Here is a 53135-nt window from a genome sequence, read left to right on the forward strand (position 1 = left end):
CCTATATATCAGTGGCAGTGGATAATATTTTGGATGACATTTTGGCAACGTTTTGGATAGGTGGAGGAAAGCAAACTACCAATTATCTCTGAGCCTCCATTACTGCATTTGGTCAAATTGGGCTGATACCCACTCTAATGGCCTTAAGGAAGTGAGATAATTTAGGGGAAGGAGATTTGTAAGTAATAGTAGCTAACATTCATGGGGTACTTGCTGTTCTAAGTGCTTCATATGTGTTACCTCGTTTAATCTTCACAACAATCCTGTAAATACTACTGTTATCATTCTCATTTTACCTCTAAGAAAAGTGAGGCATAGAGAATAAATTATTGCCCAAAGAGTGGAGCTGGGATTACTGGTATTAAATCTACATAGGAAGGTCTAGCTTTTTGCAGCAACCTACACCGCCGTTATTTTATGTGAGAGCCTACAGCATCCACAGTAGAAACTTGTTTATACAGAATTTGCTCCTTCGTTAGTTACCATCAACTGGCCGCCTCTAATTGCTTTGTGTATCTCATCACGGTCCTGTCTGACTGAGCTCCAGAGAACTCGGCCCACCTCTCACTCCAACTCATTTTCAGTGTCCTGGCCACCACTGGGTACACAGTGAAACCTTAAGCAGTGGCCTAACAAATGCTATCGTGCATTTCTGTGGGATCAAAGGCACATCTTTATAAATGTGAATTTCCATGAGGCTGAGACAGGTACACAATAACTACCTACATACAGGAGAGTACGCGCCTTGACAACCATAGCTCCGCTCCGCATCTGGGCCCTGGGCTGACCTTTCCAGCTTTCTGGTGTCATTCGCATTTGCCCGGAACCTTTCCAGCCGATTCTGGTGCAGCCGGCCGGTACAACGCCACTGAACACACAATAGACAACTGCTAGTAGTCTAACTATATGCCTGACATTTCTAGTTCACTTACACAACCCGGGAGAAAACATTCTCAAGTTCATGCACTTCTTAGAGTACTAAGCGCCGAAAAAAAATTTATCCCTTAATTAATGTTATAATCAAATGACTTCAAGAGAGTTTGTTGTTCTTTTTGGTTAGGCATATATATGGACAGCTCACTTGGACCGAACAGGGTAGGCGGGGGAAGAAAGCGGAAGGCGCAGGGTCTTCTAAACCAGAAAGTCTGCGGAGCTAGTGCCGGGCAATTTGCGGTGCTCCCGACTTGGACGTAGTGTTAGAAACAGGCAGGGGGGAAGGCGCTGTCGCTGGAGCTGAAACCAGGCGGCCGGAGTTCTCAGGGATGAACCTCGAGTTGCTGGGTAAGGAAGGCTATGGCTACGTCTTAGAGAACGTTTTGGTCTTGAAAAAGAGGGAAGCCGGGCGGGGGAGGATTCAGGCTGCAGCTCAAGATACCTAGTTCTGCTGTGGGTCACTGGACGCTCCTGAAATACAGCAGCAGCAGCAGGAGAAGGCAGCCCTAGCTTCTGCCCGAGCAAAATGCATTGCCCTCCCGGAACCTATTTTCTGATCAGTTTTGGAGTGGTAAGGACAGTTTGTGACTTAGTTTTGATGACAAGCATCACAGGTGCTGAAGTAGCCTAGAACAGGCAGGACCACAGTTACTGGAGAAGGAATCTGAGGGAGTGGGGCTTGAAGTGAAGCTCCTAAGACTTGTCGGGGATTTGGGTGTCTGGACAGGTAAATCTTTTTGTAGAAATTCGAGATGCCTAAGGAGGGGAACTTCTAGTTGAAGTCCCTCATGGGACAGATGAAAAAAGCCTCAGAGGGTAGTGACTTGAAGGTAGTGACTGAACGAGCACGTGGCATAGTTGGCACTGGAATCGTTATCTTGACTTACCATTTAAGCTCTGTAGCTACCAGGTATGGTGTGTAAAACACTGAGGTGTGAACGACAGAGACATTTGCCACCCTCTCTTTGAGTCATTTCCTCCCTATACCTTACTTAACTCAGGTTGTTTAAAAACTGTAGTCCTTCTAGGCTTTCATTAGGTGTTTAGTATGGTAGCCTAGGGATGTCTGTTGTTTTCCAGAGCTCCTAAACGATTTGCTGTCTTTAATGGCCATGTTTCTCTTGGAATAAAAGATCAGCAGGTGTTTTTGGCTTTGCAAAGGACCTCAACGATATTTAGGAAATGGTTTTTACCTTTAAGGAGCTTTTTCTTATGCAGAAAAATTAGGATGATTAAGTAAATAGTCATAATGTATTGCAGAACCTAGGAAGGCCTTTAAGAGTTATTACAAAGAGCTAAGAACGTGTAGAAGAGGGATTTAATATCTTTGGGGCAGGGAAAGAAAGGCGATCAGCAACAAAAAGCCTGTGGAGGAGACAGTTTTGAGTGGACGTTTAAGACTGGTAAAATATTAACAGACTGTAGTATTTCAATTTGGGGAGGGGGTGCTTACTAGGAAGATGCTTGATTTAAGATATCAGCGAGAGAATACCTAAAGAATTTACCTGCATGGTTGTGGGTACTGGGACTAAAGAGAAAGTCAAGAGAAGGGGTTGGTGCCATCAACTTTGTGGAGGCTCTTAGATGCCCAGCTGGAAAGTTTGTGCTTTTAAAGAAAGGTACAGAAGATCCACTGAAGGGTTTTGACTTATTTAGGGAATAAGAAGATAAATGATATAATGATAATAGTCAGTTAACTAACAGTTACATAATACTTACTATGAGCTAGGTATGTTTTAGGTGCTTTCCATATATTTATCCAGTAGGAGAAGAGATTGTACAGGTTCGTGTGGTGTGGTGTCTTCCATAGAAGCCAATTGTAGAGCATTTGAGGCTGAGAGCTGGGAAAGGGCTGCTCTATTTAGTCCTTAGGCAACTTGGGGCTCCCTCAGCAACTTGAGCAGAAGCCAAATTACAGTGGTTTTAGGAAGGTGTGGGAGACAGAAGGGAGGGAAAGAGTTGACCCTTATTTTTAAAGACTAGAGTATGGAGGAAAGATGATAGGCTAGTATATTCAAAGAGATAGCAGTCATGGGAAAGGTTTTATTTATATTTTTATTTATACAGAAAATTCACGAGTGTGACACTTAGCAAGGGATATTTAGCATTGGAAGGCTAGACAATTTAAAAGAAGGCTGGGTCCAAAAGATGTAAATCTCTATGGAAGTGACTCTGAGTTTTAAAGTGGAAAGTTAGTGATTACAGAGGAAAAGGAGAAAGGAGCAGAAGTGATGTGATGGTGGGAGCATACTCAGGGGTTTCTGGCCAGATAAAGGAAGTGAATGATGATGTGTTCTTAATGTGGGCACTCAGGGTACTACATCTGCAACCACTTTTTGAGCCCGTGCTGTGCATCAAGCAGTATGCACCAGAGATAAAAGTTACATAAGAGTTTTTCCAACTTTTCTTACAGCTCATAATACAAATATATTTTCTATCAAAATCCATTATATATACTTACATTTATAACTGAGTTTCTCAAAATTACACTTAATTCTTGTTATGCTAAATACCCTCTGGTATCTTCTAATCTATTTTTAAAAACTTGTGGCTCACTAAATTGATTTATCCATTCGTGGTGGATTGGGTCCCACTGTTTGAAAAACATTGAAATAATATACAGCCATTGCCCTGGAAAGATACATAGAACTAGAAGAGAAACATAAACAAATGATAAGCCAGTGGGCGTTTAGATCTAGAAAGCTCATGGAGGCCCTGGCTGGTATGGCTCAGTGGATTGAGCAAAACAAAGGGTTGCCTGTTCGATTCCCAGTCAGTGCACATGCCTGGGTTTTGGGCCAGATTCCCAGTAGGGGGCATGTGAGAGGCAGCCACACATTGGTGTTTCTTTTTCTCCCTCCCTTCCCCTCTGCCTAAAAGTAAATAAGTAAGTAAATAAATAAATAAATAAATAAATAAATAAAATCTTTAAAAGAAAAAAGAGAGCTCATTGAGGTTCTTTAATGTCATGCTTTTCAAGTGAATAAATAAAGTACATGTATTTATCACAACAGTGGAAACGATATAAATATGTGTGCAGAAAAAAATTATCTTTTTCCCCTTTTCCACATGGTAACTGTAGTTTATCCTTTTATACCCTTTGGCTTACTCAGACAAACACATTTAAACAAATGTCTAAGGGCTTTGTTTTTGCTTTTTCCAGATATAGAACCTTTGTAGATACATTATTTGCAACTTTCTTTCTATACTCAACACTGTAAAGATACTATTTCTACACATTAGAAGATAATAGATCTAACAATTTTTAATGTATTCATGTAGATACAGTCATGATATATAATTTTAACTATGGATGCTTTTCCTTGTAAGATTTTTATATATTTCTTTTTAGAGAGAGGGTAAGGCAGGGAGAGAGGGAGAGAAACATCAATTGGTTGCCTCTCACATGCCTCCAACTGGGGACCTGGCCCACAACCCAGGCATGTGCCCTGACCCAGTGACCTTTCAGTTTTCAATCCACTGAGCCACACCAGCCAGAGCGGATTCTTTTTTTAAGTATATTTTATTGATTATGCTATTGGAGTCATCCCTCCCCCCCTTACCCCCTCCGCCCTGCAACCCCCTCCCTCCCGCATTCTCCCCTTTAGTTCCTTCCTGTCCATGGATTATACATGTAAGTTCTTTGGCTTCTCCATTTCCTGTACTATTCTTTTTTTTTAAATATTTTATTTATTTATCTTTAGAAGGAGAGAGGGAGAGAAACATCAATGTATGGTTGCCTTTTGTTCGTCCCCTGCTGGGAACTGGCCTGCAGGGAACTGGTCTGCAACCCAGGCATGTGCCCTGACTGGGAATCAAACCGCGATTGTCTGGTTCGCAGGCCCGTGCTCAGTCCACTGAGCTACACCAGCCAGGGCTCCTGTACTATTCTTAACCTCTCCCTGTCTATTTTGTACCTACCATTTATGCTTATTTATTCCCTGTACCTTTTCTCTACTTCTCCCCCCTTCCCCTTCCTGTTGATAACCCTCCATGTGATCTCCATTTCTCTGATTCTGTTCCTATTCTAGTTTGCTTTTTATTTTTGATTTTAGGTTTAGTTGTTGATAGTTGTGAGTTTGTTGTCATTTTTACTATTCATGGTTTTGATCATCTTTTTCTTAGATAAGTCCCTGTAACATTTCATATAAGGGCTTGATGATGATGAGCTCCTTTAACTTGACCTTATCTGGGAAGCACTTTATCTGCCCTTCCATTCTAAATGAAAGTTTTGCTGGATGGAGCAATCTTGGATGTAGGTCCTTGCCTTTCATGACTTGGAACACTTCTTTCCAGCCCCTTCTTGCCTGTACGGTCTCTTTTGAGAAATCAGCTGACAGTCTCATGGGAACTCCTTTGTAGGTGACTGTCCCCCTATCTCTTGCTGCTTCTAGGATTCTCTCCTTCATTTTAATCTTGACTAATGTAATTATGATGTGCCTTGGTGTGTTCCTCCTTGGGTCCAACTTCTGTGGGACTCTCTGAGCTTCCTGGACTTCCAGGAAGTCTATTTCCTTTGCCAGATTGGGAAAGTTATCCTTTATTACTTGTCTAAATAACTTTTCCACTTGTTCTTCCTCTTCTCCTTCTGGTACTCCAATGATTCGGATGTTGAAATGTTTAAAATTGTCCTGGAGTTTCCTAAGCCTCACCTCTCCTTATTTTTTTTTTTAATTCTTGTTTTTTCATTTCGTTTCTTCTCCAAATCATTGAATTGAGTCTCAGTTTCCTTCCCATCACTGTTGATTCCGTGTACATTTTCCTTTATTTCACTTTGCATAGCCTTCACTTTTTCTTCTATTTTGCGATCATACTCAGCCATTTCTGTGAGTATCCTGATTACCTGCAGAGTTCAAAACACTCTGCATCTGATAGGTTGGCTTATCTCTTCATCACTTAGTTCTATTTTTGAAGTCTTAATGTGTTTTTTCATTTGGGCCATATTTCTTTGTCTTGGTGTACCTGTTACATTGTGAGGAGTGGAGCCTTAGGTATTTGCCAGGGTAGGGCAACTCACAAGGCTGTGTTGTGATGCTGTATGTGGGGGAGGGGTCAGAGAGGAAACAGTGGCACTCGCTTGGCTCTTGGCAGGCTTTGGGTCTCTTCCCCCACTACCCACAAGCAAATTGGGCCCTTCTGGTGCTGATTCCCAGTGGGTAGGTTTGTGTACATTCTAGGACCCTGTGGGTCTCTCCCGCGAACTCTCCTGTGAGGCTGGGAGTTTTTCCCACTGCCGCCTCAATACCCACAGATTTTTACAGTCAGGTTTTGAGGCTTTATCCTCCCCCCGCCGCCACATGCTGGGGCCCTGGGTTGCCCAGTCTTTGTCACTCCCCAGTTATTCTTCCTGGTTTATTCGCACACAAATATGGGACCACCCGCTGCACCAGCTGCCGCCTTGCCAGGAGTTCTCTCTACCCAGCTGCCAGTCTCTGCCCCTCCTACAGGTCTGGATGAATGTTTCTTCTTTAACTTCCTGGTTGTCAGACTTCCATACAGTTTGATTTTCTACCAGTTCTAGGGGTGGGGGCTTGGTTTTTAATTTTGTTGTCCTTATTTTCTTTGTGTGAGGCAGCAAAGTGTACCTACCTATGCCTCCATCTTGGCTGGAAGTCCTGGATGGTTTTTTTTAGTGTGTTTTTTACTTGCTTCCTCCATTTCGTTGGTGATCCCATGTGTTTCCTTTCACATTTTTCTTCGTGCCTATTCTTGTGTGCGTGTTTATACACATTAACCAAAAAACGAGATATTATATACATTTTGGTTTGCTTTTTTATTCACTTAGTAACACCAATGAGAACATTTCTCTAAGAATTAGTATAATTATCCATATTTGAATATTTTTTCCACTGTGAAATAGCTTGAATAACAGTAATTATCTACTGCTTGAGGTTTAAGAGGCATTGCTCACAAAATTCTATTTGCTTGCTGACTTTTTCCTTTTTTTAAATAGTAGGTCTTTAACAGCCTTTCATTGTGTCGTTTATATGTTGATTCAGTCGAGGATTTTTATTCTGTAATCAGTTTTGGAAGTGTGAATATTGCTATAAAACTTATTCATGTTTTTGAAATTGTCACGCATACTATGAAGTTAAACCTCTTTGACCAGGGTTTATTTCTCTTTGTCATTCGCATCTTTGTGCACCTTTTTTCTCTTAGTGGTCTTTCAAACCAAGCCCAAGCGATCCAGTTGGAAAACATAAAAGTGGTCCTGAGCATCCTGAGGAGCGGCCTTCGTGCTTCCTCAACCCCGCTCGACTGCATTCGTGGCTCAAGCCATTCAACCAAAGTGTCCCAACCTGGCTCAGTCTTTTTATACATCACTTTCTCTTTGTGTTCCTCCACACTCCTCACTGTAACCTTAATTAGGATGACCCTCAAAACAAACAAAAAAACCAAAACCCCAACCCAAAACATAAAGTGAAAATACAAAATCGGGGTGATATGTGTTGGGATAATCATGCATTAAAATGGTTCCTGGATTCTGCATTCTCTCGGAATCTTTCTTTTTTAAAGATTTTATTTTTTAAATATATTTTATTGATTATGCCATTACAGTTGTTCTATTTCCCCCTTTCATTCCCCTCCACCCTGCACACCTCCCCCACCGTTCCCCCCCTTTAGTTTATGACCACGTCTCAAGTTCTTTAGATTCTATATTTCTCATACTATTCTTGCCCTCTCCCCTATCTATTTTCTACCTACCATCTATGATACTTATTTTCTGTACCTTCTCCCCCCTTCTCCTCCCACTCCCCTGATGCTAACACTCCATGTGATCTTCATTTCTATGGTTCCGCTCCTAATCTAGCTGTCCTCTTAGTTTGCTTTTGTTTTAGGTGTGGTTGTTAATAACTGTGAGTTTGCTGTCCTTTCACTGTTCATCTTTTTTATCTTTTTTTTTAAAATTTATTTATTTATTTTTATTGATTATGCCATTACATTTGCTCTATTCCCCCCTCCCTTCCCCTCCACCCTGCATACCCCTCCCCCACCATTTCCCCCTTTAGTTCATGAACATGTGTCTCAAATTCTTTAGATTCTGTATTTCCCCTACTATTCTTACCCTCCCCCCTATCTATTTTCTATCTACTGTCTATGCTACTTATTTTCTGTACCTTCTCCCCCCCTTCCCCTCCTCCCACTCCCCTGTTGCTAACCCTCCATGAGATCTTCATTTCTATGGTTCTGCTCCTGATCTAGCTGTCCTCTTAGTTTGCTTTTGTTTTAGGTGTGGTTCTTAATAACTGTGAGTTTGCTGTCCTTTCACTGTTCATCTTTTTTATCTTCTTTTTCTTAGGTAAGTCCCTTTAACATTTCATATAATAAGGGCTTGGTGATGATGAACTCCTTGAATTTGGTCTTATCTGAGAAGCACTTTATCTGTCCTTCCATTCTAAATGAAAGTTTTGCTGGGTAGAGCAATCTTGGTTGTAGATCTTTGGTTTTCATGACTTGGAATACCTCTTTCCAGCCCCTTCTTGCCTGTAAGGTCTCTTTTGAGAAATCAGCTGACAGTCTGATGGGCACTCCTTTGTAGGTGACTGTCCCCTTAGCTCTTGCTGCTTCTAGGATTCTCTCCTTCATTTTAATCTTGGCTAATGTAATTATGATGTGCCTTGGTGTGTTCCTTCTTGAGTCCAACTTCTTTGGGACTCTCTGAGCTTCCTGGATTTCTCGGAAGTCTATTTCCTTTGCCAGCTTGGGGAAATTCTCCTTTATTATTTGTTCAAATAATTTTTCAACTGGTGGTTGTGCCTTTCCCCCTTCTGGTACCCCTATAATTCGGATGTTGGAACGTTTAAAGATGTCCTGGAGGTTCCTAAGCTTCTCCTCATTTTTCTGAATTCTTATTTCTTCATTCCTTTCTGTTTGATCATTTTTTTCTTCCTTCTGGTCCTCTCCCTTGATTTGAGTCCCAATTTTCTTTCCATTACTATTGGTATCTTTTGTATCCCCATTCATTTCAATTAATTTAGCTTCCATATGTTTCTCTAATTTGTGACTAAAGTCAACCAGTTCTGTAAGGATCCTTATAACCAGTGTTTTGAACTGTGCATCTGAAAGACTGGCTATTTCTTCATCACTTAGGTCTATCGGTTCTGGGGCTCTGAGTTGTCCTAGAGCCATTTTTGGTCTATTAGTGCTGTTAAGTGAGTGGAGCGAAGCCTTAGTTGTTTACCAGGACGGGGCGACCCAGGTCGCTGGTTTGTGACGCTGTGTGTGGGGGCGGGGTCAGAGAGGGAGCAATGGCGTTCCTCTCTGCTAGCCCAGCCCATCCAGTCACTCACACGCCTCGGGCTTGCTTATCCAATCCTAATTGTGCGAGCCTGCTGCACCGCGTGGGTTTCCCTTCTCACTGGTTTCTCCGCACGTAAATGCGCGCGACCGACAGACCCACCACGCCTCTTCCCTGTGCGCTCCGGCAGCCAGCTCACTGGCGATCAGCGCCCTGGGTTGCCTGCGCGCACCGCGCACCGCCCCGGGAATTTTTTCTTGCTAACCTGCTCCGCTGCTGGTCTCGCTCCTCGTACCGGTCCAGCCGAGTATCTAGTTGTCCTTTGGACTCCGTATTGTCGATTTTCCGTGTGGCTTGGTTGTGACTGCTGTTAAAAATAGTTGTTCTTAGATTTGGTTGTGCACAGAGGCGAGGTGGATCCTCCATCTACGTCTCCATCTTGGCGGAAGTCTCTCTTTTTTTTCTTAGATAAGTCCCTTTAACATTTCATATAATAAGGGCTTGGTGATGTTGAACTTCTTGAATTTGATCTTATCTGAGAAGCACTTTATCTGCTCTTCCATTCTGAATGAAAGCTTTGCTGGATAGATCAATCTTGGATATAGGTCTTTGGATTTCATGACTTGGAATACTTCTTTCCAGCCCCTTCTTGCCTGGAAGGTCTCTTTTGAGAAATCAGCTGACAGTCTGATGGGCACTCCTTTGTAGGTGACTGTCCCCTTAGCTCTTGCTGCTTCTAGGATTCTCTCCTTCATTGTAATCTTGGCTAATGTAATGATGATGTGCCTTGGTGTGTTCCGTCTTGGGTCCAACTTCTTTGGGACTCTCTAAGCTTCCTGGATTTCCTGGAAGTCTATTTCCTTTGCCAGATTGGGGAAATTCTCCTTTATTATTTGTTCAAATAAGTTTTCCACTGGTGGCTGTTCCTCTTCCCCTTCTGGTACCCCTATAATTTGGATGTTGGAACGTTTAAAGATGTCCTGGAAGTTCCTAAGCCTCTCCTCATTTTTTTTGAATTCTTGTTTCTTCATTCTTTTCTGTTTGGTCATTTTTCCCCTCCTTCTGGTACACTTCCTTGATTTGAGTCCCAGTTTTCATTCCATCACTATTGGTTTCCTGTGCATTTCCCTTCATTTCAATTAGTTTAACCTTCATATGTTCCTCTACTTCGTGACTAAAATCAACCAGTTCTTTGAGCATCCTGATCACCAGTGTTTTGAACTGTGCATCTGAAAGTTTGGCTATTTCTTCATCGCTTAGATTTATCAGCTCAGGGGCTCTGAGTTGTTCTTGAGCTATGTTTTGATCTGTTCGTGCCTGTTACGTATGAGGAGCCTTAAGTGTTCACCAGGGCGGAGCCACCCAGGTTGCTGGTTTGTGATTCTGTATGTGGGGGCGTGGTCAGAGAGGGGCCACTCAGGTCGCTGGTTTGTGACACCGTATGTGGGGGCGGGGTCAGAGAGGGACAATGGCGGTCCCTTCTGACGCTTCCTGCCGCTGGGGCCTGAGCAGTTCATCTTACTGCTCGATCCTTCACCGGTTTATCTGCACACGAATGTGTGACTGCAGTCAGCCCTCAGTGGGTCCAACACCTTATGCCCTCAGTGGGTCCGCCCGCTACTCCACACCTGGGATCCGCCCACGGCTGCTGGCGCACCTGGGTCACGCGCATGGGTCGGTCCCGTGGATCTTTCCTGCCCGACCCTGCTCTGCTGCTGGCTCTGCCCCTCTTACCGGTTTGGCTGAAGGGTTCGTTGTTGTCAGACTTCCATATAGTTCAATTTTCTGTGGTTTGGCTGCATTTAAGTGTTTTTAACTATAGGGCATCAGGGGGTGATGTTTTAATGTTTCCATTCTTCAGTTTTCTATTAATTTTTTTTTAAGATTTTATTTTTGGAGGGCTAGAGAAAGAGGAGAGAAACATCAGTGTGTGGTTGCCTCTTGAGCACCCCCTACTGGGGACCTGGACTGCAACCCAGGCATATGTCCTGACTGGGAATCAAACTGGCGGCCCTTTGGTTTGCATGCTGTCACTCAATCCACTGAGCCACACCAGCCATGGCGTCTATTAGTTGTTTTAAAGGGACAAAATATAATGAAAGCAGTTTTCAGACTCTTTTTATTTTTTAAGAATATGACTTTTTTAAAATAAAATCTTATTTGGATGCCCTATATGTAATACAGCTTTTGTGGTTCAGTAGTTCTCAGAGTATAGTTTAAAAACCATTGGAATAAGCCCTGGCTGGTGTGGGTCAATGGATTGAGTGTGGGCCTGCAAACCAAAAGGTCACAGGTTTGATTCCCAGTCAGGGCACGTGCCTGGGTTGTGGGCCAGGTCCCCTTTTAGGGATGTGAGAGAGGATGGATGTATCTCTCACACATCAATATTTCTCTCTTTCCCTCCCTTTCCTTCTCTCTAAAAATAAATAAATGAAATATTTAAAAACCATTGTAATAAAATCTTTATGTAGTTACATAAGTAAATACTGACAAAGATGCTGCTGCTCCTGAAATTAAATTTCTGATAAGCAAGTGGTATCATATCATTTATATCTTGAAATGTTTATTACTACTAATGTGTAAATAACAAATTTAATATAGGAAACACATTTAGGGATTTTTGTACCAAAATATTTTTTGCTTGAGAAATGGAGACACGTGTGTTTAACCAACTGCTAGCCTGTGTCACAACCAAGATGCTGTTATTAATCAGGGGAGTGATTGCTGTTGGTTGGCTACTGTTAATAAAAATTCTAGGAATATTTGGAACTTAAGATAATTTGACTTGATTTTTAAGAGTTTGTTATTTAAAAATAACCATAATGACATAATTACCTGTTTATGTAAGTAACGTTTTTATGAAAAATAACTATTTTCTTTAAAAAAATAGAGGAGTAACATTGTTTTGCACTTTTACAAATCTCTGTAATGTTTGCCTAAATGGAAGTTGGCAGAATTCTTCCTTCTCCTTCTGCATCCATTCTGTTGCAGTGTCCTAAGTCATAGAGCCTTAGGAGAACTCATCCATAAACTCAGGAGATAATGAGGATAGAAAGGCGAGTACCTCGTTGGTATAATAATGAAAACAAGAAAGGGCTTCAGTTCCCCATCCACACTTTGCAGATTGTTGCTACATGCCACTCATGAACCGTAGGCCCCTGGTACATTGCATGTGTCCCACAAACTCTCTTTCTCTGTTTTGTTGCAGAGTCCTTTGGGCAGAATTATCCAGAGGTAAGAGTGTGATTTTATGAACATGGTAACTCACTAGCTTTGTGTTTGAGTGGAAAATGCACTTTGATCCCTTTTTTTTTTTGACAACAGAAACGTTAACTGTGATGATATGTGTTTTTCATTATGGCAGAAGAAATACAGAAAACGAAATGGTCTGTTTTGGGGGGTGGAGGCAGATAGGCAATGTAGCCTGAAAAATCTCACCATAATGTAAATAATGTAAATCTTACAGTTCATTTGCTTTTAAATTAAAAAAAAAAAAGTTGATTAAAGGGTCACAAACAGTCCCATTGCCTGTATATTTTTTCTAGTTTTGATTGATGCTCTTACGTAGTAATAAATTAATATATGCTATAAGTGTGCTTTACCTTTTAAAATATAAAAATGTTTTGGAATATGAGATCTGTCCAGAAGGTATCCAGCCATGTAATATGAAAAATAAAGATATTTATTAAGGAAGATACAAACTACAAGAAACATTGTACATAGGATATTGTATAGTCCCCTTCCAAGTAGGCACCTTGGGACCTTACACAGTTCTCCCAGTTGCCATCAGCTACCCTGTTGTATTGTCCTGACTGTCATTACCAGTCTGAAATCTTTTCCTTTTCAAAGGTGATTTTGGTTTTGGGAAAAGCCAGAAGTCACAGGATGCCAAATATAGGCTGTAGGGGGAGCTGAGTCACCTGGGTGATTTGATGTTTCACAAAAAAACTCTGCACGAAACATGATGCCTGAGTGGGCATGCTGTTGTGAATAAGCTGCCACTCACCAGTTGCCCATCGCTCTGGCCTTCTGAATCACCCTTTCCATGAAGGAATGTTCAAACTCAACACAAATTTGATGCAAATTTGTTGCTGTACTTGCTCAGTCATTTTGAACTCAACAGCCACACAGTACATGTGCCCACTCACTCACTTCACGCTGCCCCCACTGACTAGGGCCGTGAAGTCGTTCCTGTTCACACATGCACATTCCAGTCCACTCTCCTTTGCTGGAGAGTTGTCATGCAAACTGTTCTTATGTTAACAGTGGCTGGACTTTTTCCGGACAGATTTTGTATGTTTCAGTTAAGTTATGATTATTTTAAATGGATTGATCACTTCTTGGCCTTTTGGCTAAGATCAAGTATATTTTAAATGGATTGATATTAATATAATTTTTTTTTGCTTTTCTAATATTATATAGGCTGTTCTAGGGTGTTTGTTTTAAATTATTTGGGGGGGGGATAAATTCCCAAAAATATGATAACTGGGTTAGCAGGATGATTCTTTTAATGAATCTTGTTATATTTGACCTAATTGCCCTCCAGAGTGTGTATACAAAGTTATAATGGGATTGATCGTACCTGTTTCCAAAAATTTTGTTAGCATTTATAAATATTTCTTCATTTTGACTAGTTTAATAGGTATAAGCACATACATAGAGATTATTTTGGTGTACGTCATGATTTAAATTCGAGAGAAGTGTCATAGATGGTAGACACTCTTTAAAAAATAATTTGGAACCCTGACCAGTGTGGCTCAGGTGGTTGGAGAATTGTCCTATAAACTGAAAGTTTCTGGGTTCAGTTCCCAGTCAGGGCACATATCTGGGTCACAGGTTTGGTTCCTGGTTGGGACACATACAAGAGGCAACAGAGTAATGTTTTTCTCCCTTTCTCTTCTTCCTTTCCCCTTTCTCCAAAATCAACAAGCATGTCCTTGGGCAAGGATAGAAATAAGTAAAAGGTTATTTTTATTAAAAAATCAATAATCATTTGGATATCTGGGTATTATTGTATATAGTTTTGTGTTCACTTTAATTTTTAGGAAGCTGATGGAACTTTGGATTGTATCAGCATGGCCCTGACCTGCACCTTTAACAGGTGGGGCACACTGCTCGCAGTTGGCTGTAACGATGGCCGAATTGTCATCTGGGATTTTTTGACAAGAGGCATTGCTAAAATAATCAGTGCGCACATCCATCCAGTCTGTTCTTTATGGTAAGAAATTTTGATATGAATATGTTTAATGTAGGTTAAAGTGGGGGGGTGAATGGTGACTTTGTAATTGGCAATCTCATTGCGGGTATTTTAATATTTAGAGTGTAAAATATCCATACTTTAGTAATAAAATTGCTCATAGCTTATGTAGACCCTGAACCCATGTTGTCCTGGAAGCTCCTCTGTGATGAGAAATTTAGTGTAATATATGGATCTAGATCAGGCTCCGTCTGATAATATTTCAGTGCTGAACAAATACCTACTGACTGTAGGTATAGCAATGTTTGTGATATGACGTTTTATTTAAAATAAAAAACCTTGTTTAGGAGAGAAGCTTGGAAGTCACCTAGTCCAGCCTTGTCCAGGTTCTTGAAATCCAGCAATTGTAGTGACCACAAGCATGTCCCTTTCTTCATTAAACTATGTAGTTACTAAGGTTTTCTATCAAATAGTCAAGTTGAACTTTGGTTTAATATAAATTTCCATTGATTTCTTTCTTACTCTCTTAGATGACTATTCAGAAAATTTTATTTGGGGGCAGCACTTATTTTAAATGAACTTGAGGCCAAAAAAGCATGTAATCAAATACAGATTTACTGAACTGTAACATATTTCCTTTTGTCTAAAGAGAAACAGCAGAGGTATTGTAAAGTACTGGTTTGGAAGGGGGCCTGACTTAGGTTTAGCCACTCGTGAACTGGTGGTTTTGACAAAAACTTTTCTTTGATATACAAAGTATAACACCAGCTCTGGTTGGTGTAGCTCAGTGGATTGAGTGCTGGGCTGTGAAACAAAAGGTTCGGTTCCCAGTCAGACCACGTGCTGGGTTGCAGGCCAGGTCCCCCAGTAGAGGGCGTGTGAGGCAACCGCCTATTGATGTGGATCTTTCTCTCTCTCTCTCTTCCCCTCTCTCTAAAAATAAGTAAGTGAAATCTTCAAAATATAATACCAGCCAGCATGATCTCTTGGGTCCCTTCCAGCTCCTTTGCATTTCATTTGTTTTTATTGTTGCGTTTTTACAATAAAGATTTAGATACGTATATTTTTAACAGTTTCATTAAGATATTATAATTCACAAACTAATTTTATAACTTCTACTTATTAAAATATATTTTATAAACTAGTGTATAATCATTTAGAAAATTATGGAAAATATAAGAAAGTAGAAAGTAGAATGTCTCCCATAGTTCCATTCCCCAGATGTTACCGCTGTAAAATTTTTGATAAGTTTCTACATACAGTTTTTAAAAAGCAGAGTTTGTACCCTGGCTGGTGTAGCTCAGTGGATTGAGCGCAGGCCTGCGAACCACATGGTCGCGGTTCGATTCCCAGTCAGGGCACATGCCTGGGTTGCAGGCCAGTTTCCAGCAGGGGACTCAGGAGAGGCAACCATACATTGATATTTCTCTCCTTCTCTTCCCCTCTAAAGATAAATAAATAAAATCTTTTATTTAAAAAAAAGCAGAGTTTGTAACTGTGCTGTGTTCTTTTGTCTTTATGGAAAAGCTTAAAATGTGGTTTACTGAAAGACAGGTATCTTTGCAAAGAGAAATAGCACTAACAGTCCAATCTAGAAGTTTAGATAAAAGTAGATGATTTAAAACTAACAATATATATAAAGCCGAAGTCACTGCCTTGGATAATTTATATACCACATCCAGTATTGTATGTGGACTTGCATTCCTCTGGCAGAAAAGATGCATTTGGCATGTAATGACTTGGCTCTCACCTCCAGGTGTCAAACTGGGGGTAAACCTGAGCAGACAGATTCTTTGCTAATGAGGACTTACCTGTGGTGACAATTCCATCTGTAGAGTCGTGTAACAGACACACATCTGAGACAACAGAAGATGAATTCTAAGACATACAAATGTGATTTTTAAACAAGGGGTCAGTGAGACTAGCCTTTCTATTACGAGGTGGAACTACTCCCATAACAGACCAACAAACTCAACATACTTTTTCTGATATGGTATGTAAAGTGTTTGAAATATCAAAGAATTACCTTTTTGGGGTGTGTTGATGTAGGGGGCTCTGCCCGCAGGGCACCCCCCCACAGATAAGAATTAGTCTACTGGGACGTGATCTGCTTGGGGAGGAAAGGTCTCTCCAAGGAGAAGGGCCAAGAGCCTTTTCCTCAGTGGGCTTTTATTGGGTTCATTTTGCAAAAGAATACAGGTAAAGCTCATTAATCATTGTCAGGCAGTAAGGATCAAATAATAGATAACATACAGAGAGCTACAAGGGCATATTCTGAGTCTGTTAGCTAAAGGGCTACAAAACTTTGGGAAACAAACTCATTTCCTGCTCAGACCCTTATCATTTAATTGAGAGCATTCTTGGCAAAGCAGGTTTCACAGGAGTTTATGTATTCTTTCTTAGGCCTGATCACCCCAGGGAACCTGACCTTTCCAGCACAGGGCTGCACCGCCCTCTGTCAGTGTTTCAGGCTTAAGTCAGGCAGGGGAAGTAAGGCAGCCAAGAGATTAGGAGACTTCTCGCAGACAGCATGAGGACTCGGGCTTGTCAAAGTCGAGGGGTGAGGGTCCATCACTCCCTTTGGCTATGGCTCCCCAAGTCCTTCCCTGGGGGTGCCTGTGATCATGCCTGTTTTAGGTCATCCCTCCCTTGAGGAATCTTACCTGTCATTGGCTAACCGATCATGCAAGGGGGGCCAGGCAGGGTGAAGTAAAAGGGGCAGAGGCGGCACCCCTGCCAGGGAAATAAGCTTTGTCTCCTTAGTGGCTTATGGTCCAAAGGTTGCTCACTCAGCCTTAGCCATGGGGTGATTACAGCTTCTGAAACCAGGCAGGGCAGTTCCCAATCTCCCCCTTTTTTGTTTATGAATGTAATTGTAGTTGTTAAGCCTGTGAAACCTACTATTTTCTGTTTTTGAATGTGATCTTGAGAAAACAACTTCCATATACATTGTAAAGCACACAAATAAGGATTAAGACAAGGAGGCACCCAAGGGCTGCCATGACCCAAACTTGTAAATTCAGTCCATTGAACCAGTTTTCAGGGTTCAGCCATTGTAGATTATAGTGGAGGGTCTGGAACACCTTTTGTGCAGTTAGGCGTTTGATGTCACTGAGCTGCTAGTGGAGCTCAAGCTGGAGCCGATCAACCTGTACTCTGAGATTGGTATAGAATGCGCCCTGCAGGCGATGACGAGTATCTGTCCAGGAATGCTGACTGGAATTCCACTTTAAAGGAGTAACCCACGCTTAGAGAAGTCTGGATGGGGGGAGTCCAGTGGAGCAAAGGTGGGTCCAGGCCAGGGAAGCCTTTTCTGTGACTTGGCTTCACTCTCTTCGCTGGCAGCTCCAAAGGTCATTTTGGAGAGTGAACACAACATACCCTCTTCCCCCAAGTTAACAGTTCAACTGGGCCTTCTCATCTTCCTTTCCCTAGTGGGTCTTTGTGTAAGACCAAGAGGTGTGGGACTGCAGGACTGTTTTGCACAAGGTATTTGTCTATGGGTGACTTTAAATTATCATTACAATTCAAGAAAATTTATATATTGCTAGCATGGTTAAATTCCTGGGGGATGTTTCCTGATTCCCCCTTTTTTATTTGTTTAATAAAGTTTTAAAGGTCTGGTGAGCGCTTTCGATAATTGTTTAACCTATAGGATTATAGGAGGTACCTGTTTTATGCCAAATTCCCCATTTTTCTGAAAAAGCCTGAGTAGCTTGTGCAGTGTATCCTGGGGTATTATCAGTCTTGATCTCTTGTGGACGGCCTAAGTGGCTGAAAGCCTTGAGCCAATGATCTCTAACATTCTTTGCTGACTCCCCTGTGAGGGGAGTGGCATGTAGAACACCTGAGTAAGTGTCTGCCTGGAAAGACAGGCCCCTGCTCCCCGCGGCAAGCGGCAGTGGAGGGCGCCGCCATTTCCCCGCTCTGACCCCACCTCCACATACAGCGTCATAACCCAGCGACTCTGAGTGGCCCGGCCCAGGTGAACCACCTATGACGCTAATCCTCACCCAGCTGTGAGAAACAGCAGAGGGGGTCGTCATTTCCCCGCTCTGACCACGCCCCCACGTACAGTGTCACAACCCAGCGACCTGGGAGTCCAAGGCGCCGCTTCTCACACTTAAAGGGCACGAACAGACCAAAAATGTTGCAAGATCTCAAAGCCCCAGAGCCCATAGATCTAAGCGATGAAGAAATAGCAAAACTCTCAGACGCACAGTTTAAAACACTGGTCATCAGGATCCTCACAGAACTGGTTGATTATACTGACAAATTAGACAAATATATGAAGGTGAAACTAATTGAAATGAATGGAATTGCACAGGACACCAATAGCAATGAAAAGGAAACTGGGACTCAAATCAATGGAGTGGACCAGAAGAAAGCAAATAATGGCCAAACAGAAAAGAGTCAAGAAGCAAGAATTCAAAGAAATGAGGAGAGTCTTAGGAACCTCCAGGACATCTTTAAACATTCCAACATCCGAATTATAGGGGTACCAGAAAGGGGAAAGGCACAGCCACCAGTGGAAAACTTATTTGAACAAATAATAAAGGAGAACTTCCCCAAGATGGCAAAGAAAATAGACTTCCAAGAAATCCAGGAAGCTCAGAGAGTCCCAAAGAAGTTGGACCCAAGAAGGAACACACCAAGGCACATCATAATTATATTAGCCAAAATTAAAATGAAGGAGAGAATCCTAGAAGCAGCAAGAGCTAAGGGGACAGTCACCTACAAAGGAGTCCCCATCAGACTGTCAGCTGATTTCTCAAAAGAGACCTTACAGGCAAGAAGGGGCTGGAAAGAGGTATTCCAAGTCATGAAATCCAAAGACCTACAACCAAGATTGCTCTATCCAGCAAAACTTTCATTTAGAATGGAAGGACAGATAAGGTGCTTCTCAGATAAGATCAAATTCAAGGAGTTCATCATCACCAAGCCCTTATTATATGAAATGTTAAAGGGACTTATCTAAGAAAAAGAGGTTAAAGAAACATGAACAGTGAAAGGACAACAAACTCACAGTTATTAACAACCACACCTAAAACAAAAGCAAACTAAAAGGACAGGTAGATCAGGAGTGGAAACATAGAAATGAAGATCTCAAGGAGGGTTAGCAACAGGGGAGTGGGAGGAGGAGAAGGGGGGAGAAGGTACAGAAAATAAGTAGCATAGACAGTAGATAGAAAATAGATGGGGGGGCAAGAATAGCATGGGAAATATAGAAGCTAAAGGAATTGAGACACATGGTCATAAACTAAAGGGGGGGTAATGGTGGGGATGGGGGGTAGGGTGGAGGGGAATGAAGAGGGGAATAGAACAACTGTAACAGCATAATCAATTAAAAAAAAAAAAGGCCCCTGCTGTTTCTGCACCTGGGGTTAATGCCAAAGGAGGGGGTGCTTTTGAAAGTGCTTGACAATCTGGACATTCTCTGATAATTTGTTTTGCTAGGACCCGTGGAATATTAAATTCTTTACGTAGGGCCTGACTATTTTGGTGAAAAAATTGATGAGACATTACTGTACATTGAAAAGTATCTGCTAGGCTGACAAGGGCATGAGCCCAAGAATTTCCCTCTGCCATATAGGTCCGGGCAAGCCTGAATGAGAGCGGATATGGGTAACAAGTAAGGGGTGCTTCCTTTTATCTAAAAGGCTTTGCAGGGTTAGAAATAGACTTTAGTAACTGAGGCTCAGTGGACCCTTTTAATAAAGCCTGATATATATGAGGGAGTGTATATACAGTATAACCAGAGTTACAATCTAAGTTAAGAGGCTCTTTGGGCCAATGTTGGAGGGCAAGAACAGCCCCTGAAATTTCCACCCATTGGGTGGAGGAGTGCCCTCAAGGAAGAAAATGTATCCACTCGTCCCCTTTCCAGGTAATATAGCAGCTTTCCCCGTTTTTTTCTGAACCATTGGTAAAGATGGTTCTAGCTTCAGGAATAGGAGTGGCGCTGAATTTTTTCCCCATACGAATATTAAGAGTGGGAAGGTTTTAGAGAAGTTTATCAGAAGGTAAATGAATACTAAGATCCCCTACAAAATCAGCAATTGCACACTGAAATTGACTATAAAAGATTGACTATAAAGTTTGTTGTAGATACACTTGGGCGAGTGGAACATGTATAACAGCTGGGTCATGGCCAAAAAGCTGAATCACTCTCACAGCCTTTGATGAAGCTGACAGTAATATAGGTGGTGATAGTGTGCTGGGGTTGATGGGATAAAAATAACCAGTCATTTCTCAATTAGGTGACAACTGTCCCATTAAGCCAGTAGGCATCTCCAGTGTGGGGAAGCAAAAAGGTCTGACAAGTGTTTGTGTACCCTAGTGAGCTGTCTGGAAGAAAGGTATTGGTTAACTAAATCTAATTCCTGTCTAGCTTGGTCACTTAAGGATCAAGGAGAATTTAGGTCTGAATCTGGGAGACATCCAACAGCCCTAAAAAGCTGCTGAATTAGCTTGAAACATTGCTCTTGTTCTTAGAGAGCTTGTTCCCTATGGTTGAGGATTTGTAGAAACCCTTAAAGAATTTCCGTAACAAATAAAAGAACCTTTTCTGAAATTCCTCCTGGAACAAGCATGGGGATTACAAAACCAGTTTCAATTCTGTGTTCACTCCTCCGCCTGCACCCTCAGATCCTGTTTCTTGCTAGTGAGAAGAGTGTAGTGGGTCAAAAATGTGCCATTGGTGCATACATGGAGAGGGGTACAAAATATTTTGGGTACCCTAACCCTGCTTATGGGTCTCGGTTTCTCTTCCCAGTCATCTAAACCAGCTGGGAGGGCTTGGAGTGCTGTGTGACCAACTCTTAAATTGAGCTTCCCCGGATGAGCCAAAAGTTAAATCAATTTTCTCGCAGGAATTCCCTGTGAGGCCCCTGCACTCTTGGGAATTGATCCCAGACACATCCATGAGGCCCTCCCTCACCTCACGTAGGGACACCCAAGATTTGGAGCCGGAGGGAAGAAGTGCTTCTTTTCTTTGGGCACTCAGCAAGAAGCTGAAACGCTCATAAATACCTCGCTACAAAAGCTGATAAAGGGAAAGTCTTCGCTTTCTCCTCCCCAAACCTAAAGCGAGGCGGGGATTGTGCTGCAGGGGATGGGACCATGAGTCTTTTACAGTGTGCCTCTCGTTGTGCGGGCTCTTGCTTGCAGATGGCAGGAAACCTAGTGTTCTGACCTGGCCCACATCTTAGCTTCTCCTCTCATGGGTGCCTTCTGGCGGTGAGCGCCCTTGTGGCTCTTAACTGCTCGACCTGTGCCTGCAAAATGCAGCAAATGCTTGGGATAGAGAAAGCAGGACTCCTATTCATGGAAGAGGGTGCAGGGGAGAGAAATGAGAAGAAAACTGCTCAAGGGGCAGCACGACAGAAACCTTTTATCTGTAACATGCCTGGGGACCTTACCGACAGATGCCCCTGCCCCTGGGGAGATGAAAGCGCTGATTTCCATCATCTTAGGTGTGCCATCCCTGAAGATGGCTCGTAGCATCTGATCGAACCACGTCCCGAATCCTCAGGTCCCTGTTCCAGGTGCCAGATGTCAGGGGGCCCTGTGGGCAGAGCCCCCCACATGTTGATATATAGACTAATTTTCAAGGGCTAGTATAAAAGGTAGCCTGAATAGTTTAAAGCAATTGAGTGTCAACTTATCCTGCTACTCAGAAGGCTACCATTTGGGATATTTCTACCCCATCAACAAAATCCTGTGCAGGGAGCATATCAATATGTATTAAAATAAAAACGAAGCCCCACCTCCCCACCAACCCATGTGCAAAACCACTCTTCAGTTACTAGCAAGAATATCTTTAATGAAAAAAATGTTACAGAATCAGAGGCATCAACGCCAGATGGACACAAGAATGTACCAACCACCCTGAAAAGTAGGATAGATCATTTGGAATGACAGCAGCTACTGGGTGGGAAGCTCAGGGGATGTGCTGCTCGGAGTGGGAGGGAGTAGAATGCTAAGAGGAACTAGGCCCACAGGTGAGCCACCCTCAGCAGAGCAGGTCCTAAGCCCGCAGGGTTGTATGTGCTCCTTCGCTTCTCTGCATCCTGGTACCAAACCTTAACAAAAACAACCACAAACTAAAAGTTCTCAAGCAGGTGATTGTAACCACCTAAGTACTTTTTTGTGTGCCTATTATTTATATCATAACTCTGGCAGTTGTCAGAAGTGTACAGAGATTACCTGCCTAATGCTTAAAGACATAAAGATTTTCTTCTTGAGTGGCAGCAGAAGTCCATGTGAGATTTGTAAACAACGATAGAAAATACTGTAAACATAACTTAGCAGAGCTTGTGTAAAACAGAAGTAGTGAATCCAGATTTACAAGTGGGTTAAAAAAAACAAAACAAAAAAACCGGCAGCTTCATACAAAGTTCTCCCTCCTGCATCAAGTGATTTGTCTATAAATATAATTCTGAGCTGAAAAACTGGAATTTGGGGGAGAGCCATCTTTGTGTACAAAATATGCAAAGGATGCTTATTCTTTTACTTTTCTCTAGTGGTATTCAGCTACCAGAGACAGTTCTGACTCTGTGACTTTGGAGACATTGAGAGTTTAGTGTGGAGCCCTGGCCTGGGGCCTGCTGTAGTGCTGGCCATGGCAGCCGATGCCACAGCATCCTCTGCCCCCTCCAGTTCATCGTGCAGCTCCTGGCTGGCACTGGACTGCAGGGCTGCAGGAGCAAGTTACTCCTTTGGGAGGCAACTCTGTAGAAAGGGGGTACAGGAGCTGAAGTAGGCACGTTGATTGATCCAGCAAGGAACCTCTTTCCCACAAAGAATCTCTGCTAAAGTTGGAGGAAGGTGATTGCAGTTTCTGTGCACTAAATGATAAGCATTGCCTTTGTATTCTTTTCCCAGTTCTACAGTTTTTTTCTATAGCATCTTCTAGGAAGGCAGTGCTCCCTAAAACAACAGCTTCTTCTAATTTAAATGTTTCTCCTAGTTCAGAAGCTTTTTCTGGGGAAATTTTAAATATTGCAGAAAAGGGGTGAGAATAGGTACCATAAGCAAATTCTCTGCCATATACTTTAATTCTTGACTGCAAAATTCCAGTTCCAAAGGATGAGATGTACTTGTTCATCCAGTACATGTCGTGCACATTAAGCACCACTAACTGGTTAGCAGTTCCCATCCTCCTCCTCCCCCCTCTCCCCTCCCCCCACTGCTGCCACTGCCTCATCCTGGGCCCAGGCTGCTCTCACCTCCGCTGATACAGGCTGCCATTTAGAATGGAAGGGAAAATAATGCCTGGGCACGAAGTGTGCAGCCTGACCCAAGCTGCCTGGGCAGGACCAATGGGAAGCTGGGTGGCTCTGGGGCACTGCTGACAGGAACCTCTGTGCCATCAGGGCTTATGGGTGATGGGCCTGCTCAAGCTTAGGCACCGCCCCTCACTGTATTTTTTTAACTATACACTACTGTAGACCTAATATTTTTTCCACTTGAAATACCTTGATTTTTTCTTTTTTAAAAAATTTTATTTAGTTATTTTCAAGTACAGTTTTCTATTTTTCCTATCCCAGCCCACCCTGCCCCGTGCTCCCCACCTCCCTCCCTTTTCCACCCCCCTTAGTTCTTGTCCCTGTGTCCTTCATACTTGTTCCTCCAAATCCCTCCCCTTTTTTCCCCTTAAATTTCCTTCCCTCTGGTCACTGTCCCCTTGTTCTCTATTTCAGTGTCTTTGTTTTCTTTTTTCTGCTTGCTTGTTTGTTTTGTTGTTTAGCTTCCTGTTAAAGGTGAGATCATATGGTATTTGTCTTTCAACACCTGGCCTATTTCACTCAGCATAATGCTTTCCAGTTCCATCCATGATGTTGCAAAGGGTAGGAGCTCCTTTTTTCTCTCTGCTGCATAGAATTCCATTGTGTAAATGTACCACAGTTTTTTGATCCATTCATTTACTGACGGGTACCTAGGTTGCTTCCAACTCTTGGCTATTGTAAATTGTGCTGCTCTGAACATCGTGGTGCATAGGTTCTCTGAAATTGATGATTTTTTCTTTTTTTAAGTATAGTTTATTGATTTTACTATTATAGTTGTCCTAATTTTTCCCCCTTTGTCCCACTCTGCCTGTTACCCCCTTTCCCTCCTGCAGTCCCACACTTAGTTCATCTCCATGGGTTGTGTGTGTAAGTTCTTTGGCTTCTCCATTAGGAAATGGAGTTGTTAACCTCCCCCTGTCTATTTTGTTCCTGCCAATTATGCTTCTTAATCCCTGTACCTTTTCCCCCTCCCCCTTCCAGGTGATAACCCTCTAAATGATCTCCGTATCTATGATTCTGTTCCTGTTCTGCTTGTTTGCCTAGTTTGTTTATTTGTTTAGATTTAGTTGATGATAGTTATGAATTTGTTGCCATTTCAGTGTTCATGGTTTTGACCTTATTTTTCTTAAATAAGTTCCTTTAACATTTCATATAATAGTGGCTTGGTGATGATGAAGACCTTGGTGATGATGAAGACTTTTAGCTTTACAGTATCTGGGAAGCACTTTATTTTCCCGTCCATTCTCAATGATAGCTTTGCTGGGTAGGGTAATCCTGGTTGTAGGCCCCTGCTGTTTATCACTTTGAACATTTCTTGACAGTTCATTCTAGCCTGCAAAGTTTCTTTTGAGAAATCAGCTGACAGTCTCATGGGAACTCCTGTGTAGGTAACTGTGTGCTTTTCTCTTGCTGCTTTAAAGACTCTCTTTATCTTCAGCCTTTGGCATTTTCATTATGATGTGTCTTGGTTGGGGTTTCTCTTTGGGTCCAACTTGGTTGGACTCTCTTGCGCTTCCTTGGATTTGTATTTCTGTTTCCTTTGCCAAATTGGGGACATTTTCTTTCATTATTTTTTCAAATAAGTTTTTTTATTTCTTACTCTTCCTCTTCTCCTCCCCGACATCCTTATGATTCAGATGTTGGCACATTTGTTGGAGATGTCCCAGAGGTTCCAAAGCCTATTCTTATTTTGTTTTGTTTTGTTTTTAATTCTTGTTTCTTCCTTTTGTTTTGGTTGAATGTTATATCTTCATTATGTTCCACATCATTGGTTTGAATCCTAGCTTCCTTCCCTTCTTTGTTGGTTTCCTGTGGATTATTCTTTATTTCAGTTAGTGTAACCTTCATTTTTTCCTTTATTTATTTTTTTGCCACATTCAAGGAGCTCCCTGAGCATCCTGATAACCAGTGTTTTTGAACTCTGCATCTGATAGATTGGCTATCTCTGTTCCACTTATTTCTTTTTCTGAGGTTTTGGTCTGTTCTTTCATCTGGGCCATATTTCTTTGTCTCCTCAATTTGGCAGCCTCCTTGTGTTTGTTTCTGTGTATTAGGTAAAGCTGCTTTTACTCCCTGTCTTAATAGCATGGCCTATTGTAGAAAAGGCACCTGTAAATTGTGTGGGGCACAGCCTTAGGTAATTGCCAGAGCTGGGCAACTGACTTCACTACTTTGTGGTTGTGTGGAGAGGGCTGAGAGGGGACAGTGCCACTGCCTGGCTTCTGGTGGTTTGCCTGGTATTGGCTCCATTTCCAGGCACTTTACCCCCTTCCCATATGTGACTGGTGCCCTTCCAGCTACTGTCCCATCCCAGAGTAGGCAGGTTTGCATATGTTCTAAGGCCATGCTGGCCCTTTCAGTGGCAAAAATCAGCAGTTTCTTGTACCACTCCAGTCCCCACTAATTTTTTAACTGGGGGTAACGGGTTTATCTTCCTGCTGCTGGAACTCTGGACTGTGCAGTCTGGCCTAGGGCTGGGATTGCTGGTTCCCAGGGTATCCTACCTGTTCCACCACTGCTGCCACCACCTTTCCATGCCATACTGCCTCTCCGCCGTCCATACAACTCCTCCTACCTGTCTGGACGAATGTGTCTTCTTTAAATCCTGGTTGTAGGACTTCCATGTAGCTTGATTTTCTGATGGTTCTGGGTGTTACTACTAGTTTTGTGACCTGGTTGTAATTCTTTCTATGGTTGTGTGAGGAGACAAAGCATGTCTACCTATGCCTCCACCTTGACCGGAAGTCCTCTGTATTCTATTTTGTATTTGACTTTTTTCCCATCCTAACACTGTCTAGACATTTTCCTGCTTGCATCGCCTTTAAAATTTTTTTCATGGCTATATAGTGGTGGGTAAAAGTAGGTTTACAGTTTTTTTTTATGGAAAATAGTACAGTAATTGTCTTTGTGCATAAAGTTTTTCTCTCATATATTCATTCAGCAAACATTGAATGGGAATTATGTCCCAGGTACTGAAGGCATTGGGCACACAAAACAAGTAAGGAGAATGAGATTAGTGGGGGGGTGCATGTGCATACAGGTACATTACTAAAGTTTTACAGGTCCTGTGCAAGAACTGCATTTGGGATTTAGTGACTGTGCATAGTATGTATGCATTATAATTATTTAACTGTTCCCTAATTTATGTATAAGTCTTAAAGACCATTTATTTACTTACTACATGTCATTGGTAGTTACACACATTTTGTGTTTTTCTTTGGTCAGCCTTATTTAGAGTATAACTTGATGTATTATTTAATTTGTTGCATAATGTTTGAACATATTAGGGACTAAGAAAGTCTCCTAAGAGAAGTTGTGGGTGGGTATGGTGGCCGTCTTCAGCAATGAAAAAAGTTGACATGTGTAGGCCAGAAAAATTGGCCCAAGGAGCAGAGGCAGGACTAGTTAGCTAACAGATGGAAGTTACAGGGAAACAAATGTTAACTCAGAGTAAAGAAGAGCTCTCACACAGAGGTGTCTGTGGTGGGATGGATTGCACAGGAAGTAGTTTATCAGTGGGACCGTCCCTGCTTGGGCTTGCTGTCCCCTTCTTGGGCATGCTACATGACAAATTCAGCACTGGAGGGGGCTATGGGGAGAGCTAAATGGTCTTTAAGACTAAGACATTAGACTTAGCAAAGACTCATCTGTCTTTTGGAAAGAAATTTGGAATTGAAGAATATTAATGTCAGAACCCCTCTTAATGTTTACCTTTGTTTATAATTGAATTTTTAAAATTAGATTTCTTCTGTTACAACAGAAATACAATCTTGCTGTAAAAGCAAAAGATGTGTAAAAGCATTTAAGTGAAAAAATGAAATCATAGTAACATGCTATTCTGTAGTAAAATTGTGCTGAAAGGCTTACAAGAACAGCAGCAGTAGCTGTCTCCTGTTTGTACCCACTCTCAGTGTTGTTTCATTCCTAATGGACCTCCAATTTTTTGCCTGTTTTTTCTGGTATTTTCATATTTCTAAGTAACATATGTATGTCACTTTTCTCGGTTTATTTCAGAATTACCCATAGACTTCCTGTTACAGTGTGATTTTAGCTCATCTTCTTCCTCTCCCATCATCTCCTGATACTTGGTGATGTGCTGGCTTTTTTTGTTGTGAACCCACAAGTTACAGCATCTGTAGGCCTCTTCGGAGTTTTTTAAGTTCACATGCTCTAGGAGGAGTCTCTGACTGCCCTTCGAAGGGGTAAACCTGACGGCACGTGTTCTAGAGCTGCTCTAGAGCTGGTGGGAGAGAGGCACCAGGGTCCTTTTGTAATTAGACTTGAACTTAATCCTTCTATATTCACTTTATTTTATCCCTGCCTTTCTCTCTTCCTCAGGTCCTAAGTCTGGGAGTACATTTATCTTGTCTTTGACACAAATAATTGCTGTTTTTTGAATACTTATTATTGTCAAGCATTGGGCTAAGTCTTATGTGTATTAATTTTAATTCTCTCAAGTCTTCTGTGGGTACTAACTATTATTATTATTCTCATGTTATTGATGAGGAAATTCAAGTTTAGAAAGGTTATATAACTTGCCAAAGATTAAACAGCTTAGAAGGTGGTAATGTCCAGGCTTGAGTCTGTGTTCTTAACCATGGAGCAATATTGCCTGCTAAGTCCTTAATGATAACTTCTCTTTGTTGCAAAATTTGGGTAAATACTGGTTTAGAGTTTCTTTTTTTTGTTTACTTTTTTTCTTGCCTTCCTATGGGTTTCTTGGACATTTTTTAGAATTCCATTTTGATTTATCTGTGGTATTTTTTCAGGGTATTTCCTTAGCTTTTTAGCAGTTACTAGGTATTATATATACACAACTTATCACCATCTGCTGGTGTTGACATTTTACCAGTCCAAGTGAAGTATAAAGAAACCTTACCTCCATTTATCCTCCTTTGTTTATAATGTAATTGTCTTAAATATTTCCTCCATGTACATTTGAGACCCAATTAAGATAGTATTGTAATTTTTGCTTTGTGTCAAAACTCAGGTAGATAAAAAAGTCTCTATTTACTGATATTTTTACTCTTTTCATTGTTCTTCCTGATGTTCTAAAATTTTTTTTTATCATTTCCTTTCCATTTAGGGAACTTTAAAAAAAAGATTTTATTTATTTATTTTTAGAGAGAGGGAAAAGGGAGGAAGAAAGAGGGAGAGAAACATCGATGTGTGGTTGCTTCTCAGTGCAACCACCACTGGGGACCCGGCCCACAACCCAGGCGTGCGCCCTGAGTTCAACAGGCTACCCTTTGGTATGCTTTCGTGAGCTGTTCTTTTAGGGTAGATCTGCCAGTGACAAACGTCTTGATTTACCTCTTTGTATCTGAAGGATATTTTCATTGGGTATAGAATTTGGGTTGATAGTTCTTTCAGCACTTGAAAAATGTTTTTTGAAAAATACTTCCTTCTGACCTTCGTGGTGTCTGATGAGAAATCTGTCCCGTGAATTGCTCCCCACAGGTCGTGTCATTCCTCTCTTAATGCTGTCAAGATTTTTTACTTTGTCTTCTGTTTTCAGAAGTTTGTCTCAGTGTTTTGGAGTGGATTTCTTTGGAGTGGAGCTCATCCTGTTTGAGGTTCATTAAGCTTCCTGAATCAGCAGGTTTTAAATCTCTTGCCCAGCTCAGGAAATTTTCAGCCATTACGTCTTCAGATACTTCGAAGCCCCCGTCTCTGTTCAGTCCTTCTGAGACTAATGATTGGGCTTTGGGTCTTTCATTCTGTCTCACAGGCCCACGAAACTCTGTTCTTTTTTTCTCCATCTTTTTTTTTCTCTATTGTTCAGATTGGGAAATTTTTATTTCATTTTATTTACTAATTCTTTCCTCTTCTTTCATTGACTGCTGAATTGATCTCTGAGTTCTTTATTTTAGTTATTTTAATTTTCAGTTCTCAAGTTCCCATTCAGTTCTTCTTTCTCTGTATCTTCTATTTCTTTGCTGAGACTTTGTTTTGTTTGTTTGTTTGTGTGTTTTTCTCATTTATTTCAAGCATGTTTGCAATTGCTTATTAAAGCATTTTTATGATGGCTGCATTTAAATTTTTTGTCAGATAATTCTAACATTTGTGTCATCTCTGTGTTAGTATCTGTTGATTGTCTTTTCTCATTCAAGTTCAAATTTTTTTTTTTGTTCTTGGATTAATAGCGATTTTCAGTTGAAACTTGGGCCTTTTGGGTGTTATAAGACTTTAGAGCTTATTTAGTATTTAAATCTTGTGCCTTAGCAGGCTTCCTTTGATACGTACCAGAGGGAAGAGAGGGTACCATGTTGTTATTGTCAGACGGGTTAGAAGTCAAGTTTCTCATTGGCCGCATTAGGCTGGGTAAGTTTGGAAGTTCAAGGCTCTCCACTGGGCCTCCTAGGCTGGTAGTGTCCTGGCTGGAAAGGATAGAACTGCCTTGTTCCTGGTCCCCACTACACTGTACTGGGGATTTTCATTACCACCTGGTGGGTATGAAAGTTTGGCTCTCCGCCGCACTTTCTCTGACCCCAGTTAGGAGGGAAGGGGGCTTCGCAGTTTCTGGGCAGTAGTAGAAGTTTAGACTCTCTGTTTAGACCTTGTTGGCTGGGGTTGCAGTTTTTTCTGTGGTGGTTACTGGAGTAAAGTGATTATTGTCTAAATGTTTTCTGTCTCTCTGGTTTGTCTTTTCCTGGTCCTTTGGTTCCAGAAAGCAGGCTCTTCTTGAGCCCTTTTTTAAGTGTATGCCCATTGGTATCACTGTGTTGTTGGCTTCTCCATCACTTGGTCAAGGACATCTGGATCATAGGAGGCAGAAAGAATATCCAAGGAACTGTTAGGTCATTTTTTTTTTTTACCCTGCAGTCACTGACCAGTTGTCATCTTTCTGCTTTTCAGAATCTTTTTTGTTTGTTTTGTTTATGTATCATGACCAGGGTGCTTAGCTGTAGTTAGCAGCAGGAATTCATTCCTTTCTTAATTATTTTAAATAACAGATACTTATCTTTCTTATTTTGTTTATGTTCTGAGGGACAGTCTCAGAAAGCTCAGATATTCCCTCCCCATCTCCAAGAAAAACCTGTTTTTTGTCATATCAACACTTACGGGCTTGCTGACTATATAGACTCTAAAACGTTTGAATATGTTCTTTCACAGAGCCACTTACAGTTATCTTGAACTATTAAGAGCTTCTTTCACTAGATATGAAAGTGTCGTGAAAACATTTGTATTTATTGCTTAGTTGGGAAAGCATGTTGTGGATTTGAACATATGTTTTAAAAAATATTGGCCAATGTGATTAGGGCAATATGTGATTTGTGCATTTTTGTCTGTAGGAGTGGTATGATATACTTTGCTTTAGAATGTGTACTAAGTCACCCCGTTTTTTTTCTTCTCAGCTGGAGTCGAGATGGTCATAAGCTTGTGAGTGCTTCCACAGATAACATAGTGTCACAATGGGATGTTCTTTCAGGCGACTGCGACCAGAGGTTTCGATTCCCTTCACCCATTTTAAAAGTCCAGTATCATCCACGAGATCAGTATGTTTAATCTGAGCTGTTCTTTCCTGGGGTGGGATCTAACTCCATATGGATTAGCTCCAGGCTCTTACAGTGTCAGATTAAGGTTTTAGGAGGCAGATACACCTCTCTTTAAACCTTCAACATACAGAGGCTTTCTGTCTAGGTTGGCTCAACTGAATAGATTTTAAGGAGAATATTATATAATTAAAAGCTTCCCCAAATTAGGACTTTGGAAATGGGCAAAGGTAGGAATAAGTATAATAACTAGTTCTTGACCTGTCCCTTCCCCCATTATTTGAATTTTTTAGTAGGGGAAATTATTTAGTATTAAAACTGCATTTAAGAGTTATCCATCATTCCATTGCCCAGACATAATTGTCTGCATTTTTCTGGGTTCTCTTTTAATCAAGTACTCTTTATGTATAAAGGTTGTTATATAGTGCTTCATAATTCACTATATGCATGTTAATGTACATAAATTTTATTTTTTACACTGCTTTAATTAGTATTTTGCTTTTTTTCACTTTATTCATATTTTACTAGTCTACTACATTTCTATTTTTAGTGATTACTTTATATTTTGTGAAGGTACAGTAGGATTCAATAACTTTACTCAGTCATATCTCTATTAGACATTTAGATTTTAGGGTTTTTTCCCCTATATTCATTTTGCTGGGGCTGGAAAGTTGGTAAGGGTAGTATATAGGGATCAGGGAGAATGGCAGGGGAATCCGTCTACTGATACCAAAGCAATAGCCAATGTACTATTCGTATTTTTAAACAGGAACAAGGTTCTCGTGTGTCCCATGAAATCTGCTCCTGTCATGTTGACCCTTTCAGATTCCAAACATGTTGTTCTGCCGGTAGATGATGATTCCGACTTGAACGTGGTTGCCTCTTTTGATAGGCGAGGGGAATATATCTATACAGGAAATGCAAAAGGCAAGGTAAGCCGAGAAGCCAGTTAAACACGCCTTAGTCATCCTGTGCTTTGGTTTATTTTATGTGGACTCTGCTACTTCCTTTGAAATTTCTTTTATCCCCACAGTAAGCATGCGTCCTGACTATGGCAGATGTAGCCTGTTTTTCCCTCATGCTTAATAATTTCTGTCCTTTGGATTTAGAGTGGGCAGAGGTTATGTGGCCTAGAAACCATGGAAGGGCCTTTGCTGGATGCTGCTAATGAAGAGCCATTACTGAGTTATAAAATCGAAGAGTCATTATAAAATGAAATACTGCTGATGAATATACATAGTTCAGTAAATACTGTATAATTCAGGCCAGTTTAACCTGTAGTTTTGCAGAGTAAAGAGTCAGGTTAGGTGAACATTAAGGTCTCTTTTAAATTTAGAGTTTATAGTTTCATTTTTTAAATTTTTAAAATTTAAAAATTTTTTTGATTGGGGCGCATGGACTGGTATAATTTTATGGCTACTTTAGAAATGACAGTTTTTAAAATTCATAGTAAAAACATATAAAGTACATATAACATTTACCATCTTAACTGTTAAGCGTATACAGTTCATTGGTGCGAAGTACATTCACAATGTTAAGCAGCCATCAGTCACCATTGTCCATCTCTCAAACTCTTTTCATCTTGCAAAACATTAAATAATGACTCCTTATTCCCTGCTTTCCCTGGCCCCCACCCCAGGCAGCTATTGTTCTGCTCTACGTCTCTATGAATTTGGTTACTCTAGGTACTTTCTATAAGTAGATTCATACAGTATTTGTCTTTTTGGCTCATTTCATTTAGTGTAATGGCCTTAAGATTCATCCATGCTCAGCATGTGCCAGACTTTCCCTTCTTTTCAAGGCTGAGTAATATTCCACTGTATGTGTGGACTACATTTTGTTTATTCGTGCATCTGTTTTGATTGTGAATAACATTAAACATTATATGTTAAGAATAGACAGTCCTTTATTTATAGAGGTAAAACGCAATACCAGTTAATCAGGCCAAATACATGGGAATAAACTGTTTCTATTTTCCTAGTTTTTGTCTAGTTTTAGAAACAGAAGCCAGATCTAATTATTGTAAGTTATCAGAATACTTACTTTTTACTTTTTCTTTTTTTAACTCTAGATTTTGGTCCTAAAAACAGATTCTCAGGATCTTGTTGCTTCCTTCAGAGTAACAACTGGAACAAGCAATACCACAGCCATTAAGTCCATAGAGTTTGCCCGGAAGGGGAGGTGAGGCCTTGTCTTTTTAGGGGCAGTTTTAAAATTGAGTGGGATATGAAATACCATTAAGATCCACAGTTTTTGCGTGTATTATACTTCAAAGGTTTTTAAAGTTTACTTAAAAATAGTTATTAGAAACTGTCACTATCTGGTTCTTCAGTTCATAAAATTCACCCCGTTGAACCAGCATCCCCATCTTCTGTGACTGGAGATTACTGGGCGGCTCCTTTATGGAGAAGAGTGACGCGCGCTGACAGCCAGACGCCTGCCACACAGTTAGCCTGGGTAAAGATTAGCTGTTTTCATTGGAGTTGATGTCGCAGAATTCATGCAGTAACTGAAGATATACTTTACTCACATAAAACCTGATTATCCCTTTAATTACAAGTGTTTTTCTGGTAAGTTTGGTTACCCAACTAGAAGTAGATATATCAACAGAAACTAGAAGAAATAGGTTATCAGTAAAAGAGTCACCCTGTTTCATACAGGAACAACACCCTTACGTGCTTAGGGGGCATTCATGTTCAAAATCCTCTTAAGAAAAGGTTAGTTACCTGGCTGGTATAGCTCAGTGGGTTGAGCGCGGGCCTGTGAACCAGAGTATCGCGGTTCGATTCCCAGTCAGGGCACATGCCTGGGTTGCAGGCCAGTTCCCAGTGGGGGACACACAAGAGGCAACCATACACTGGTATTTCTCTCCCTCTCTCCTTCCTTTCCCCTCTAAAGATAAATAAATAAAATCTTTAAAAAAAAAAAAAAAGAAAAGGTTAGGTAGTGAAGTCTGGAAGAAGGCATGAAATAACATTTTAATAGACTTCTAATGTTATTATTTCACTTTTTAAATTGAAATGGTTTATGAACTCATTTAAAAGACTATATTATATATAAAACAAGGCCATAGAAATGAAGTATTTATGTACATTTAACTGTATCCTTCTGAGTTCAGGAGCTGGTTTCAATTTACAGGTCTTGGATCTCAGTCGAATACTGATGAGTAGTTTGTTTGCACATACCAAATTCAAGGACACACAGGAAGTATATAACACACTCTCACTTCAAAGTACATTTTGGTGTGAGAGGTGACAAGTACTCGAGTTCATTACTTAGATCTTTCCTCAGTCTCTCCCCAGCTTATTAGTTGTTTATGGTACTGTTCTGAGTAACAGCCTATAATGGAAAATGTTAATGGAAACAGATTCCCGAACTCTGGTGCTGACATTTTTTTCCTTTCTGTAGTTGCTTTTTAATTAACACAGCGGATCGAATAATCAGAGTTTACGATGGCCGAGAAATCTTAACCTGTGGAAGAGATGGAGAGCCGGAGCCTATGCAGAAATTACAGGACTTGGTAAATAGGTATGTATCACAGCCTGGAAGAATATGTGATAATTCATGACCTGGGCTCTGGCTCTAGTTTGCCATGGGTGCTTCCTCTGTCCTTTAGGACCCCGTGGAAGAAATGCTGTTTCTCTGGGGATGGAGAATACATAGTGGCGGGTTCGGCCCGGCAGCATGCCCTGTACATCTGGGAGAAGAGCATAGGCAACCTGGTGAAGATTCTCCACGGGACAAGAGGAGAGCTCCTGCTGGACGTGGCTGTGAGTAGCGCGAGAGGTTGCTGTTGTTACTTAGGCAATACAGAAGAATCTTGGGTTCGTTCTAGGAACTGATTGTTCTTTCCTTCATCAAATTTAGTGGCATCCTGTTCGACCCATCATAGCTTCCATTTCTAGTGGAGTGGTATCTATCTGGGCGCAAAATCAAGTAGTAAGTATTCGGTTTAATTGCTTTGAAACCAGAAACTCTCCCTTTTTTCAGAGAATTTTACAAATAGTAAGCTAAAAATTACCTTTTTTCACTTTTTTTGCATATGATTCTTCTAATTAAATAGGTTCAGTGCATCTAGCTTTGGTTTATTTTGACAGGATGGTCTCGGACCATAGCCATTTTACAGTGGGCTTTGTTACATTTTTCTGCTTCTTATCTGAGAAAGATTGTTATTTTGCTTTTCTTATTTTCAGCTCAGTTTATATTTTACATCTTGATTTTATTTTGAACACTAATTATATTCATAATCGGTGTACTTGTGAAAATCAGTCAGATATGTAAAAGATTTGAAGATATAGTACCCTGGAATTTCCTTCACTTATTGCACTTTTTGGATTACAAACAGTATTTGTTAACCCCTTGGAGAATGGTTAATTAGCAGCCCGGAAAGTGTGGAGAACTCTGACCATTCTGCCATTGCTGCCCTTTGGGGCAGCACCGAGAAAGTCTGGGGTGGACGCTGGGTTCGGGGTTATCGCCTCAATGAAGAAGAGTAAGTTGGAGTTGCTTTTACCTCAGTTATTTCTTAAAACAGTCAAAGATGGCAGTTTTTTTTTGAAAGAACTAGAGTTAATAATAACTTGGGATGTTTAAGATAGAAATATCTTAATATAGAAAAACTTGTAGATAACTCATTATTATTATCCACCAAATTTGATCTCAGACTTCTAAGTAGCTTTCATGTTCATGTCTGTCTTTCTATCATTAATGTCTGGGTTACCGACTGTTGCTTTCTTAAATGGTTATGTAGTACATTTTGTTTGTGGTGTAGGAAAATTGGAGTGCCTTTGCACCAGACTTCAAAGAATTGGATGAAAATGTAGAATATGAGGAAAGGGAGTCAGAGTTCGATATTGAAGACGAGGACAAGAGTGAGCCGGAGCAGACAGGTAATGTTGCTCAATGCGGACAGTATTTCCCGACGGACAAATGGTTGTTTTATTCATTCTTAATTTGTGTTGAAAATTTATTTCATCACTTAGTCTAAAATGTCAGTTTTTAAATCTTCTTTATTTTTAAGATTTTATTATTTTTAGAGAGAGGGGAAGGGAGGGAGGAAGAGAAGGAGAGAAACATCAGTGTGTGGTTGCTTCTCTCGCACTCCACTGGGGACCTGGCCCGCAACCCCAGCATGTGCCCTGACTGGGAATTGAACTGGAGACTCTGGTTCACAGGCCTCCGCTCAGTCCACTAAGTCACACCAGCCAGGGCTAATATGTCACTTTTTTAATTGACTAAGGGCTTACATGGGCATTATTACTAGGGTTCAACAGATCTTACAACATTTCACTTTGTATTTGCTGATGAACTACAGGTGATTAAGCGAGGATTTACCTGTAGCACTTAGCAAAGGTGCCACACAGGCTGGGTGCTCAGCTCTGTCGTGTGCTGTCACGTCTTTGTCAGTGAGGCGAAGGTAAAGAATGCGGGCTTTGGCGTTATACTGTCTTTGGGAAAATGCTTATTCTTTAAGCCTGGATGTCCTCATTTGTATAATAGTGGTTATAATAGAACCTTGCTTTTCAGGTTGTGGGGAATAAATGAGCTACTTCATCTGAAGCACTGGTATAGTGCCTAGGTATAACAGGCATTCTGTTCTGATCATGATCTTTGATATTTTTATCTCATTGATATTTTATCACAAGGAGACTCCTTGAGAATGAAGACTTGACTTTTTGCCTCCATGGTGTCTAACACAAGGCTTTGTATCTAGTAGTTTGTGTGTGTGATTGCTTAGTCTGCCCACTTAGCAATGTCAGTGAATGATTAATGCCACTGGTCACTTGGACGGTGCTGGGAATTAGGTCCCTCTTTTGTAATTCTAGATAACTCACACGCCCCCCGTGTTTTAGGAGGACCACCAGGGATACAGCATGTGCTGGACTGCGTTGGTATCATTGGATTATGTTCTGTGAAGCCTTCCCAAACTTGCACATAAGCTGTTCCTCCTTCCTATCTACTTAGCTCTTCTTGAACATAACTTTACTGTAGTACTTGTTGACTTGAAATGATCCGTTAATGTCTGTCTTCTCAGTTAGACTGTGATGCTTTTACTGAAGAACTGTTCCAGCTTTCTTAGTCATCACTGTGGGCCCAGTGTCTGTCTCGCACATGGTGGAAATTCAGCACACATTTGTTGAGGGACTAAGTAAAATGCACTGTTTTGTCTTCCTCCATTGTGTTCTGAATTGCAGTGTATAAAAATCACTGAGCTAGAAGTGAAAGCAATTTTGCACTTCGCACACCTCTGCCGTGTTTCTGTCCCACAGGGGCTGATGCTGCTGAGGATGAGGAGGTGGACGTCACCAGCGTGGATCCCATTGCTGCTTTCTGTAGCAGGTGAGCCCGTGTGAGGTCTGGGCCTCTGATGCCGCTCTTTTTCTCCTCCTGGCCTCTGGTGGTACACTTCTCAGCTCCCCGCCGCAGGCCCTTCAGTCCCATCTGCTTTATCGTCCCACAGATAGGTGCTTTGTTTGACAAGAAACCCCTTCCTTTCTCCCCTGACAGAAAATCTTAAACTGAAATAATTTATACCATTTAATTTTACTGCTGATTTTGTTAATTGTGTCATCTGCTTTTCTTTCATTCTTGTTGGCTTTCTTAAAGTTCTAGATCTATACATGTTGCTTATAGTTAATATAGGTGATTCTGTTCTAGAGGAAGGGCTGTTGTTTTAAGCAACTGTTTCCTCTTTTTTCCAATCCCTTGTCTGATCTTGTTCCAAATAGTGATGAAGAGCTGGAAGATTCAAAGGCTCTATTATATTTACCCATTGCCCCTGAGGTAGAAGACCCAGAAGAAAATCCTTATGGCCCCCCACCAGATGCAGTCCAAACCTCCTTGATGGACGAAGGTGCTAGTTCAGAGAAGAAGAGGCAGTCTTCAGCAGATGGGTCCCAGCCACCTAAGAAGAAACCCAAAACAACCAATATAGAACTTCAAGGAGTACCAAATGATGGTAAGAGCCGCATCTTCTCTCTGTTGCCCAGTAGACACCACTTTTTACTCTCTGGCACAATCTGGTAATTTCCTGTTTCTTTGATTTTACCTTTAAGGAATTTTCCCATGAGTTGTTTTTACAGTGCTTTACAACTTAGTGATTTCATGTGCTTTCACTTCCCTTCCAAAACGGGGAGACTCTGCCCTCGGTACTTTGCCTAAGATGACAACGCACTTGGAGTCTTCTGACATCTGGCTCAGAGTTTCTGTCATTATGCCACCATTCTCACCCCCCACCCCCAAGATTTAATTAGGTGGTAAAGTACTAGTCAGGCTTGGACAGTCTTTTTTTCCTCCCACCTACTTTTTATAGCCTGACCCTGGAAGCCTTTATAATCACGTGTTTGAGTCAGGATTCTTACTCTGGTCTCTCTAGTTTCCAAAGCCCATTTCCTTTCTCTTTTACGATGTCGTGGATGTGTGCATTCCTGTTCTGCCTTGGCGTGTATAGTTTCAGTGTGTCCTTCGGCTGCTCTTTCAGTTTAGAGCTGCTGTGGCTCCGTGCAGACCACGTAGCCAAGCAGCTATTTCGTAATGGCCATTCTTTCCATAGTTTCATAAATAATAAACAAAGCAAATTTCCTCCTTGTATTAGTAGGTCTGGGACGAAAGGGCAACATACTTTGCTCATGGACACGTGGCATGCCATGCGCTTAGTTGGGTGATGGGGCTGGTGGTGTCTGGATTCCTTTCCATGCCTATCTGTCCTTCTACAGAAGTCCATCCACTACTGGGTGTGAAGGGGGATGGCAAATCCAAGAAGAAGCAAGCAGGCCGGCCTAAAGGATCAAAAGGTAAAGAGAAAGATTCTCCATTTAAACCGAAACTCTACAAAGGGGACAGAGGTTTACCTCTGGAAGGATCAGCGAAGGGTAAAGTGCAGGCGGAACTCAGCCAGCCCTTGACAGGTAAGGACGCATTGGGAGCGCTGTCTGGCTTGCTTTGTGGCCTTGCTTTGTACAGCCCCTGACTCCATTTACCTGTAGCATTTTTTTCTTTCCTCCCTCCTTTTCCAAGTGGCAGATATTCTCTGAGTTTTAAGCTGCCAACAAGGGCAGGCTAAACCATATTGGCTAGATTTAGTGGCTTTTAACCCTGAGTCCCTAAATAGGTTTCAAGAAATCTACATTCCCCTTGATATTAGAAGCAGAATATTGTGTAAATATTTGTGTGGGAAAGATGCCTATACCTTTAAATAGAGTCCTGTTGGAATCCATTACCTGAAAAGGGATAACAGCCCCTGGTTTAATTCATTCCTCTGTTCGTGTTTGCTCCTAGATGTTTTGTTTTGCCTCAAATGAAAGAGCCATACAGATAATCAGAACTATAAGCTTGCTTTATACAGCCCCTGACTATTTAACTGTAGCATATCTTCTCTGTCTCTTCAAATTGTTCAAATCCCAGAGCTTTTTCTCTTTCCCACTAGTCTAGAAGAAATAATGATGTTGGTGGTAGTACCTTCATGATAAGAAGGAAGATGGAGGTGTTTTGTTTTTTTCAAACAGAAGGAGATAACCAAAAAAAGAGAAGCTGCGGTCTCTATGTAGCTCCTTAAAACCCAATCCTTTGAAATTTACTGAGCTTTCTGACTTTTATTTGTCAATGGATTTTTATTGGGAATGGGAGAATAATTTTAGTTTTTTATCAAAGATTTGTGAATGTAGGCAGATTCTATTTCTATTCCAACATTGTTGGGTTTTGGAAACTTTTTGTTATGTAGAAGCACTACTTTAGTTAATACTATACTCTCAATTTTTTGCAGTTAGGTCAGTAGACTTAAGAGGCCAGATTGATAAAATATGTGGTTGTATTTGGGTTTTTTCCCCTTTAAAATTTTAATGTAAGTGCATTGACCCAGATGTGACGATGCGGTCCACTGGGATGTGAAACAGGATTCCCTGTCTATACCTTCAGTCAGTTCCTCACTATGCAGGTAGATTCTACAGAGGAGCTGAAGCAGGCTCAGTCACTCATCATTTTGAGTATCCTGCTTCGGATTAGTTAGGCTTTGGTTTTTCACCGGCCCACACTGTGCCACTGAGCACCCATGTCTTCCAGCAGTGGTGTTTGTGGTGCCTCAGTGGTCATCGGCTGCCACCTCCACGTTTAGTCCATGTACCCCTCTGCCTTGGTGCATTTTTACACAGACTGAGAGTTCTCTGGGTATCACCAACAACGATTGCAGATTACTAGTTGACTCATTAAATAAAAATGATTCTTTCATAACCCATTTCTTGCACAAGCTAATGCAACTACAGAAGAAATACAGTTTAAAGTTTAAATAGATCTTCCTGGCTCAGATTGCTGAAATGCTTCAGGGTGATTTAAAATGTGGCCAGACATCATGAATTAATTGAAATATTCTACAACATAGTCTCCTAGTTTCTTCAAAAGCTTCTCTAATTAATCATTTGCTTTGTAATAGTAAATGTATGGTAAATAAACCATTTAAAGCTTTCAGCCCTGCCTGGTGTAGCTCAGTGGATTGAGTGCGGGCCTGCAAACCAAGGATTGCAGTTCGATTCCCAGTCAGGGCACATGCCCTGGGTTGCAGGCCAGTTCCCAGCAGGGGATGCACAAAGAGGCAACCATACATTGGTATTTCTCTCCGTCTCTTCTTCCCTTCACCTCTAAAGATAAATAAATAAAATCTTAAAAAGAAAAAAAAAAGCCATAACTCAAAAAAAAAAAGCTTTCAAAGCTCACATTTCTCTTTATATATTACAGAGATTTCAACTTTTAATTTTAGTTGATGTGGTCACTAATAGTAACTATCTCTGGCACTTGCCAAACTGGCTCTCTGTCAAGGGCACTGTGAGGTACCGTGAGGTTGTACAACCTAGAGCACAGCAGCCGTGCCATTTCTCAGCTGTGCTTCAGAAATGTCTGAAAGAGTCCGAATCAGCCCCGACTGGCATGGCTCAGTGGGTTAGGCATTGTCCCGCAGACCAGAAGGCCACCAGTTTGAGTCCTGGTCGGGGCACGTGCCTGGGTTGCAGGCCAGGTCCCTGGTTAGGGGTGTGCTGGAGGCAGCTGACTGATGTTTGTCTCTCTCTCTCTTCCTCCCTTTTCCTCTCTCTCAAAATAAGTAAAATCTTTCTTAAAAATTCAATTTGGGTGCTTGCTTCAGGAGCACATCTACTAAAATTGGAACGACACAGAAATTAGCATGGCCTCTGTGTGAGGATCTCATACCCCCCCCCCCAAAATCAGTGCAGTCTGAGGGTTACATTTGTAATGGTTAAGGTTTTGTAAGAGTTAAGGTTTTGTGGACCTTCCCTCCCCTGCGGTGCCCTAGTTCTGCATTAGAGCTGAATTGTTCGAAGGCAGGATTATAGGTGGAGGCTGTGTCATTGCTCCAGGTATCTAAGTGACAGCTGTGTCATTTCTTCAGTATCTGCAGTTGAGCAGTTGTTGAAGAAACTGCAGTAAGCCCTGACAAAGCTGCTATACTGTGTTTCATACCACAGCAGGACGTTATGCATTTCAAGGGAAAATTGGAAGACACATAGACAGACCACTATAGAAATAATCTGGCTATCTGGAATCTAGGGCTACAGAAGATTCTTTCCTATCAGACAGCTCATCAGTATTGGATAGCACCCGTGGACCAACACCCATCAAGACACACTTTCTGTAATGAGGGAGGATCCATCAGTGAAGCATGGTGAGGGTGACCCTGACCTTGGGACTTTTTGGAAAGGCCAGATCCACATGGCACCTATCAGGTTCCCCACCATTACCTTATTAGGTAGTCTCCAGAGGACAGTCCTCAGATCAGAAACTCGAGGTGTGAGCAGGACTACCAGCGGCTCGGTTGCCCTGTGACTGCTCGAGGATTGCCCAAGAACTAGAACTCTTTGGCAGGGAGCACACTCAGTAACCAGTGAGACAAAGTTGTGGTCGGTCAGCATACATGAGATGTGGGCATGAAGAGGCTGGTGTGCACTTGGGTCTCGCGGGGGCGGCAAAGACCAAAATGAGCAGAGACACCCCTTCTGGGGGTGGACAGGCACCGGAAAGATTTCCCTGCAGGCTTCCACTGTCCTGCTGCCGGTCCAAAGTACCTCCCGATTCTGTGATTGTTTTGAACGCTTGGTATTGAGGGTTTTTATTCCCCTCTTCTTCTCTTTTTAAAAAATGATCAGTCAAGACTAATTTATGACTTTCTGTTAAACTCAGTCAACCATTTGGATATTCTTTTTTGTTCTTTGTGATTTTATTAGCTGACCTAGGTAACATTTAAAGATTAGAATCTGGTGTTTTCTAAGGCCACCCTGGCTTGGACTGCTACTGGGAGGTGTCAGTAGCAGCTGCTCGTCCTGAGCCGTTATTGTAGATTGCCTTTCTGTTGCAACTCAATAACGTGTGTCCTGGTGTGTCCTGCGGGCAGTAGACCGGCCCCGAGGCCTTCTGTCGTGCTGCTGTTTCTGTTTGTTTTGTTTTTTCTGTTGTGATTTAGGCTTAAAATGTCAATGTTGTATTCATTTTTAAACCATTAAAACGAGATTGTTTAGGGTACCTGAGAGGACAGTCAGCAAAACTAACCTTAAACTGTTAAAGGCATGATTGTTCTGTGGTATAGATTCTTCTAGATCAATATTTTAAAAACATAAACTAAAGAGGTTAATTATTATGTTTTTTGTTGAGAGAGATCTGCATTACAGGTGTTTAATAAACTTTTTATCTCGCTGAACTACATAAAGTTTAAATTTGATTTTTGACAGTATAGCATCCATGAGAGTTTGTGATTTCAGTCTTATTCTCAGGCAAATGGGAATATATTTTTATTGCCATTTTTCATTTTTGCTTTAATTTTTACTTTAAAAATCAGATTAAAAGCAAAGTTTATAAATGGGTATTTTTCTTTTATAACTTGAGTGATTATTTTTTAACCATTCTACCTTCCAATGGCATGCTCTCGTCCACTCCCGATGACATCTAGGAGCATTTTCTTCACCTTGTTCTCTGTTTACACTTCCCAGTTAATAGTTCACAGCAGCCCATCTAAGGATGCCCATCAGAGGTTGAACAGCTTCTATGGAATGATCAGGAAAGTGTTCATTTGATTTTACTATTGAGGATTTTATTTATTGGTCAGTTGTTGGCGTATAGAAATACCAACACTAGTTTTCATTAACATTTCATCATACGTGGAATTCCGGAGCGATGAGAATGTCACCGAAGGAACAGGGGTATTTGGAAAGGGGTCGTTCCTCACTGTTACTCATTTAGGGACCAAGCGGTCTAATACGTGAGAGATGTGATATGTAATGCCTTAGAATTAATTCTTTTTACCTGCTGCAAAATTTGTTAACACCTTGGAGAATGGCTAATTAGCCTAGAGAATGTGTGGAACTCATCCTTTCACCATTTTTGCCCTTTGGGGCAGTACTGAGAAAGTACGGGGTGGAGGTTTGGGTTTGGGGTTATGCTTCAATGAAGAAGAGTAACTGGGAGTGGGAGTTGGTTTTAACTTAGAGGGGGAATTCTTAGCCCATGTGTGCTTGTCATGCATCATCCAGCATCTGTCAGTATTTCTGCTCTGCTCAGCAGCTGGTTTAGTTGATATTAACGGAAATCTCTTTGTGTCTGATCTCTTTAGCAGGGGGAGCAATCTCTGAACTGTTATGAAGATCCTTGAAGTGCTTCGCTTTTTCCCACTTTTCCATCATGTGGCTTCTGGACACTGTTCAGTCCTTGAAATTGACTTTAATTTAAAACAAATGCCTCTGCTTCACCCAGGAGGTGGAAGGAGTGAATTTTATGTTTGAATGAAGAAGTGAATTATGAAAGAAGAATATACGTCCCTTCCCTTTCAAGCATAAGTCCAAATAGGTGCTCAGGAACGAGGATTTGTGAAGATATCAAATGGGAGTTTGACTCATTTAAACGTTAATACTGAGTTATGTTGCTGGAGAAATGATACCTGTTCTGCTCATCCAGTTTGATCGTACCCAGCATCGTTCTGACCTGTCACTTCCTTTCTCCTATCTGCCTTCTGTCCTCGGTGCATGCCCTTGAATAATTTGTTCGGATCAGAAAGTCTGCTACCAATATCTTTGGAAAACTTCTGTTGCATATTTCTCCATTTTGAAATGTACCCTCTCACCAGATACCTCCTATATTTCCATATTGTATACAAAGGATGTGTAAAAAGAAAGTGCTTGAAACATCTGAAATTTTTAGAAAGGAAAGAAAAACGAGAAAGTCCCCCCTTCCTAATGCACCCCTTGTGCTCAGGCTGGGCCATAGAGGGGTTTTGTTTTCCTTTCACTTCATGCTTCCCTCCAGCGTTGGTTCATTCTCATCAATCATGGGTTTTTGAAGGTGGCTAGATTTGTCCATCGCCAGCAAACAATCATCAGTAGTTCATCAGTAGTTCGTATTGCTTTACTTGTGCTGGCCTCCACGGATGAAACCAACCAAGCTGTCTCAGCAAGCTTCTTGCGGGTGGGGGTGGGGATTCTATGCAAGGACTGACGTAAAGTCGTTCACAATCAAAGCAACAGCAACAGTTCAAATCACAGATGAAGGAACAAATTCTTTTTGTCATTGCTCGTGGGTATCGGTCCTTCTATCAGTCATCTCATTTCCCCTTCTCATGTCCATGCTCCTCTTCCTTATGACATGTTTCCGTCACGTCCTTTCTGTGAAAGGTTGCTTAGCTTTTAAAATTTTTTTTTACATTTTGCTTTTGCTATTCTTTTATATAAAAAAAATAGATTGGATAGATGTGTACATTAGGTGTTTGAAATTCTCTGAAAATCCAGCGTAAGGAAACCAGGTGTGGGGAGGGCTCACTAGTTGTCTGAGGAGAGCTTTAGCTGACCAGAACTTAACCTGGCTCATCCTTTTCAGTGTTTTCAGAGGAGAGTTTGAACACTGCTTACCGAGAAATCTCTATCAGCTGGTGGGTGCTCCTGTAGGTAGCCGAACAATTGATTGCCTTTTGGATTTTAGGATAGAAATCAAAGTAGAACACATCAGTAAGAGCCTCTTTCTCCTCTTTCTTCCATCTTTTAGAACAAACTATTCAGTAATCAGAGAACTCTTCTTGAGTCTGTTGTAACATATGTATATTTTTAGATGCCACTACTTTTTTCTCAAATGCTTGTTCTGTGAATTTTCCTTCATATTCCATCTCACACGAGTGGTTGAGGTCAGTAGGTGGCTCACTAACATTTTCGTTTGCAAACCTCACTCCCATCCATGTCTCTGCCGTAACGCTGCTGTAGTGTGCAAACTGTGATACAGAGGTTCCTGGCAGTGGCTTCTGATAATTATTTATGCCTTTAGAATACCTTTCAGCTCATTAAACCTCAGTCCATTTCAGTTTGCTTTTCTCAATGTGTACAATACAAGCATATTCTCCTCCCTCTCGTCATCTCCCCCTTTTGTTTTTTAATGTTCTGTAGTTTTGTACAAGACAAGACTTAGCCTTGGTATTGCTGAAGCTTTAATGCTTTGTCAATAAAATCAGGTGTTTATTAAAGAACAGGTGTAGATGCTTGTTTGTAGGCACTGATCACTTCCTAAACTCACTGCACTTTGCTTGGTAGGACAGAAAAGGCAGCTTCTGTGCTGATACAAGATCTTCTCTGTGGACACACAGAGCTGGGAGGGGTGAGGGATGGTCAGGTTGTTCAGGTTTCTGCCTCTGGATGTTATAAACAATTCAAACAAAAGGTGGGAAATTGAAAAGATTAGGAATGATCTCTCTTCAAATTTTTACATTCAATGTAAGTATGTATAACTGCTCTGTAGAGGCCTCGTGCCAGGAGGTGTTCTGGAGGTTATGAAAGACAAGCAGAGCTTCCTGCCTTCAAGGAGCGTTCTTAACCCGTAAGTACAGTTAAATTCCTCGTTGCTGGCCTTTTCCACCCAGTAGATTAAATTATTTTTAGAACCCATTGAATATTTACTGTCTCTTAAACAATGTTTCATAAGATATACTTAAGTCTTTGCTTTTCATTATCAAATCTGAGTGTTTCTGTATTAATCTTTTCTATTATGTGACTGAGAATCTGTCTTTGACATCATAGCTGTTTCATAGCAACACTGGTGTGGGGGAAAGAATAAGATTCCTCTATTCTATAGAGTAAAGGGGATAGGCCAGGCCGAGAGACAGGGACAGTTAGGCATCCTCTCCTGAAAATTTCTTTGGTGCCTTTGGGAGGGAAAAGTGCCTAGAAGATTGAGAAGAGCTGCATTTAATACAGCCTACCTTGCTGATTAACATTTGGATTCTAAAAGGGCTTGAGGCCCTTGTCTTCATGAATTTTCACTTCTATTTGAAATTCCTTTCACACGAACAGTATTTCACACTTTCCAAAGTATTTTTTGTGCACTGTCATTTGAAGGTTTTCATTTACAAAGGAGGAATTAGAAATAGAACATTTAGGAAGAAGTCATTTACCTTCCAGTCCAGAGTTTCTTAATCCTTTTTGTAGAAGGTTTGGGAGCATTGAGAGTCAGTAACTTAATTCAGGTTAATCCTCCTTCTCTAAGACTCGTTATTTGATTTCTTATTTGTCAGATTTAACTGGGATTTTGAAACCCTTTAAATTAGATTCCACAATCTGGCGGGTGGGGAAAGAGTGAGGAAAAGTCTATCTTCAGTACATTTGAGGTAATTTGGTAATTCACTTCCGCTTCTAAAGTCTCCATCTTTCTGTTCCCAAGAGGTGCATTTAAATTCAGTAAAAGGATGTGGAAAGAATGAAGACCCGTAAGGTGGTCATTAACTAGCAGAGGTGGGAAAGCAGCAACACTGGGGCTTTTTCCCCTGCCCTGTGGCCTCGCCTGGTAACGAGGATTGGACTGTGTTTTGTTAAGTGGCAGTGTTTCATTGGTGATGCAAGCATCATATCTTTTGATTGTGAAGGATATCTCATGTCGGAGGAATTGAGTTACACTATCGTAGAGGATGCAACTGGAATATTTTGGGGTGTTGGCTGAGGGTGGTGAAATGTCACTGAGACATGAAGACTCTGGTCATTAGTTTTATCCTGGGAAGTCTGGTGTTGGCCCTCTGTCTGCCTTTGGAGGTGACTTTACCTAAAACACTGGCCATCCCTAAGAAGCTACAAGAAGCCGTGGGGAAAGTTATTGTAAATGCCACAACCTGTACTGTCACCTGTGGCCTTGGCTACAAGGAGGAGACCATCTGTGAGGTGGGCCCGGATGGAGTGAGGAGGAAGTGTACATCTCAGCGCTTGGAGTGTCTGACCAACTGGATCTGCGGGATGCTCCACTTCACCGTCCTCACGGGAAGGGAGTTTGAGCTGAGCTGCCTGAGTCCAGACATCCTGGAGATCGGGCGGGAAGCTTTCCGCTTCACCTGGAGACTCGCTCGGGGCATCATCTCGACTGATGATGAAGTCTTCAAGCCCTTCCGTGGCAGTTCCCATTTTGTGAAGTTTGACTCCGTCCAGGAGTATGACTCTGGGACCTACCGGTGTGATGTGCAGCTGCTAAAAAACTTGAGACTTGTCAAGAGGCTCTATTTTGGGCTGAGGGTCCTTCCCCGTAACTGGGTGAACCTGAATTTTCATCAGTCCCTTACTGAGGATCAGAAGTTAGTAAATGAAGGCCTGGAAGTGAATCTGGGTAACCATTCCAGCCCTCACCGTCCACCATGGAGAAAGAAGGTGGCTATAACCTTGGGAATAGGAGTTGCTAGTGGAGTGATGGGCGGTGTGGTGGTGAGCATTGTCTTGTGCAGGAGGCTGAGGGTGACCAGTAGCAACGCCAGCCTGAAGACCTAACAGGCCTTGCTCTTGAAGGGCTGGCTGCCTGATTGTGGATCAGCTAAGAGGGAGGGCTTCCAGGGCCAAAAGAGCGAGTAGGAGATGTGGAGAAGGGGCTATATCATGGTAGGTATGGGCAGTGATCCCTAACTTCTTGTGTCCAAGATGGATCCTTTCCTGGACTTCCCTGCCCACTAGATACCCAGGGGACATGCCTGCAGGCACCTCCGCTACTGCCAGGGAGACTTGTGTCTTCTGAGCCTGCGTCCGTGTTCTGGGCTTCACAGCTTGTACGCCTCCCCACCTCTCCCTCCCTTCTGAGACGCATGCTCACATAGACGGGTATATTCATGATAGCTTTTCTGGTGAAAACATTTTTTTCCCTCTTCAATAAAAATGAGAGTGACCATATGGAGACCTAATCTTTTCTATTCTTTAGTTAAAAAATTCTGGAATTTGTTTAAATTGTCCCATAATAGGTCTGGCTTTTGTTTTCCTCAAGTTTCTTAGAGTTTGAACAAACTGCGTTGTATGGGACATAGGCCCGTGTGTGCCAGAGTGGAGGCTGGCACTGACACTTCCCCTCCCCACACCCCCAGGCGAACCCTCTGGGTTCCGTGTTACATTGATTTCTAGCAAAACACTGGAGTTTTCATCTGCTAGGTTTCCCCTGAAAAGTTCTTGGCTTGCTCCCTGCTTTTCTCTGGGCTTTGTTGGTACCCCGAAGGTCAAGTGTTACCAGTTTCTTACAGTAGCCAAGATGCCTGAAGGGAGGACTAGTACCTTCCTCTATGGGAAATCTAATCTTAAGACCCTCAGAGGCCACTCAGACTGTGTCTTAGATCATTGGCTTGTGCAACTGTCAGGGGAAAGGCTCTTGGCCACCAGCCAAGCTAATTCTGAGAGAATTACAGCACTTCTTTCCCTCACTTTTCTCTGTCTCCTGAGGAGGCAGTAGAATCCAAGACTTGGACCATTGGTTCTCTTCTCCAGCTGTGTCTGACCCACTTGGATGAGCTTGTGAAATACAAGATTCCTGACCCCAACCCCAAGGACGCTAATTCAGTTTCAATTATGGCCAATGGATTTCTATGATTTCCTCTACTTTTAATTTTTAAAAATGTCAAGCCCATAGAAAAATCGAAAGAAAGGTTTGGTGGCACCCATAGACCTTTACCTAGAATCATCAACTTTGAACATTTTGCTACAATTATCTTTCTAAATGATATCGGTTTTACTGAGCTGATAGAATGCCAGTCACAGACATTGTGACCCTTTAGTCCTAAGTCATGTGCGCACCTCCCAGTAAGGGCGTTGTCCTGCGTAACTGCAGTATCTTCATCACATCGAAGAAAACAAACCATTCCCTGCTCTGACATGTGGTTGGTTTTTAAAATTTTCCTAAAATCTTAGAGGTTTTTAGTTTAATTCTTGATCCAGGATCAAATGCAGACAAACATGTTACATGCGGTTTTCTCTTGCACCCCATCCTTCAGCAGACCCCTGCTATCCGTGTTGTTCTCTGTGGTATTGATTACATTGAAGAGTCCAGCTAGGCCCGTTGCCTTGGGTGGTGTCCCACAATCCGGATTTGTCATTGTTCCCTAATAATTAGGTTTTGAGGAGTAAATCCTAAACGTTTTGACAAGAGCCATGTATGTCAGCAATGGTATGTGCTTATTGCAGCATTTCAGGAGGCACCTGGTATCAGGGTGACCCGCTAGTGATGACCTCCTTCCAAAGCTGTGTGTACTTTTTCTGTTTGTACTTAGTCTGTGGGGTGAAAGGCACAGACGTTCTGGAATCCATTTGTGATCCTTGCCTTGTTGCAACACGCTGGGGAGGGCAGCGTGGTGATTCCCGAAATCGTCATTTCTGTGTAATTAACTGCGGGTCTCTGTGGAGAAGAGGCACTCTTTATTTTTGGGGTTTCAATGACTTCTCTTTCTTACTCAGAGAATTATATATAATCCATTAATGTTGTCATATTTTTGATGTTCAGATTGCCCCCAGTTTTGGCCATTGGGAGTCCCTTCAAGTTAGCTCTTTTATCCTTTCAATGTGACCACATTTGACTTTGAGTTTGACCTCGCTTGCTAGTACAACAGGGTGTCTTGGGGCCGCCCTTGGACTTTCCTTACTCCAAACCTGAACCTACTGCCTCCAGGGAGCCCTGGCTCCTTGTGGTGTGGGAAGCAGCACCGAAAACCCCAGGCCTGGGGGCTTAGATGGGCTCATTGCCACTGGGGAGTCACCGCCTGGGCCCTTCCAGTGCCTTAGGTATGAATAAGATGGGAATAAGTCATGACTTCAAAGCACCTGTATTATGTAGAAGTTTTACAGGATATTCTGATTTATCGTGAAGATTGAGAGCCACCAGCCTAGACCCACACACAGGGAGTCTTTACTATTGGTCTTATTTTGGAAAGATCTTAATTTTCCACATGCCCTCCCCCCCCATTCTCTCTGCCTCAGAGGAAATGGGTTTCCAAAGACCTGGGTCCTGCCCTTGTCTGTGCCAGACCTGTGTCATGGAACAAGCTGCCTGACCCCTAGTGGTCCTCCTCTTAGAAATGCGTGTTTGTGAGGTTCAGATGAGATCCTGTGAGTGGAATGGAACTGCTTGGTAAGCCGTGAAGGACTGGACGTGAGCTAGGCCGAGTCATTACTGACACACATCAGTTCATTACGGGACAGCTTGCTGAAGCAGCCGGAAGAGAGCTTGCTATACTTGATCGTAAAACATCTTTGTAGGTAACTCAGTTTGCTGAGGAGGGAGGAGGACCGGGGCATGCGTTCACGTTTTACAGACGGAGAGATGGGACTTAAGTCACTTTCCCAGTAAGCCAGTGGTCTCACACGGATGGAGTGTGCTACGGCTCTAGGTTTATAGCCTCTGCATTGGACTTAGATTTTGACTCTGAGAGTGTGAAGGGATTGAATAGGGAAGAAAACAAAAGACTCGGGTGTGTTAGTAAATACCCAAAGCCAATTCAGTTAATTGAATTCTGTGCATGTAATCTGCCTCTGAGGGTCAAAGAAATGCTGACTGGACTAAAATCTGGATTCTAGAGTGGCCAGTGGTCCAAGTAGCCCCTTGGTGCAAAGTGGAAGGGTTGAGCCTGCTGTATTGCCATCCATGCTGGCCTCTTCTGGGGGCTCACTGTCAGCCTGGGCTGCTGCTGACCAGGCCCTGGGCACAGGGCTAAGCAGCGAGTGGTGGAGCCTCTGCCTGCTTTGGTCTCCCTCTTCCCTGAAAAGGGCCCTGGGCACAGTCAGCATGGAGCCAGCCTGCCTGCTTGGCGTGGAACTAATGGAAGGCTTGTAGTGCTGCTCAGGTGTATCACTGCATGGGTCTGAGTAACGGGCACTTGGTAGGCATTTGTTGAATGCATGAGAGGCTGTTGTAGCCAGAAACTGCCTAGGAATTCAGCTTCTTTGGCTGCTGTGAGCAGACACTAGAGGCCTGTAGAGTCTCCAGGTGGCGGCCACTTCATCTCGGCAGGGAGAAGACTTACTTCCCTTGAGTGCAGTTGGGTCAATACAACATCTTAAATATCAGTGCGCCTTGTAGGAGCACCATCCCATGAGCGCCGTTTACTGCCCATGGTGTCAGGTAAAGCCGGCCCAGCCTAGCGAAATGCCTGCTTGTGCACTGCCTGGGCCTGCCTTAGACTCCCCTTGGGCTAATTTCACCCCCTGCCAGGTCTGAATGAAGCAATATGGACTGTATGTTGTGACTTCCATAGAACTGACAGGGTGAAGGGTGAAGTTACCGGATGTGAGCCTGGGGTCAGGGAACAGGATGAGGAGGTTGCTTTAGCCTGATGATAAAAACAGCCACAGCTGGTGCCAGCTCCCTCTGCAGGTTGAGAAACCATCTTTATTTAAGAACTGCCCGCTACCAGCGTCAGTAACTATCACCACAATAAATACGAGAGACAGACAACAGGCCAGCAGGAATGGTTCCATTTGGACAAAAAATGAGTCACGTCAGTGCCCGATGATGCCCTGGGCCTTGCAGAGCCGGGAGCTTTAATAAGCTCTGCAGGCCCTGAATAGGCTGGGAACGTTGGGGTCCAGGGGCCAAGGCAGGAGACAGCCCAACTAGGAGCACTGGGTTTCCTGGGGCTCTCGGCAAGGCCTGATGCACCTTTTTGTCTCCAGTTTCCCTGTGTTCTCCCTTCCCAAAACCCATTTACATACACATACACAGCAACCAGGCATTCTTTCCATGGAGCTCTTTGAAGTCCCTTAAAAATGCCCATCTAATCCCTCACACCACTTCAGCAGCCCCTGGCCACCTCGTTTGTTCCCAGAACAGAGCCCAGGTTAGGCTGACCCAGGAAAATGGGGCACCACTCCTGGGCTTCAAGGCCAAGGTTGACACCGCTATCCCTGCGACAGAGGAGTCCAGTGGCAGTCATGTTCTGAGGCCAGGAGGAGAAGAGTCCTCTAGCCGAGGGAGGGATGCAGGGAGTACAGCATCCCTAGTCAGCTTGGGCTCTTGCTCAGGGCACAGACTGGGCGGTGCCTGGGGCTGCCGAGGGGCGGTGCGTGCTGTGAAAAGTGCCAGGGTGCGGCTTGTCCCTCAGTGACTGTGACGGCACTGCAGGGGCCACAGCGCACAGGCACTCCGAGTGAGACTCTTCCTGTGCTGAGCACCTTGTGGTTGTAAGCATCTCAGTCCTGGAAGGACACCCTGTGCCATCTCTCCACCCCTCCAGTCCTCACCTAACCTGGACTCCAGAGCAACGGCTGTCAAAATTCCTCACAGCTTCCTTAGGAAGTAGCTTGTTGCTCTTCCGGGGCTCGTTGCAGAGGTGTTTCTGTCTAACCTCGGTCTCATTTTATCAGAAGAAAAGCATCCCCCGCCCTTTACCACAGGGCCCTTCTGTTCCCTGGCACCGTCTGTATCATTTGAGGCACGTAGTCAACCTGACCTTGCTGGGCCCAGTCCTCTATCCAGAGAGAGCTGCCCTCCCTGAGGACAAGGTGTACATGGAATCAGAGCAGTGAGGACCAGACAGCCAAGGTCATGGTGAGGAGCCCTGCAGACTTAGCTCATGTGTACAGAACAGAGAAACTCGCCCAGCGCCCTGCAGTGGTGTCTGCAGGCTCTCTCTGTCTCTAGTCCCCAAGGCACTTAACTGGCCACTAAACTGGGGTAAAGGACTTGTTCGTGGCTGTCCCTCTTGCTGCCTCTCTGGAGCCTGGAATGAGAGAGGA

General features: G+C 42.3%; 2 protein-coding genes and 1 pseudogene across 4 annotated transcripts; 2 read left to right on the plus strand and 1 right to left on the minus strand.

Annotated features, from left to right (window-relative positions):
• The first annotated feature begins 1131 nt into the window (after positions 1–1131).
• On the plus strand, positions 1132–44080 carry RBBP5 (RB binding protein 5, histone lysine methyltransferase complex subunit). 3 transcript variants are annotated; one of them, XM_037155340.2, is made up of 14 exons: positions 1132–1281; positions 12381–12406; positions 14218–14390; positions 31018–31158; positions 31925–32087; positions 33227–33336; positions 34564–34683; positions 34772–34925; positions 35023–35094; positions 35927–36044; positions 37425–37494; positions 37884–38113; positions 38871–39062; positions 43760–44080. In XM_037155340.2, the coding sequence occupies exons 1-14, from the start codon at positions 1263–1265 to the stop codon at positions 43786–43788; spliced, it is 1617 nt and encodes a 538-aa protein (XP_037011235.1). In that variant the 5' UTR covers positions 1132–1262; the 3' UTR covers positions 43789–44080. The 3 variants fall into 3 exon arrangements, with proteins under 3 accessions (XP_037011235.1, XP_037011236.1, XP_053523958.1); XM_037155341.2 differs by having other exon boundaries at positions 38871–38948; XM_053667983.1 differs by lacking the exon at positions 43760–44080 and adding an exon at positions 43140–43751 and having other exon boundaries at positions 38871–38948.
• Positions 22905–23529, minus strand: LOC119044147 (deubiquitinase DESI2-like; annotated as a pseudogene).
• A 102-nt stretch (positions 44081–44182) lies between the features above and the next one.
• TMEM81 (transmembrane protein 81) lies at positions 44183–48308 on the plus strand. Its single transcript, XM_037155342.2, has one exon. It carries the CDS (start codon positions 47139–47141, stop codon positions 47922–47924), a length of 786 nt encoding a protein of 261 aa, XP_037011237.2. The 5' UTR covers positions 44183–47138; the 3' UTR covers positions 47925–48308.
• The last annotated feature ends 4827 nt before the right edge of the window (positions 48309–53135 follow it).

Source organism: Artibeus jamaicensis, unplaced genomic scaffold (assembly GCF_021234435.1).
Source record: "Artibeus jamaicensis isolate MK-2021 breed Jamaican fruit bat unplaced genomic scaffold, CSHL_Jam_final contig_475, whole genome shotgun sequence".
Classification (NCBI taxonomy): Eukaryota; Metazoa; Chordata; class Mammalia; order Chiroptera; family Phyllostomidae; genus Artibeus; species Artibeus jamaicensis.

Coding starts and splice junctions, on each gene's coding strand:
- TMEM81 (XM_037155342.2), top strand. CDS start 47,139: ATGAAGACTCTGGTCATTAGTTTTATCCTGGGAAGTCTGGTGTTGGCC.
- RBBP5 (XM_037155340.2), top strand. Junction 37,495..37,883: donor ATTGCTGCTTTCTGTAGCAG/GTGAGCCCGTGT, acceptor TGTTCCAAATAG/TGATGAAGAGCTGGAAGATT. Junction 38,114..38,870: donor TCAAGGAGTACCAAATGATG/GTAAGAGCCGCA, acceptor GTCCTTCTACAG/AAGTCCATCCACTACTGGGT.